Source organism: Helianthus annuus, chromosome 9 (assembly GCF_002127325.2).
Source record: "Helianthus annuus cultivar XRQ/B chromosome 9, HanXRQr2.0-SUNRISE, whole genome shotgun sequence".
NCBI classification, from domain to species: Eukaryota; Viridiplantae; Streptophyta; class Magnoliopsida; order Asterales; family Asteraceae; genus Helianthus; species Helianthus annuus.
In genome coordinates this window covers 131,943,152-132,015,240 of record NC_035441.2, presented here as the reverse complement: position 1 = coordinate 132,015,240, position 72,089 = coordinate 131,943,152, and the positions used below count along the sequence as shown (strand labels likewise).

Genomic DNA, 72,089 nt, shown 5'->3' with positions numbered 1-72,089 from the left:
AGATTTAGCAACGGATTTATCATTGCTTTTGACAGAAGATTTAACCAAGCCCTTTGGGAATCGTATGGTTAGTTCTTTTTAGTTCGTTTGTTGGATTTTTCATCTTTTTAATGTAATGTAAAGGAACCACTTCCTTCAGTATCACCAAATAGGTAGCCTTAAAAGATATCTCATTGATACGATTCTAACATAGCCCAATAAACATAACTGGACCCTTAACTCAATTGCAGCCCATACCCAGTCAACAGGGCCGGTGATGGGTAGGGGCAAGTAGGGCAATGGACCCAGGCCCAAATATCATGAGGGCCCAAAGTTTAAAAAAAAATCTATATGTTATGTATTTGTTGGGGGTCTTTGAAAAATTTAACCTAGTTAAACTTTGAAGTTATGTTTGTCTCAATTGTTTTAAACTTTCATTTTTTTTTTCCTTCAGAAATATGCCTCCTAAATATGCCGTACGGTTCGATTAAGTAGGTAAATTTAGATTATTTTGGTATGATACTTTTGTTTTGATAATTGTTATAACAATTCTTGCCATATTATGGTTTTCTATGTATGATTATTAGGTTTATATTATATGGGCCCGATTTATTTTCACTCGCACCAGGCCCAAAATGTTTCGAGATTTCTCGGAGACGGCACTGCCAGTCAAGTGCCCAGTCAAACCCAGTCAAGAAAGCAGTTAATGAGAATTAGGGCTGGTGGGTAAATGTGTAGCTGAAGTCAGTTATCACTGTTTATGTTTATTTATATCTCTTGTTCTAGTGGGGAGAATTGTCAATGTTTATGTTATATAAATTAGGGTATCCATACCTTTGTTCTTGGAGATTAACCCGTCTCGAATCGGGTCTTTTATCTTATAATATTTAAGTTTCCAGCAGTTAAATCTATCAGCTACGTTTGTTAGATTTCTGGGTTCTATCATTTGGTTCCATTGCCATGAAGTCGAATGGCGCTTACAACCCGGAATTCGGTTATCTCTGCCCAGTTATCAGCCATTGCGGCACGATTAGACGCCATCTTAGCAACCATGAAGGATGATATTGCAGCCATGAAGGATGATATTGCAGCAACCAAGACTCAAATGATCAGGGATGTCAGTTACTGTGAAGAATCAGATGAGGATCGGAAGAACACGGTGGTGGAGAACAGTTTAATGGCCAACAAAAGAGATGAGATGGTCAACTCTGATAACAGGAAAGGTCACCATCAGACTTTGGAAATTAAAGCTGATAAACCTTATTTACCAGCCACACCTAAACCATTGCAACCCACCCCTAAAATCCCTCCACGCATATCTGAATTTGATAAGCACATGCGATTCCTAACATGCAATCTGTTGGAGTTGGGAGGAGGGGAAAGGAATACTAACTGTGAACAACCACCTGTTATTGAAGGGGGCACACATGATAAGAAGGAAATCGCTGAAATCAAACGGTCGTCTAGGTGGTGTTCAGATGCAAAAGGCAAGAAAATTGCAAGGTCTTCACAATCCATGTTAGCTTATGGATGGGTCTATGAAGCAGGTCAGCCTACAATTGAATGGTTGATTGCTTGGCACAATAGTCAACAAATATCGGATTGTCGACTTGAGGATAAGCCTGTTTTCCCGCGCGCTGTATTGATACGATTCTAACAGAGCCCAATAAACACAACTGGACCCTTAACTCAATTGCAGCCCATACCCAGTCAAGTGCCCAGTCAAACCCAGTCAAGAAAGCAGTTAATGAGAATTAGGGCTGGTGGGTAAATGTGTAGCTGAAGTTTAGGAGCAGTTATCACTATTTATCTTTATTTATATCTCTTGTTCTAGTGGGGAGAATTGTCAATGTTTATGTTATCTAAATTGGGGTATCTATACCTTTTGTTCTTGGAGATTAACCCGTCTCGAATCGGGTCTTTTATCTTATAATATATAAGTTTCCAGCAGTTAAATCTATCAGCTACGTTTGTTAGATTTCTGGGTTCTATCACTCATTTTTGGAAAACTACCTGTAATATCAAAGGACAAAATACCTCACCTACATTAAGCTCTTAGTATTTAAATGATTATGAGGAGCTTCAACCTATTGGTGAGTGCTTATCATGCTATATATGCAATATGCTGAAATACATATTTTGCTTATATACTTATGAGTTTAACACCATATACCATATAAAAGCATTACTTTGTTTTGATGCCTTTTGCAGGCCATGATGGACTTGGAGATGTCGTTTTATGCAAGAATAAGTTGGATGGAAGACAATACGATGTTAAGAAGATTCAATTAAAGGGCGGAAGTCATTCTTTAGATGATAAAATCAAGTATTTAGATGGAATTGCTAACAACCTCGCTTTTCTATGTTTTTAGGCATAATCTATATCTACATGAACATTTCTTATTATAATTCTCACACATTTTTTTGGTTTTAAACAAATAATGTTTTGTTTAGAATACAAACAATAAAATACTTATGTCATTATACCATTAATATGCTGGTCCACCGGACGAGTATAGAACTAGTTAATGAAGGTGCATGCAAGTTAGCTTGTTTATCTCATTTGCTATCTTCGAAACATATGAAAATCATGAATGATATATGTGGTGGATCCTAGAAAGGTTAACTAAATAATTTGTATGCGTGCGAGTTTGTCAACAACTCAAACTCAACATTCTGTTATTGTACCACCCTATATGTGCATCACCATGTGACCTCAACATCATTATTAAACCATACCCTTCACCAACTCATCAGTGGCGGACTTAGGAATTTTTTCCTAGGGTGCAGAATATTTTTAAAGATTTTAGGCTCCTTGTTTATAAAAAAATCGGTTCATAGCGGGTCAGATCGGGTCGGGTCATGTAAGACAAAAGAACATCAAACTAAAATTGATATAATCATCAACAACGCATCAAACGTCCTTACAAACGTATTTAAAATTGTGCCCTGCAGGTTTTCATTTTCTTAAATCTATCCAAAATATCATCTAAAGATACTAAACCCACCATAAGTTCATTACATTCTTACTCATGATTCCTATCACATATAAATCGCTCCATAAGTTCACAAAACAACACTAATCACTTAAACAAAATGAACAATCAATCATGTCCAACCATAGTCCATAATTTTCAGTTTTTTTTTTCAAACATTCAAGCCCTAGTATTAAATGTTGATTACTTATAACTAATCATTTAAACAAACAAATCTATAAATAAAACAAAAAATCATTTAACTACGCGTCTAGAACAGCCAAAAAACATCAAAATACATAAGTAGATCAAACCCTTATACATCGCTATTTTCTCCTAATCATCACAGAGAAACCATAGTAGTTCTTATAAACCCACATGTAAGAAACGATATGCCTTTGCATCAAGTAATCATCATCCACATGTAATCATAAACCCACCAACACTTTCCCAGTTGATAAAAAACGAGTACACACACAACTCATTTCTATCGTGTTTACTCTTGATCAACCCAAAACATAACCCCATAGTTATTTCAGTTTTGATATCAAAATATATTTCCTGCTCAGAAAAAGATTACATCGAAAAATTATATATACACAAGGGAAACAACCATTGCTCCTATAATATGCCCTATACAAGGAAATGAATAATGAACGAGGAAAAGATATGCCATATAATCGACACGGAAATAATTGATGGAAATTTACACTCCCCCTCAAGTTGGAGCATGTAGGTTCCGAATGCCTAACTTGCCAAGAAGAGAGTGCAGTTGTTTTGAGCCCAAAGCTTTGGTAAACATGTCGGAAATTTGGGCTTTCGTGTCGATGTATTTCGGTATAACTTCTTTTGATTCGACCCGTTCACGAACGAAGAAGCAATCCATTTCCACATGCTTGGTACGTTCATGATAGACGGGTTAGCAATGTGTCTGGCGGCTTGATTATCACAAAAGAGTGGTGTCGGATAGTCTTGAGCTAGTTCAAGCTCACTCAACAACCAACGCATCCACAATGTTTCGCTAACTATGGTTGCCATGGCGCGATATTCCGCTTCAGCGGAGCAGCGAGATACTACGGATTGTTTCTTGGACGTCCACGAGATCGGAGAGTTCCCTAATGATAATAAATAACCGGTTCTTGACCTCCGTGAGTAGGGACATCCGAGCCAATCGAAATCTGAGTATGCTACTAAGTTCTCGCCACTTTCCTTTGACAACAAAAATCCTTGACCTGGAGTCATCTTAAGATACCTCAAGACCCTTGTGGCTGCCTCCATGTGACTTTGTCGCGGGTCGGACATGAATTGGCTTAATACATTAACAGAATAAACAATGTCCGGCCAAGTCGCTTGCAAATAAAGTAGTCTTCCAACAAGTCGTCTGTATCGACCCGCATCCACCCTTTAGCTCTTCATCACCTTTGCCAAGTTTTAAATTTTGTTCATAGGAAAAGCACTTGGTCGAGATCCCATGACCCCACAATCCTTTAGTATGTCAAGTGTATATTTTCGTTGACTAAGGACTAAATCTTCCTTCGTCCGAGCCACTTCAATGCCTAAGAAGTATTTCAAATTACCAAGGTCTTTTATGCTAAATCTCTTGTTAAGGTAATCTTTTGTTTGATTGATCTTTGACAAATTATCTCCAACAACAATACCATCATCGACATATATGAGGGCCACCACAAAAATAGTTCCTTCTTTGTAGATGAAGAGGGAATGATCTGCTTTAGATTGCTTGAAACCGAGTGTTAAGAGAGCTGAAGTGAATTTTTGATACCAGTTTCGTGAAGCCTGTTTTAAACCATAAAGGGACTTTCTCAACCTGCACACTTTGTTCTCCTTTCCCTTGTCAAAGCCTTGTGGGATTTTCATGTAAACTTCTTCGTTGAGATCTCCATGCAAAAACGCATTATTGACGTCAAGCTAATGAATAAGCCGATCCTGTTTAACTGCGACGACAAGGAGAGTCCAAACTGTAATAAGTTTGGCAACGGGAGCAAAGGTGTCATGGAAATCTACTCCTTCCATTTGTGTGAACCCTTTAGCAACAAGTCTTGCCTTGTACCTCTCAATTTCACCATTGGGTTTAAACTTCACTTTGTACACCCATTTGGAGTCTATGGCTCGCTTTCCCTCCGGTAACTTTTCGAGCGTCCAGGTTTCATTTTCTTTCAAGGCTTGTATTTCTTTCTCCATGGCTTTTCTCCAGTTTTCATCCTGCACAGCCCAATTAAAAGTCTTTGGCTCATCGGCAGAACCGATGGCCTTTAAAACAGCTTTATGGTTTTTAGAAAAATTTTCATAAAAATAAAAAAATGAAATGAGCTAAGGAGTGTACCGTTGAGGGTTCTTGATCGGTAGTGGGTAGAGCATGATCGATGGATGGTAGGATATTAACATCGAAATCGTCTAGTCGTTTTGGTCAGCTTTTGATTCGTTGTTGCCTAATTGGTTCAAGCTCTTCATGAGATATCTTATGATTTTGTTATGATTCTCTTTCATTGTTTTCATCATACGAAGGACTCATGGGGCCCATTTTCATTTTGCAAAAGACCATTTTTTATTTGGTGATTTTATTGTGTATGCACTTCACTATTTGTAGCATGTCTGATAAGATGACAATGTTACCAATAAAACGTCTAATGTTGTGTACAAACAAGTTTTTAGAGATCTATGAATCACTCCTGTATTATGTTAAATTCTCAATTTACTTTGTATTAAAATTTACAATTTTAAAATTATTTCGTATGTTTCTTATTTATTAATTATTCACGACATGTTCCCTTCCTAAGCTCATGTATCACACGGGTGCTAAACCTTGTATCTAATAAAACATTGTCACGTGTCAATATCTCATCCACTCTATATAATAAATATAAATATTAAATGATGAATGGATTTAATATATATATTAAAATAACATTATATTCATGATTATATCTCTTCGATATTTTTAATAATTAATATTAGTTGTCTAGTTACCTATACTTTAATAAAATATCTCTACATTAGTAAATAAAAACAAACTTATCGAAAAAAGATGAAATAACAAAAAATTTATACATCCATCACTATTTAACGTAATAAAAAATTTATACACCCATCACTATTTGACGTAACCAAAAATTTAAAATCTCGTCATGTTTATAATTTGTTAAAATCTCATCATGTTTATATATATATGTTTAAAATATATATGCTCTTAGATCGTGAACTAATTATATTCAATCTCTTACTTTGATAACACTTTTTTAAAATTACAAAATATTAATTTGAAATAAAATATACTAATTCTTTTATATTTAAAAACCAAATTCGTTCTTGGTAAACGCATCATTTAAAATTATATTTTCTTTTAATTTTGTATGTATAGTTCATATTAGCGTTATATGTATTAATATCAAAATTCATATTTGTTACGTGTGATACAAGAAATAATATGAAATATACAAAATAATTCATAATTTATAATCGTTTTGTTCTTCAAACGCAATCAACCTCAACAACAATAACATATTTATTTTTAAAAAAATCATTCAAGTTTATATAGATGGAAATCACATTTTATCCAAAGAATCCGATAAACTCCATGATTATCTAAAGGCTTTTCATTTTCTATCCTCAAACCCATGTAATACATGGGTCTATAACTTAGTTTAAAATATACATGTTTATGGAATCAAACTCTATATACATAAAAACATATATGAAAGCTTTTTATGTTATATAATTAGTTTTAAAATGTTTAAAATTTGACTCATTTTATGCATGTGTGTGTGTGTTTTTTTGTCTTTTTTAGTTATAAAAATGATTATAACTAAGACAATAATTGTCTAATATTTACATTTTGTTTAAATTTTCGTTCAAACTTAGATCGGTTAATTAACCGAAATTAAATGAAACTGAGCCATGATCGAGTCTTATAACCGATTAACGAACTGAAGTTCGGTTACGGTTATGGTTAAGGAAATTCCATAACTGGAGCTAGCGATTACGGATATGATTAAGGGTAAAAAGCGAACCGAACCACCATTTGCACAGCCCTAATTGCAGATGTGATAGGAAAAATAATAAACCTTTAGTAGGTGGTGCACAAGTAACACCTAATATTAATCCCTAGTAAAGCACTCAGATTCAAATGTTAGTAAGAAAAAAAGGCTAAATAGGCCATGTTTGTGCGTTTGTAAGTTCAACCTCGACAGAAATCTATAAATTTGACATGAAATCAAAAATTGTGTTAAGAAATATGAGCCTGTACATAACCCATTTAACCCGAATTTTTGTATTTTTTTTAATTTTTCCGTACATTAATACTAAGTTTTCAATTTTACAACCAAAAAAAAATACAAATATACATAAAAGAATTAAATTTTAGTTATAAAGTCTTATTCACTTACACTTTTACATTTAGACATAAAATTGACAACAAATTTATTGTGACATAATATACATATTAAGAATATAAAACACAAAACAAATGTGTTAAACTGGTCAATCTGTAAACCCGTCAGGTTGACACGAACCTGATCCATCTAGTTAAATGGGTTTGCGAGTAAGTCCCCAAACTTACACGATCCCAACGGACAAATATGTCAGTAACGGTAATAACCATTGGTGTTACACCCCAACCGATGGCGGAAACATCAGGATGAGACGAACAAATTGCTCAAAATATCATAACACTATGTGACAATATAATTTAAATTTGATTTCATAGCAAAACTAAAAAATGTCATACAAAAATCCAAATAAGAACAACATTGTTTCAACATAACATCAAAAATAATAGTTTAATCTAGATGTGTATCTAAGTCCACCTGAATCTCGTTTCTTCACTTAGCATCATCTCGTCTATCAACCTACAACATGTATTAAAATATATCAACAAAAGTTGGCGAGTATACAAGTTTTCATACATAGCGTAACATAGAATAAAATGTTTAACGGCTCACATGCAACATGAATAATAATATGTACTAATATGCTGAAACGGTGTACTATATGTTCAAACCCAAGTATACAACGCGTTAATTTTACCTATCCCAAGAGAGTAGCGGGAGGTTAACATGTTTAACTTAACAATACCCCAAGACTAATGGGCGGTACGTCAATCCAATAGCACTATAATTGTTAAGGTAGGCTTGTACGAAGTTAATGAGCATATCGACACGAAAAGTTTACATAGCATATGAGATTAACAAGCATCATATAGTTTCAAGTTTAAACGTGGATAGAGTGTAATTAAAATAGTTTCAAGTGTTGTGTTTTGTATAAGATACATGTTGCACCCAAAGTGTTTAAAAGTAAAATGGGATCGAGTATACTCACAAATATTGCATATGCTTTCCGATTATCCAAGCGTGACGAGATTGTCGAGATTAGAGGGGTGAATGCGTTTAATTTGGAGTTTAAGGGATGTTAATGGTGGATTAAAGATTCGGAGTTTAAAGTACATGGAAAGTAGACATATGAGAATATAATCATCTAGTCCATAATACTTGTTCTTGACACTATGAAACTCAAAAGAGTTTGAATGTTTTCATGGGTCAAAATGCCCATTAGAATCGTAACAAGCACTATGGTCTTTAGATGATGTAACCTAATACTTTGACAAATAACCACTAGGTTATCATCAAGGGTTTGGTTACTTAGATAATATATATGTATTATATAGTTTATATCATAGTTTAAGTCCAACAAGAACATCATATAAATCATGCATGAGGTAGGAAGATGAAGCTTCCATTTAGGCACCTCTTGTGTTTCACCAATGCACAAGTTGTCATGGACAACAAGGATGGTCACGAATACATAAAATAAGGAATGAAATAACTACAAGCTAACTAAGAAAACATCAAGTGAAGTGTGGATTTTCAAGTAGGTTAGCCCAAGCTAACCAAATAATCACACAACTTCAAGTGTAGGACTTTTGTTCATCACTTGTAGGTTAAAACTTTATTAAAACAGAAAGTTTTTGAGGATTAAACCTCTGGATTTACATGTTACAGCCTTGTTATTAAACACATATAATCATAGTCTTGATTAATGGCATATGGACATAGGAAGTTTTCTTCCAAAACATGAAGATATAAAATGAGCAGAATTTAGATGCACTTTGGACCTCAAAAATGCTGAGGTTTCACCTTAGTTTGCCCAAGCAAACTTGTGAGAACCTTCCTAGAGGTTACCCAAATGTTGTAGAAGAAGAAACAATAAGAAAATTGAAGTGGAAGTGAGTTAAAACTCACTTTTTATAGCTGAAACTTTCAAAAACGTGGCTGAAACTCAGCTGAGTTTGGGAGGGTTTTTGAAGTGTTTGGAGGCTTGTAAAAGTGGAATAAGGAGTGGGGAAGTGCTTATTATATAGGAAATGGATTAGGGTTTCAATGGGTTGGGCTTCAGAAGTGTTTAGAAGGGGTTAAACCTTGAAATAAGCCCACAAAACCCAACCATATGGGGCTGAATTTCGCTGATTTGGGGCTGCCATATTTCTTTATTATTTTTTTAAAACATTATAATGAGTAATTTTGTTAATTAAGTTGTGTAATAATATGTAACAATGTTTCCCCTAACTTGTAACAAGGTATAATATGAAATAAACATGATTTAACTAGGTAAAAAGTGTGATGTATAAGTATGTAACATGTTTGTAAGTGACAAGTATATGTCACATATTAGATGATTAATCGTTGTGCAAATACACATATTATTAGGGGTTTTTAAGTATCAACAATTTAAGGACAAGCATGGACATGTATCGTAAATAAGTATCGTATGCGTATGAGTAACGAATAAGGATTCGATATACAATGAATTCGAACGTATGAGGATGTATGAATATGTAGAATGTGAAAAGAAATATGAATTTTTTTATGATCCAAGTCTCGGATTTTACAACGATTACAACGAAAAGACGATTACAAGTATACAAGATTTCCAAAAAGAGCATTACAAGGTGAGCTTTCTAATTATGGAAAGTATGAAAAAGCAAGGCGTTACAATTGGTGCTGTCGAAAACCAGTTGTGGATAATAATTTTACCGATGAATCACCATATGTTTTCCACCAGGGCCGGTCCTGAGAATTCATGTACCATGTTCGAGCTCGAAAAAACGTGCCCTTAGGCCTTAACGAAATTGGGTATTGGGCTCACTAAAGGTCTAAACCTAATACCAATAGGCTAATAACTAATCTAGGGGTGTTCATGAGCCGATCCGATCCGAGCGAGGTATGTGGCGTGCTTATCTTGTGTGACAACACTACAGAGCGAGTGGCTCTTCTAGGCGGGCAGCTGTGTGACAATACTACAGAGAAAGCGGCGCTTTCGTGTAACATGCTATGGTCTCAACGCCCTTACGAGGTAGTGATGAGTTTCACGTGCTCTAAGCCCGGCCCGCGCGCGGTTAGGAAGATTGGCCGCAATCTGAGCGGTACCACCCACCCTACCCTACCACCTATAGGCGGTCGTCTGTCCTACAGCCGCCCGAAAAGGAACTGCAGTGATCTTGAATAGGGATCCTACAGCGATAGATAGAATCCCCATAAAAATACCACTAGATCGAGCACCGGGGATTTCGTATCCGGTCAAAATCTTGGCTAACTGATCAAAGTGGGTAGCTCCAGTAGACCCATAGATCATGGAACAAATAGGGTGGGTAGGCCCAACCACCACACTACACGTATAGACGCGAACGCCCCTCGTTACCGTACGTGTGACTCTCACCGCATACGGCTTGCACAAAGAGTCCTAAATCCATCCCAAGCTTTTTCTTCCACCTCTCCTCTCCAATCCTCGATCAAACTTGCGTTCCCCAGGCGCTATGAAATAGGGGTCTTTCCTTCGCCTATCGTATGTATCGGCTTGGCTTCATACCGAACCAAGGAAGCATTCTGGCGGGCGCGTGCGTGTAGGAAGGCCGACGACTATATAAGCTAAAAGACTACGACTACAAGCCAAGCCGGAAGCTACTCGCTTCTATTCTCGTTGGGATTCGATATGGATGGGGAATCTATAGATCATAGTAGTTCGCCAACCTCTCTAACTAACATACGATACAATTGAACTTCATGGAACGGCCAAAGGTGCTTCGCTCGTTTGGCCTTCCTACGCTGACGAATGCCTCTTTTCTCTTCTCTAAAGTCAACAACAAGTGGGAGAGGCAGGTTTCGAACCTACGTAGAAAAACTTCAACAGATTTACAGTCTGTCGCTTTTAACCACTCGACCACTCTCCCCTTCCCGGGGTGAGGCCCCCTTCGTAGCTTCTGGCGAAGCTGCGAGTTCATGAGCAAGTGAATGAACGAGCCATGTTCCTAAAAGGAGTGACCCTTTTTCTTTTCTTCCCTTTCCCTATCCCTTCAAAGCCCGGTTGAGCGGTAGCGCTTGACTAGTAGAAAGTCAGGCTCTTCTTCTGAGCGAAGCTACGAGCCTACCCTTCTCGAGCCTACAACAATAGCTTACGCTCACCAAGCCTAAAAATAGGGCTACAACAAGCCAAGCAAAGCAAGCTTTCCCCCTTCGTTTGTTGTGGGTCGCGCCTCACCGCAGGTACTGATTAAATGAAATGAGTGGAGATCTTCCTTTCCCCTTGCTAATTACCAAGAACTTTGTTGCCACTAGTGGCGAAGAATAATGAAAAACAAAAACAAAAAAAAACAAAAAAAAAGAAAGAAAAAAAGAAATAAAGAACTCGGAGCCTAAAGAGAAGTAAGTCTACAAGAAGCTGGCAGAGCTTTAGCCATTGGACCACATCGATCTATCCTACCTAAACAGTAAGCCTTTTCTTATTCGTTCTTCGAATGAGGCTAGTGGAGAATAATTCCTTCCGGCTAATGAAGAGACTACTCCGGTCTTCCCATTCATTCCCATCCTTCTTCTCCCTAAGAATTGAACGAACCAAGTTCACCTATTCGAGAGTGAGGAAGAAAAACCAACAAGAAACTTCCCACTTTTGATGTCCTGCGATTCTGCTAGTTTAGAAACTAAGGAGAAGGACAAGGGGCGCTAGGTCAGAAAAGCGAGAACTCTAAATTCTCCCCAAGTAGGATTTGAACCTACGACCAGTCAGTTAATAGCCGACCGCTCTACCACTGAGCTACTGAGGAACAACGGAATTAAGGAAGCCGACTCTCGTTCTTTGGACCAACCTATGACCGGAGTTCGTCACCCTCACATACACCGGGAAAAAGGTTACGATAGCAAACCCCTCCCCGGCAGGAGAGCCTCCAGGACAAGGAGGCGGCGATCAACCATCCACTCTCGAGATTAGTATTGATCAATTATGTGACAACTCGTAATTCGAACCTACTTTGTGTAACGTTACGTGCTTATGTGAACCTTGTTGTTTAAATGAATGTTATGTTTGATTTGTGCTTGTATGTATGTATGATGTAATCGCACAACATATTGCTTGTAACTAGCATCCTCGATCGCACAAGCCCATTTGGGCCGTATTGCTTGTAACCGAAACCAATAGGCAGCCAAGTTGGGTTCGGCCCAACTTATTGTTCACATAACACTTAGGGGTAGTAACCATCTCTCACTTTTATCAAAAATAAATCACCACAAAACCCTACTTGTTCTCTCTTCTCTCCCTCGAAGCCGACGGCACCAAGGCTCTCTGTTTGGATCGTTATTGCATTACCTACAATCGGTTAGTGTTTTGTTTGTGATTTCTTGTTGAATGATGTTATGATTCCATGCTTAGATTAAACCAATTAGGGTTGTATATGTGATGCTAAGCTAAAACCGTATGTGATGTTCTTGTAAGTTGTATCGCATGATAATAAGCTAGAACCGATTTGATGTTACTAGGTTGCTATGCCTTGTTTTCGGATTGATTGGTGTGATGATTTAAGTTTTGAATGAATGTAATCGGATATGTTATTGTTGTTGTTCGGTTATCATGAATTGATGTTTAAGATTAAACATATGTAACCGGGTGAATGTTCATGAAATCGGACCGAATCATAAGAGTTGATTAGATATTGTTCATGCTATGATTTGGTTAGGGTTTATGTGAATTGGTTGTAACAACCTTGTTTGATCGAAATCTAGCATGTTTTGAAACTAATTAGTTGTTAATTGATAATCACATGTTTGGAAACTATTGAATGTGTAACCGAATAAGCATAAAAATCGGGATCTAAAAACCAATCGCACAAGGGGCTCCGATCGCACAAGAGCCCCCATCACACAAGTTGGTCAATCGCACAAGGAGTCCGGTCGCACAAGGCACCCACAGTCGCACAAGGGTTACTGGATCGCACAAGTGATGATGTTTGTCTAGCTGTTGGGCCGAACAAGCCCAAACCCAGTCGCACAATCCAAGCAGATCGCACATGTCTGCTCGGATCGCACAAGTCACTTATATGTTATTTAATTGGGCCGAGAATGTGTTATTGATCTGTATGATAATTGGGCCGGGATATGTTGGATCGCACAACATGTTGTGGAGCGCAGAACATGTTGGGCCGAGTACTATTGGGCGTATTTAAATCGCATAAGTTGGATGAATTGCTTGACTGTTAAAGTGTTGTCATGATCTATACGTACTCGTAACGTGTTAACTTGTGTGAAACTTATGTGCTTTTCACGAAACCAAAACCTGACTTGTATGGTAACCCTGTTAGGACGTGGTTGACCACTCTTAGTTCAAGAAACCTTTTGTGTATCTGCCGAGCAAACCAAGGTGAGTTCACACAGCCAAGGCATGGGGTTCCCAGGGTGGGAATGGGATTAGATGATTTACTTGTACTTACCTAGCTAATGGAACATAATGATATGTGTCACACCCCAACCGATGGCGGAAACATCGGGATGAGACGAACAAATTGCTCAAAACAACATAACACTAATTGTGACAATATGAATTAAATCATTTTATTAAAACTAGAAAAGTAATACAAAGTCTCGAATATTCAAACATAAATCCAAACATTAATTAATTGCTAAAATGGGTTTCTAATGCCATCCTAGCTTGTTTTCTTGAATCTTGTGCTAAACAACCTGCAACATGTATTAAAATAACATCAACAAAAGTTGGCGAGTATACAGGTTTGATACATAGCATAAAGTAGAGTAAAAAGTTTAAATACTCATATCCAACATGAACAACATAACACAAGTTACTAATATGATGAAACAGTGTCACTATATGTCAAACCCAAGTTTCCAACGCAAACACCCCAAGACTCATTCAAGGGCGGTGCGTAAATAAGTATAAGAAGTCTAACAAGTCTCACAAGTTTCCAACACAAACACCCCAAGACTCACTCAAGGGCGGTGCGTAAATAAGTATAAGAAGTCTAACAAGTTTCCAACGCAAACACCCCAAGACTCACTCAAGGGTGGTGCGTAAATAAGTATAAGAAGTCTAACAAGTCTCACAAGTTTAACCAGTTTAACAAGTCTAACAAGTTTAATAAGTTTAACAAGGTTAATGAGCATATAGACACGAAATGTTTGCATAGCATACAAGATTAACAAGCATCAAATTGTTTCATGTTTAAAAATGGATAGAGTGTGCATATAACAAGTTTCAAGCGTTGCGTGTTTTTGTATAGAATACATGTTGCACCCAAAAGTGAGAAAATAAAAATGGGATCAAGTATACTCACATTGATTGCGTTGCGATTTCTTGTAAGGACGTACGAGTCTGATTATGAAAATCCAAGAGAACAAACGGACGGTTTATCCTAAAATGTTAAATGTCATGTAACGATCTAGTTAATATTTATATGTTAAATAGACTTTCTAATATTTTATAGTTTACAAATTAGTAATTGGTATATAATATTATTTAATCATTTAAATAAACAGATTTTAATAATTTATATAATATGTTTCTAAAAATATAAATTCATTAGTCTTCACATGAAACTAAAAAAAAAAAAAACAAAGAATCATTCTTAGTTTACCACTTTAGTTCATGTAGTGCGTTTGAAAAAGCTCACAGAATTGTCATATTTATTTTTATTTTATATATAAAAGAGAAAATCAATATCAACTCAGAATGGATACATTTACAAAAATTAACTTTGATATTTTATGTTAATAATTAATTTTATTTAGAGAAGTATGAAAGATGACACAAAATGGTAAGAGGAACCAAAATAACGTCAGATATTTTATGTACTCATAAAGCATCGAACGAGGTAAATAAAAAAGAATGAAAACAATATACCGAAATGCGAGAGAACAGTCCCCGTCGTGATGTCGTTGTTGAGCTCCGATGGCTTCGGTTGTCCTACGACGGCGTGCTCGGTGAGCTATAACTTGAAGACGACGCGAGTTCCTCCGACGAAACTTCAAACTCCGGCAACGTGCTCGGGTTCTCCGGCATGGGTGTGGTTGATTCGAGAGGGTGTGAGTATTCAAAACAGGTTGTGAATGGTGCTCTGGCGGCGGCGGTTTCGAAACCGAGAGTGTGAGTCTCCGGCGAAGATAGGACTGTTGTGTAATGTGTCGAAGGTGGGTGTGAGGGTGTGAAATGGTGATGGATGGTTCGGTTTATATAGTTGTTCGCTAGACTCGTAAACTTGGCAATGATCTTACGATTGATTTGTATTTGTGATAGTTCATGATTTGCGTAAAGATGGAAACGCGGGGATGGTGTAAATCCCGTAAAATCAGCGTGAAAAGAAGGAAGGAAAACAGCAAGAACTTGCTGTGTTTTGGGCGACAATTGGTTGTTGCTGGTTGATTTCGAAACTTATACAAGATGTATTTTTTTTTTTGGGTAAAGTATACAAGATGTATTTGATTAGAGAAAAAGACTTGGTTCTTGATTGACATATTAAAGAAAACACGATAATGATGTCTAATTTCGACAAATCATGGAGAAATTAGAATGGAAACAAAAAGGAACAAGGCTGTCTTGTAACTGAGTTTGGCGGCAACTTGCTGAACAAAAGTCACATTTGAATTATGGTTGTATTAACAAAATTGGTCCCTGAAGTTTATTAGTTTTGACCAACCATTTTACCATATTATTTATGTCATATTACAAACTAAAAAGAAAATTAACTACACATGTTTCGGTGGTATTATGGGTCCTATATCTAATTGGAAATAATAGTGTACGGTTGAAGGTTGCATGCTTGGTGCTAATTAGATAAATTTGCATGCCATTCTAGCATTTTATTTTATTATATATATATATATATATATATATATATATATATATATATATATATATATATTTAATCGCAAAAGACTAATTAATTAATCAACTAAATAAATAACTATGCCAATAATTAAATTAAGAGGTAAGGATCTCTCAACGGTTAATTATTTCACGAACATTTTCGAGATTTCAAGGTTAGGATCCGAATTTCAAAACGGGTCGGATTTTTTTTTTTTTTTGGGAACCCATTTTTTTGACGGATGTTACAATATGGTCCTCTGGTGAGGAAGGGTTATTGATAAGATACGACTAGACTAGTGATACTATTAGAACTGATCTTCGCACACACGCCGGGGTTGGCTGCGATAATATGACTAATCTTCGCACACATACCTGGGATGGCTGCGAACCATACACTAAACTTCGTACACATGCCGGGTGGCTGTGATACAAATATACCTAGTCTAGAATACTTGGGAAAACTTCCCCTAATCTTCGCATACCTGCCTAGAGGGCCGCGATGCAAACTAATACGATACATGATCTAATGAACGAACATAAAGCTACTCATACTATTACAATTACTGAACTATCAACTGTGAACTCGCTCAACTAGTTGTTGACTCTCTGCTGCATGCCTTGCAGGACCTTAGGTACATATGGAGCTTGCACAGGGAGGAGCAGGTCGTTGTGGGACATGGATCGTGGATGCCATGTTAAACGTTTAAACATTTGAACTTATGATTTACTTTGGGTTTACATACTTATGCTTCCGCTACTCAAATTATGTTTTGTTAAACATCAGTTATATTGTGATGGGTTGAATTGATTACTTTTATTATTTAATTACTATGTTCAATATGATTGGTGGCTTGATCCTGGTCATGTCACGCCTCCAAGCGGTGGTACTCCGCGGGTGGATTTTTTTGGGGGTGTGACAAATTGATCTTCGCGTCCTGCCAGTTCACTAAGTAGACTCACTCTACCCAGGGGCAACAAAGGCTGAAACTCTTCCTGCCAAAAACAAGGGACCCACTTCTCATCCTAGGAGTTAGCAGGTATGAAATAGTCGCATCTCTGTCTCTCCGAGTTTCTACTACTAAGTAGCACTTCTGCTATTCAATCAAAGAATCGATTCCTGAAAACTATCTTATTACTAAAGCGCTATCTATAGGCATTCTTGCTCGTTAGCGCTTTAGTTTGATTGCAGCTAGCGCGCCCCTTTTCTTTCCACTTTCTCTTAGTCAAGTTTTGAAGCCCCTACTGGGATGGGATATTTACCCTATATACAAGGGGCTGGTCTCGATCCCGCTTGGTGGTGCCCCTCTGGATTATTGTTGACTCAACATTGATTTCGTGCTTGAGTTGGAGGGCTCTACCTCCATCCATCGAGTCAAGTAATTCGCTATCGAAAATTCTTCCGCCGCCTATCTCATGCCATGCTTCTTCTTTCTCCGAATCGGTTCCTAGTGTCAGTCAATCAAGATTCTCAAGGGGGGGGGGAGGACCCACTTTAGGTTAGGCCGGTCTCGTCATTCACGCAATTCCCCCGTCCATCGATTGATCACGCGAGTACGCATCCATTCAGCGCATAGCGAATGAAAAAAGCGTTCATCCTGGATTCTCCTCCTCAAAAAATGTCTATCCATTGATCCTTATTCATTCGGTCAAAGTCTCCACGGGCTTTTCACGCCCCTCTGAGGTGCACCATGTTGATAGGAATCAGCAAAGACCTTCTTATACACGTCCTCGAGGGCTGCATTCATGGCAATCATCACTAGTTTCCCCCGAGGGCATGGTATGGCTTTGTTCTTGGTCTTGTTTAATAGATGTCGAGTGCCGCTTTTCCCCGTTCGAGAATGTCCATCTGCTCTAAGTGGGCGAGCTAGAATCCTTATGTCAGGTTGGTTGTTCAAAAGACTTTCTCTTTACCTTACCCTTTGCATATTCATCTTTTCGAAAGCCCAGACCCATTCTTCTGGATCTGCATTAGTCCTATTCCGGGTGCAAAGCCTCTTCAATAAAGACCTCTGTCTTTTCATTCTCCCCCATTTATCATTTTGTTGATTGAAAGAGAATAAGCGCTATCCATTGAGTAAAGTAAAGGGAGGGTTTGCGACAGTGATTCGGGTGGTTGATGGCCCCTTCGAGAGTTGCGGGTCCTTGTCGCTGCATGAGCGGTAGCTCACGCTCAAAAGTCATCCGACACGAGTCCTAGTCGTTGCGCTGCGGTCCGTTTCCCGGCTTCGCTTGCGCGATTTGCACTTCTGATTGGTTCCATCCATCCCCAACCCTAATGAATCGAGTATGAAGGGGTCAAGCGGTTCGGGTTTGCGGTCCGTTTCGGTCGGTTCCTATTCAGACAGGTGTCAAACCTGGTCAAAGAACCTAAAATCTTTAAGACGCCCCCAACGATGATTCATCTCTCTGTGTATGAAGAGAAACCCGTCGGGGAAAGGCATTTAATATTATTAAGAATATTAATGTTATTTCCTATGTACCAACCTGGTCAGAAAGATAGATATCTAAGACCCTTCTGTAAAAACAGAAACAAAATATATATCTCTATAGGTCATACAGAACCTGGTATACTTTTCCTTCCCCCGCCGCATCTCCCTCCCTTCGTCGAGCCTTTCCTTTAATGGTTGGGGGAAGCATTCCCTTATCTGAACTTGGCGGGCATTCTTTCCAGCCTGACTCAAATAGGAGGTGGGTTTGTTTGGTTTGAACATAGGCTCAAACATGATTTGAAGGGTCCTAGCTACGCCATGCGTTCAATAAAAAATCTGGAAAGGAAAGCTGCAGGGATGACAAAAAGAGAGCGCTTTCCTGCACTGAAAAAAGGGACCTAAGAGAAGAGCGTCTTCTCTTAGCTTTCTTCCTCCCGCGCCCGCCGTCGTCCGGCCCGCGTTAGAGGGGAAGAAAAATGCAGAGAGAAAGAGCAGATGGATTCTATCCCTATGTCGAACACTCATTCCTATCTATTGATAGAAAGATCTTCGTCAAATACCGGACTTTTCCTTTCTTTTTATTTTCTTTTCTTTATTTATTTATTTTTTAGAATTCCTCATATCCAAGGCAGCTTATCACAAGCACCCCACCCCATACGACTTGTTGGGGGGCCGTTCGCCTTTTGAATCAAACAAAGTAAGTAGTAGGGGCTTCATAGCAACTTTCATTCTAAAGGAAAGGGAAGAACCCACTTTTAGTCAATAAGAGCCCTACTTCCCTCGAAAAACCTCATCACTGAAATTCAAGCGCAAACCCATTTCTTAGTCACCGGGCTGAGCACACCTATGGTACTTCAGTAGGGCGAGCTCTTTGATAGTGACTTCTTTCAGGGCGACGAAAGGCTACCTCAATATAGATATAGAAAACAGCTGGAAACTCGAGAGGGTCGCCTTTGGGAGCGTTCGCCGGTAACCATCACGACAACATAAAAAGGATGGAGTGAGGCTGACTGAATCCAATCCATAAACCCGGCTAAGTTCGTTCCCTTTCGTCAAGTAGGTAAAGTAGGCATACGAACCACTTTAGCTTTGCCTTAGACTCTATTGGAATAAAGCAAAGAAGGAGGCGGAATGGAGAAAGGAAAGGGACAAGGGCGGTCTTGCTTGGCGCGAAGGCTGCTGGTTCGGGGGTAGAGTACAGTACTAAAGGTCCTCGGACTTCCAGGCAGTTTTTCTTTTGGGCAGTTGTTCACCGTTGGATCTCGCCAATACAGCCCACTATAGTTTTCGTTACCGAGATATCTTTTTTTTTATTGTTCCCAGGTATTTTTTGGGTAATCTGCTCCCATGCTACAAACCGTCAAATCTGAACTTAACCTTGCCGCTCTTCTTTCTTTCCTCGCGAGCAGGAAGCACACCAGCAGCGTGCATTCCGTGATTCTACTGTGTTTTTTTTTGCACTTGACTGGGTGGACAGTTGACCGGAAGAGAACTTAGATTCGCCCGGCTAGCAGGCGGGCGGCGTGCTTATCTTGTGTGACAACACTACAGAGCGAGTGGCTCTTCTAGGCGGGCAGCTGTGTGACAATACTACAGAGAAAGCGGCGCTTTCGTGTAACATGCTATGGTCTCAACGCCCTTACGAGGTAGTGATGAGTTTCACGCGCTCTAAGCCCGGCCCGCGTGCGGTTAGGAAGATTGGCCGCAATCTGAGCGGTACCACCCACCCTACCCTACCACCTATAGGCGGCCGTCCATCCTACATCCGCCCGAAAAGGAACTGCAGTGATCTTGAATAGGGATCCTACAACGATAGATAGAATCCCATAAAAATACCACTAGATCGAGCACCGGGGATTTCGTATCCGGTCAAAATCTTGGCTAACTGATCAAAGTGGGTAGCTCCAGTAGACCCATAGATCATGGAACAAATAGGGTGGGTAGGCCCAACCACCACACTACACGTATAGACGCGAACCCCCTCGTTACTGTACGTGCGACTCTCACCGCATACGGCTCGCACAAAGACTCCTAAATTCATCCCGAGCGTTTTCTTCCACCTCTCTTCTCCAATCCTCTATCAAACTTGCGTTCCCCAGGCGCTATAAAATAGGGGTCTTTCCTTCGCCTATCGTATGTATCGGCTTGGCTTCATACCGAACCAAAGAGGCATTCTGGCAGACGCGTGCGTGTAGGAAGGCCGACGACTATATAAGCTAAAAGACTACCTCTCTAACTAACATACGATACAATTGAACTTCACGGAATCTATAGATCATAGTAGTTCGCCAACCTCTCTAACTAACATACGATACAATTGAACTTCACGGAACGGCCAAAGGAGCTTCGCTCGGTTGGCCTTCCTACGCTGACGAATGCCTCTTTTCTCTTCTCTAAAGTCTACAACAAGTGGGAGAGGCAGGATTCGAACCTACGTAGAAAAACTTCAACAGATTTACAGTCTGTCGCTTTTAACCACTAGGCCACTCTCCCCTTCCCGGGGCGAGGCCCCCCTTCGTAGCTTATGGCGAAGCTGCGAGTTCATGAGCAAGTGAATGAACGAGCCATGTTCCTAAAAGGAGTGACCCTCTTTCTTTTCTTCCCTTTCCCTATCCCTTCAAAGCCCGGTTGGGCGCTAGCGCTTGACTAATAGAAAGTCAGGCTCTTCTGCTGAGCGAAGCTGCGAGCCTACCCTTCTCGAGCCTACAACAATAGCTTACGCTTACCAAGCCTAAAAATAGGGCTACAGCAAGCCAAGCAAAGCAAGCTTTCCCCCTTCGTTTGTTGTGGGTCGCGCCTCACCGTAGGTACTAAATGAATGAAATGAGTGCAGATCTTCCTTCCCCCTTCACTACGTCAAAAAAGGCCTACAGCCACACGAAAAAAATGTGACCATATGCCTTTCACCACACTTTTTTTTCCAGCTCAAGTGTGACCAAAGGTCTAGTCATCGTAGGCATCATACAGCCACATTCACTTATGTGTGGCCATAGCAACTTAAACTGTGGCTAAAAGGTCTTGTTGAAATCAATCATTTTGTCAAATAAGTGTGGCTAAACGGGAAGCAACAACCATATGAATTTACTATAAGTGTGGCCATTTCTATTATACAGTCACTAATAAGTTTGTTTTAGCCACATTAATTTTAAAAAACTGTGACAAAAAAGGTTGTTAAATGGTCCATTAAGTGTGGCTAAGTGGTATCAATGGTCACATGAATTTATTATAAGTGTAGTCGTCTGTATTATATAGCCACATGAATTCACTGTAAGTGTGGCCGTTTTTATTATATAGTCACTAAAAAGTTGGTTTTAGCCACATAAATTTTAAAAAACTGTGGCAAAAAGGTTGTTGTAATTAACAAAATGGTCCATTAAGTGTGACTAAATGGTATCGATGGCCACATGAATTTATTTTAAGTGTGGCCATTTCTATTATATAGTCACATGAGTTTACCATAAGTGTGTTTGTTTCTATTATATAGTCACTAAAAAGTTTGTTTTAGCCACATGAATTTTAAAAAAATGTGACAAAAAGATTGTTGTAATTCAGAAAATGGCCTATTAAGTGTGACAAAATGGTATCAACAGTAACACGAGAATTTACTGTAAGTATAGTCGTTTCTATTTTATAGTCACATATATTGTTGTGTCTATGTCGCCATTTTCGTGTAATTAGCAATTTTATTTTCAATTTTTCATGTATTTACCTATTTTATTTTTAAAGTTTTTGTAAAATAAAAGCTGTAGCAAACATAAGAAAATCTAATAACCAAATGATATTAACAATAGTAATTCAAAATCCATACATAAGTTTCAATTCAAATACTAATTAAAGACATAAACTTATAATCCAAACCTATCAACTAAAGTCGCAAAAAAACATATATACACATAAACTAAGAAAATTTTCAAGTGCTACAAATTCATATGCAGTTGTTTTCTTCAAGTCCATATGCTCACATCTTTCTTCAAAGTGCAATTTTTATCCAGTTGTTTTGCCCTTTTTTACTGAATGCTTCAACTTTGTTGTCTAGGTCCATCCTCACGATCCTGACCTACACTACAAAAGCAATCAGAATCAGCCATTTAAACAAACTAACTATACTACATATCACCAAATTAATACTAATTGTACAAAATCAACCATTTAACCAAACAACATTCGAAGGGGTAGTTTCTTTGTAAGGGGTAATTCAAATATGAGATTAACCAAAAAATATCCTACATCCCCAATGACGAAAACATTTGAACTCATATATACTGAATTTCTTAGTTGAGATCAAGAACACAAAAATATTGTTTAAAGAAAATATTGAAATAAAAAAATAATAATTTTCCTAACTCTTAATTAACCAATAACAGTAGCACACAGCAACCCACAATACAAGGAAGATATTACAATTACCATGACTCGACCAGGCTGTACTAAGAAAAAAAAAGAATGAAAGATCGACCAACATCTACTTTATAATAGAAAATAAATTAGTAAAAATCTCACACATACCCATACACTTAAGAACATAACACAAACAAAAAAAAAATCAAAGAAACCATGAAGCAGCAGAATATGGTTCATAATAGAAAACAAATTAGTAAATATCTCACACATACCATTACACCCTCGAACATACACACGCACACAAATTTTAAAGAAAACGTGAAGCACCAGGATATGGTTCGTGGTACAACATCTAAAGACCGCGAGCCACCCCACCCACCGGACTTACCTTTTCAGCGGAAGGAATATCGATGCACACCGTCATAAAGACCACTTCAATAGTTAGATCTGCCCGTGTGAGGGCTGTTTCGCTGTGAACTGCCACAATAAGCCTCTTGTGGAGACTCAGGGTAGAACCAACGGCTGAGCCGCTAGTCAAATCTACCCACCATTGCCCCGTTAAGTAGCTTAGGTTGAGCGACCCCTAGGTCGATGGCTAATGGAGGCTCACCGGAGGTTGCATTCCCATCGGAGATAAGCTGGTCATTTGTTTCTTTCTCTATGAGTTTTCTTTCTCTCTCTAGAAGGGGGCTAGGGTTTGTGCAAATGAGAAGGAACAAGAGAATAAGATGATTAAATACCCCTAGTGTTTTGGGTGGGTTAAGTCATAAGTGGATACATATCGCGTATATAAACCTGTTTAAATCATTGTTTCTTGCATTTAGTTAAATCCACTCCATTAAACATATTAATAAATATAACTTTTAAATTATATTTATACTATTTTAAATCAAAACATATATATATATAACTTATATATATATATATATATATATACAAGTAAATAAAATATGTATGAAAATGTGACCAAGCTCATCAGTTGAATAACATGTTTCATTCGCCGTAGATTATTATGTATAAATAATAATAATAATAATAATAATAATAATAATAATAATAATAATAATAATAATAACAATAATAATTTAAAAACACGTACCACCATAGCAATAACTAGGCTACGGTGTTATCTAAGCTCTAGTTACAAGTTTTGTTGACAGGAAAAGTGTCAAACGACACGTCTGTACATAAGAAGGGGTATTTTACCAAACTAAGTGATTGCGAAGACACCTGATAACAAATGAGACTCAAGTGTTTATCTACACGAGTTACGAGGAACAATGTGGCTAAAGGTGGCTCAGGTGTTTGTCCACTCTAAGTCCATTAAGACATGTATGATCCAAAATTGTCCATTGTAAAACATTAAGACCCAATATGATCTATTAAGACATGCCCAAATTACTATTGTCCATTGTGATCCATTAAGGCCCAATATGGTCCATTAAGACATGTAGGATCTACTATTGTCCATTGTGATCCATTATGGCCCAATATGTTTTATTAAGAGATGCATGATCTAGTATTGTCCATGATGAGTCATTAAGGGCCAATATGGTCCATTAACACATATATTATCTAAAAAATTTCATTGAGATCCATTAAGGCCCAATACGGTCTATTAAGTCTTGTATGATTTACTATTATGCATTGTGTTCCATTTAAGGCCCGATATGGTCCATTTAGACATATATGATCCATTATTGGCCATTGTGTCCCCGAAGGGCCAATATGGTCCATTAAGACATGTTTGATGTACTATTGTCCATTGTGATCCATTAAGGCCTAATATGGTTCATTAAGACATATACGATCCACTATTGTCCATTGTGCTCCATTAAGGCCCAATATGGTCAATTAAGACCTGTATGATCATCCACTATGATTCATTAAGGCCCAATATGGTCCACTAAGACATATACGATCCATTATTGGCCATTGTGTTCCACTTAGGCCCAATATGGCCCATTAACACATATATGATATACTATTGTGCATTGTGATCTATTAAGACATGTAAGATCCACTATCATTTAGGCCTAATATGGTTCATTAAGACATGTGTGATCTACTATTGTCCATTGTGATCCAATATGGTTTCTCTACATATCTATGACCACTATTGACCATTGTAACCCAGTAAAGCCCAATATGGTCTATTAACACATATATGATTAGGGATGAGTTAGGTACTGGTACTGGTACCAAACATGCCGGTACCAAAAATGCCAATACCGGAAACAATCAAATATGGGTACAGGTACCGGTACCAAAAATGTTCGGTATGGTACTTTACATTACTCGTACCGCAACGTTATATGAAAATAAAATTCGGTAAACTATTGGTACCTTATTGAACTGAAAGTACCAGTACTGAAAACAATTAACTACGAAAAATCTGGTACCATTATTAATATGTATACATTAATATATCATTTAGAAGAATACAAATATGGTTTAAAATATATAATATTTAATAATAGTTGGAATTATTAAATATCTAATAAGATTTTTTTTTGTTTTTTAATATTAAATAATGTAATTTTTTAAATAAGAATATTATTTGAGAGAAAAAGTTTTGAATCAAATATTTTGGGGGGAAGTTTAAGTTTTTGGATAAAATATTTTGGTGGGAAGTTTAAGATTTAGGATGAAATATTTTGAGGGAAAGTTTAAGTTTTTGAGTGAAATATTTTGGAGGGAAGTTCTATGATGAAATATTTTAGGTGGAAGTTTAAGTTTTGGATTTAAATATTTTGGGGGGAATTTTTAAAGATGTAGTAAGTTTAACATTTGGTCACACATTTTTTTAATGACATTTGATAACATTTCGCCACACAAAATAAATAAAATGATGATTGTGTGATGAATGTTAATGTAAAACCACATTAAATTTTTAATTTAAGTGTGACTATTGCCTAACATTTGGTTACATAAAATAATATATGTGGCCATATGTATTAGATTTTAGCCACATTATTAAACATATAATGTGGTCGTAGAACACATTTGGCCACACTTTCTAATGTGAATGTTTTATCTTAACGTATGGCTAAAGGTTTGGAATAGTTTTGTGTTTAGTCACGCGATACAAATACAGTAACCGTAGATCAAATTTGACCACACTTTTTTAGTGTGACTAATAAATGTCACAGTTTTTTTCTTAAAGTGTGGCCAAAGGTTTTGAATACACATGTTATTGGTCACAGAAAAATATATAATGTGTTCGTAGATAACATTTAGCCACACTTTGCTAGTGTAGCAAATATATGTCACGGTTTTTTTTTCTTAAAGTGTGGCTAAAGGTATTAAATACATGTTTTTTCGTCACATGGAACAAAAATATGTGGCCATAGATCACATTTGGCCACACAATTCAATTTGTGGCTAATAAATGTCACATTATATTCTAAAAGTGTGGCTAAAGGTTTTGAAGTGGTATAAATGGTCACATTAATAATAAAATGTGTGGCTAAAGATGTTTTATAATATTATGAATAATCGTTAGCCACACATTTTTCTAGATGTGTGGCTGGGCGGTTTTGCCAAAAGTGTGGCCGTAGCCCCTTTTTCACGTAGTGCTTGTTAATTACCAAGAACTTCGTTGCCACTAGTGGCGAAGAATAATGAAAAACAAAAACAAAAAAACAAAACAAAAGAATGAAAAAAAGAAATAAAGAACTCGGAGCCCAAAGAGAAGTAAGTCTACAAGAAGCTGGCAGAGCTTTAGCCATTGGACCACATCGATCTATCCTACCTAAACAGTAAGCCTTTTCTTATTCGTTCTTCGAATGAGGCTAGTGGAGACTAATTCCTTCCGGCTAATGAAGAGACTACTCCAGTCTTCCCATTCATTCCCATCCTTCTTCTCCCTAAGAATTGAACGAACCAAGTTCACCTATTCGAGAGTGAGGAAGAAAAACCAACAAGAAACTTCCCACTTTTGATGTCCTGCGATTCTGCTAGTTTAGAAACTAAGGAGAAGGACAAGGGGCGCTAGGTCAGAAAAGCGAGAACTCTAAATTCTCCCCAAGTAGGATTTGAACCTACGACCAATCAGTTAACAGCCGACCGCTCTACCACTGAGCTACTGAGGAACAACGGACTTAAGGAGGCCGACTCTCGTTCTTTGGACCAACCTATGACCGGAGTTCGTCACCCTCACATACACCGGGAAAAAGGTTACGATAGCAAACCCCACCTCGGCCGGAGAGCCTCCAGGACAAGCAGGCGGCGATCAACCATCCACTCTCGAGATTCGTATTGATCAATTGATCTTGGCGTCCTGCCAGTTCACTAAGTAGACTCACTCTACCCAGGGGCAACAAAGGCTGAAACTCTTCCTGCCAAAAACAAGGGACCCACTTCTCATCCTAGGAGTTAGCAGGTATGAAATAGTCGCATCTCCGTCTCTCCGAGTTTCTACTACTAAGTAGCACTTCTGCTATTCAATCAAAGAATCGATTCCTGAAAACTATCTTATTACTAAAGCGCTAGCTATAGCAGGGATTAGGTGTTGATTTGAATTTTTAGGAATTAGGGTTAGGTTTTCGTATTGAGTTGGGCTAGTATGTTTATTGGGCTTTTAATTTTTCTTGGGCTACTTATCTATAATATATATATTAATTATTTAATAAAAATAATTCGAGCGAAATCAAGCGATCGACAAGCGAGCGGACCTTTGCTCATGCTTGGCTCGTTTTCAAATCGAACCGAGCTGAGCGGCTCATTTACAAACTGAGCGGGAATCGAACGAGCATTTTTCGAGCGATCGTCGAGCAGTTTGGACAGCCATAAACTAATCTAAACCACAAAAATAGTTTTGTTAGTGGGCCTATATTGGTGTTTGTATGGGTATACCCTATTAATTTATTTATGAGTTAAATGCCATTTTAGTCCCTGTGGTTTGGGTCATTTTGTCAGTTTAGTCCAAAGGTTTCATTTTAAACCTGTGGGTCCAAAAAGGTTTCATAGTTGCATTTTAGTCCACTGCGTTAACTTCATCCATTTTTTCTGTTAACGAGAAGGCCAATTCGGTCATTTTATATGGCTGAATTGCCCTTTTAGTTAACAGAATTACATACAAAATGACCGAATTGGCTTTCTCGTTAACAGAAAAAATGGATGAAGTTAACCAAGTGGACTAAAATGGCAACTGTGAAACCTTTTTGGACCCACATGTTAAAAATAAAACCTTTGGACTAAACTGGCAAAATGACCCAAACCACAGGTACTAAAATGACATTTAACTCGTTATTTATTTTTACATATTCATATCGTAGTTTTTCAAAAAATAACGTGTTTTTCGAAATATCGGTGGTCCTCCCCGCCCACCTTCAAGGCCGGCCATGCTTTCCACGACGAATTATCAATGGAATTTAAAAAAAAAAAATTACTATTACGGATTTAAAAAGAAAAAAGAAAATTCACCGACAGATTTTTAGTTGCAAATCCATGCTCGTATGACAAATTTTAAGAGTCAGGCTCGTGGATTTGAGTTAATTTTCTACGTATGACAATTTGGGAAATTTCTCAACATTTCAAACAGTACGTTGACATTAATAACACATTACCAATCGCACAATATACCATATCATCAAAGCAAACGACACATACATGATTAAAAAAATAATAAAAAGTATGTTAACACAAAACTGAAAAAGAAAATGATTAAAAAAATAATAAAAAGTATGTTTAATTTTTATAACAAATACTCAACATTAGCCAACACATATATCTCAAATTTAATGTAGAAACAATCAAACAACAATAAAATTAACCCAAACTGTATAAAAAATAATAACAAATGAAGTCCAGATCAAGTAACCAGAACAAAAGAAAAATATAGAATGTATCTCATTAGTAGGGCAACACCAAAAACCTTCAGCATCTTTACATCATTGTAACAGCAATGACCGATCCAGCGAATGCAGTTCCAGCAATGACAGCTCGGTTGAGCCACCCATCAGCAAAAGAGCCATTGGGAACATCAGCTACGGGTCCTCCGGGTGCTGGTGAAGGACCAGCAGATGGACCGGGTGAAAGGGCACTTGGTGCAAGTGATGATGGGGATGGGGCCGGTCCGGAGACAGGAGAAGGAGTTGGTGCAGCGGGTGCTGGAGCCGGAGCAAGGACGGGTGCGGGTGAGGGAGTTGGTGGTGCAACTGGGGCAGGTGTGGGGCTGGCTGTGGGTGAGACCGTTGGGGTGGCCACTGGGGCTTGGGCTATGCATGAAGTAGCCAAAAGAGCTACGATCATGAAGAATTGGCACATTCTAGCAGAAGCCATTGTCGTTATGAGAGAGAGAGAGAGAGAGAGAGAGAGAGAGAGAGAGAGAGAGAACTGTTGGAAGTATGATTGGAAACTATGAGGATGAAGAATTTATATAGGATAGAGCATGAAAGAGACACACTGACAGATAGTTTTGACATATAAATTGGATGATACAAATTATTGTTTGTATTTTAAAAATGTTGTCCTTTCTGGATGCCGAAGACAGGAAACTAAAATTATTATTTAGGGGAATAAAAATATTTGGTTACCTTTTATTAAATAATAAATATGTAGATACATAATCCCGATGTACCTATGATCTAATTAACGAGAATAATATGTAAAATGTCATTACAAATGCGAATATATACTATAATCTAAGTTTAATTAGTCTGATTAACTAGGTCTTCATGCTTAGATATACACTTTAGGTTTTTAACTAACACTCAACTAGTTCAGCTTATTTTCATTACAACAAAATTTTGTTTCTATCCATTTTTTTTATTTTTTATAAAGCGTTATTCAAGTTTCTTATTACTAGACACACACACATTGATTAAAGGATATATTTCAGCTTGATTGTAAAAAATTGGTATTCAAATTGTATATATTTCATAAACCTTAAAAATGAAGTTTTTTTTTTTTTTAACTGCAAATTTAGATCACTGACAGACCACTGTAGTATTATCGTGTCACCAGTGGAACCATCCGATCATATCCATCTCCACTATGCATAATGTTTATACACCAATTCAGAAGGAAACCTAATAAATATGGAACCCCCCCCCCTGCGGGAATCGAACCCAGGACTTATTGGTCCTAAACTCTTATCTCACTCACAAGATGCCACTAGACCGGTGTTTATGAAAAGTTCTGTTAATTATCATATCGTATAAACAATGAAAACATTAATTCCTTTAGTAACAGGATTTGAACTTCTTGTTGAAGATAGTTTGGTAAACCTAATAAGAATATAAAGTATAAGTTATCTACAACTACAACATTTTTTCCATTTTATTGAATTTGTTTTTCTTGTTTTCGTTTTAAGAATATATCTTTTTAAAAGGAAACAATGTGAGACCCAATAAACGGTGGTTGAAACTTGAAAGGGCAAACCAGCTGGTGAAAGGGTTGTTCCAAGCAAATTCATGAATTATTTTATTATATAAGATATAATATATTTATTATATATCAATAAATTAAGCAAACTAGGGTATAATTAACAGTTCAAATGGGTTGACAATTTGAACGTGGAAAGAGTATGGGGTACGACTTTATAATAAGCTGTCTCTATATTCTGTATTTTATCAAGTTAATTAGTGGTGGAACATGGCCCAATAATATGGCATTAGTTGTTGGACATGGTAACCTATTATTAAAAATAAAACTTTGTGAAAACTAAAATTGTTAACTAAAGCTGGAAAACACGTTTACTGAAAACTCAAATAATCTTTTTACGAAACTTTTATAAACACATACAAAAAGGTTCAACTAGCAAGTGAAACATGAAACAAGCACATTTACATATTCACATTACGAATATTAAAATTTTACACTATCTTCCCAGTTTAAATTACAACAATATTGTTTTATTTTTCTTTTATTATTTTAGTTACTTTTATTTTATAAATTAATCTAAAATTAATTGTTAGACCTATAAAAAAGATTATATTCAAAAACCAAAACATGATCTTCTGATTAAGAAATAAACAATTAATGAAACATTCCCCTCTCAAAGATGGTGAATCTTGAACACTAATTAGAACATCTGTTGAAGACATTCAAAGATCTGTTTGAAGCCTTGAAACCAATGTTGAAGATGTAGAAACCACTATTCAAGGCCAAAGCTCTGTTGAAACAAAACACTGACCATGAAGACTAAACATTTGTTGTGGTCAAACAGATGTTTGATACAAGCCAACAACAGTTTGAAGAATAGGGGTTTACTCAATGGAACAATACTTAGCTTAGAACAAATGTTTAATTTAATAGATCAGATGTTAGATTCCCGCAGATCTTTGCTAACATCTGTGGAATCTTTTCTGTTAGGAATGTTAGATGTCGTTATCAGGATGACGTTAGCTGATTGCAAACAGCGCTTTCGTACTTGTATAAATAAATCTTATGTGTTAGAGATCTATTTCATCACACGCACTACTTTTGTACGAACAACAAAGTTAGTGATCAGTCTGAGGGGGAATTTGTAAAATCATTATACTGTAATTGAAATCATTATAATTCAATAGAAAACAGTTTTGATATAACTTCTTGCTTGTTCGTTTATCTTAGTTTCATTACAAATTACAAATTGCTTGTTCTTCAATTGTTTAAACTTACAAGTATAACAAACTCAGATCCAACAATTGATATCAGAGCTTGGTCACATTAAACTCAATTTCACAATCAGTTTAATATTCAAAGATCAGCTCACAAAGAGATCCAATTTGTTCATTGTATCTGAATTCAGAGTTTAAAGTATAACTTTTAAAAGGTTTACATACTTTGTTTTCACAAAAGATCAAAAGGAATGGCACAAAACAATCATGATCTCCATAATACAGACTTCAGCAATAGGCCTCATATGCTTATCAGATCTGAGTATAATATATGACAACGTAGGATGGCTCATGTGCTAGCTCAACAGAACACAGGGTGTTCGAGTCCGTTATATTCGGACCTCACATTCCAATGGTACCTAGTGCCGAAAATCAGAATGTTCAAGAGCCAAAGAAGCCGGAAATTTACTCAGAGCAAGATTTTCAAAAATTTAAGCTAGATGCAAAGGCCTTTAACATTGTGGCCATGGCTTTGCTAAATGAAATCTACGCCGACCTATTACATTGTAACAGTGCTAAAGAGTTGTGGGATACATTGAAGGAACAGTTTGGTGGGACAGAAGATGTTATCGAGAACACTCGAGAAATTATTTACCAGCAATATGAGACTTTCACACATATTAAGGGAGAAACCCTTATTCTAATACTTTGAAAGATTTTCTTGTCTAATAAGTGAACTTAAGTTGGTAAACAAAGAATTTTTAAAATCAACCTTAAGTTATAGATTTTTGAGATCACTACCTGAAAAGTGGGCTACAATAGCAATTGTGATGAGAACAACTCCTGATTTCAAGGATATGACCTTGACTCAGCTTCATGGAAAGCTCTTAATGTTTGAAAGAAAGTTTGTCTATAAAAACAAGCTCCATGAAACTGGGTAAGTGTCCGACGATTAGGTCTTCGGCAACACGACACTTCTAAGTCAAGAAGGATCATCATCAGGAATATCAAATGATCAGGGTTATGACCATTATAATGATACATCAACTAGTATAAACGCTGATCAATATTCCTCAAACTGTGCCTTCACAGCAAATGATGACAGTCATAATTCTGATAATCTATCCTTTGTTCTTGATGATCTTAAGCATATTGATCCCACCGATCTTGAAAAGATGGATATTTTGCACCAAGTGGCATTACTTAGTCTTAGAGCAAACAACTTTTATAAAGGACTGGTAGGAAATATCCAGGGTTAAGTGGGAGGTCAAAGGTTGGGTTGGATAAGTCTAAGATAAACTTTTTCAAATGTAACAGATTAGGTCATTTTGCAAGAGAATGCAGAAGTCAAACAAACAACTCTGAACCGGTGATAACATACCCAAATCAAAGACCTTAATAATCAACAACACTTTTATCAAAATACCCATGAACTAAATGTACAAAACACTGCCCAATTTTGCACAAAGCATGAAACCTGTGCCTGTGTAATACATTAATGCAACACTTGTTCCTCAGGTTCAATATTTTTAAATGCATGTTGCACATGTTCAAGCACATCTAGCTACTCCTGCACCTGCAACTGCATAAGCCAAACAACAAAGTTTTTTTACACAAGGCTTTGTAGACTGGAATAGCTTATTGGAGGCTTAACTGATGAAAATTTTGCTTTTGTGGCAAAAGAAAATAATGAACATGAAATTTTTTTGCTTTATGGCACTTGAATGTATTTCAGATGAAGTTGATCAAGAGAAAGAAAAGATTCTTGGGGAAAGCTCTGTTGGTGAAAATGCAGAAAGCCTAGAGCAAACAACAGTTTCTGAAGAATGTGAAGAAGGGTATGCAGAAATAATGGAAGAAGATCATCTCAAAAGTCCCACAAATTGTCATCATGATTGTGTAGAAGAAGTTGCGGCCAAGTTATCACCTCACATTCTTAAATAATTATGTTCAGACAAATGTATCATTGCATTTGCAACACATCAAAGAGGTGAATGAAAACCTTAGGGAAAATGTTCAAGTTAGTGAAATTGTTCTTTAAAAACTAAAAAGAGATTTTAAAACCAGACTAACTGAAAAGGACCAGGAAATCAAAAGTTTAAAACATGAAGCATCAAATACTAAAGACGAGCTCTGAACTATGATAGAAAAATATCAAAGTTGCAAAAAGGAGGTTGAGTCTACCCAAATCAACTATGAAAAATGGGTAGAGTCATGTGCTGGATTTGAAATCCTTCTTAATAAACAAACCAACAGCAATGTAAAATTTGGAATTGGATACCAAGAATCTGGAAAAACAATTTAAAAGAAAATGAAAACATTGCCTCTCATTTGGTTAAAGTAATTCCAAAAATTCAGCTAGTAAACAAGTAAAAATCACTTATCCTGATGGTAAAAAGATCATTCTTGAAACATCATCAGATCCATCACCAAGTCATGAAAAAGAAAAATGTGAATTTAAACCTACTTGGTCCGATGAAAGTGATGTACTTGAAAACTTCAAACTAGTTGATTTCACAAACCCTGATGGCCTCAAACCACCAATGGTAAGCGTCATTCCTGTTACTCACTCTCAAACATATGATCAAACATCTCTTTCAGAAAAGAGAGAAAAGAGTAACAAGAAAGACAGAATCCCAAATTTGTAGTTGATTTCTGTGAAAAAACAGTCATATAGCAAAAGATTGTTTTCACTCAAAAGCATATGATATAAACAGAGGTCACAACATTTGTGAATCAAAATCTGAGTGTCAGTGCTTCTATCTCAAACCTTATGACAAAAAAAATTGGGTGAAAGATAAGGCATCTGTTGGTCAAGGAGTTGATTTACCTAAAAGAATACCACAATCAACTCCAAAGAAATTTGATCCTACCCAAACTGCTGTTACAAAAAAAAACTTTGAACCAACACCCTGCTCACATGGAAGTTCAAGTTACAAATGCTCCACAATCAAGCATGTATCCAAGAGGGTATGGGCAATCAACTTATCACAGAACACCTTATATGTATGATGAACCAGTCAAAATTCCCCAAAAGCCAAGAGCAAACAAATACCCTTATGGATACAGTTAACTTACTGAGAAAATACACTAGTGTATTTTTCATCATCAAATTCTCGCCCTTGAGTTACACTTGTGTATTGATAATCAAGGGCTAGGATTAGTTCACTAGTGTTCACAATCAAGGGGGTCGCTCACAAATGAACCTAACCATATATATATATATAAATCCAAAAACCGAACCATGATAACAACCAATCCATGGTTGACTATCATGTGTTAAGGTGAAATCCTATCTAAGTATAGAAATTTCTTACTTTGGACTTCCAGTGAGTGTAAAACTCATGAAGAACATCAATGACTATGGTATCTAAATAAGTGTTCTATCAAGATAGATTTTTGTGTACTTTCATATTGGTAAAATTCCCGAATCAATTCCGTCATCAGGTCCATAAACTTACACACCTTTGTTTATCCTTTTAGGATAACCTCGGTGTTTCATCCCACAAGCCATTCAAGCTCACTTTGTGGAAAGCAATTCGCACACGTTTTGGGGTCATTGTTAAGTAATCATTCTTTACGGTCTTATTCATTGCAATGATAAGATTACGCTAGTGGACACTTTGGTATAACATATAGTTTTTGCATGCTAGTATGATATGTAACTTAGTATACGATTGCCATGTTTGGATTTGAGACTTTATACGTATGCTATGTAAATCAAACTCATATGCTCACCGACCTTTTGTGTTGAAATATATTTTAATACATTCTACAGGAAATTGATGATGATATTCGGAAAATCTACTTAGGGTGGACTAAAAATACACCCAAACTTTACTTTATGTATTTCCTTTATGTTAGTCATATTAAATTTCAAATTGTTGTACTTTCTTTTCAAGATGATTGTTTCTTTGAAGTTAGTAACGAAATAAAATTTTGATTCCTTAATTATTGTCACATTTTAGTATGTTATGATGTTTTGAGCAATCTCATTCGTCTCACCCATATTTCCACCATCGGTTGGGGTGTTACAGCACAAAACGGTGGATGAATTATTGTTATCTTAAAACTAGTCTTTAAGTGCTTTTTGTTCTTTTGTTCAATTCCTTGATCATGATATTCATATAGAATTTTTGGTTGTAGGAATAATGGATTTTAGTAATCCCAACTATTCGCCATTAGCCAGCAACAGTCCCAACTTCAAAAATTCTCACTGATGGTCCCACCTTTCACATATTGTAAACCATTAGGCATTTTCTAACTAAGGGCTAACCCAGTTAGTTTTTTGGTGACGTGGACGCTGATGTGGCGCAAGTCTACATTATTTGATGAGGTGGCTGCTTATGTGGCACTCTCAATACCACCTCACCACCACTACCACAACCACCATTGTTGTAACCATAGCAAAAAAAATCCAGTTTGTAAGCTTTTGATCATTTTGTGTTCAATAATAATTATATATTTTATTTCCCAGTTTCGTAATAGTACATTCAAGCAAAATGATATTTACAACATCTCCAGAACAAATCTAAGTTATATATGCTTTGATACCCTTTACATAACCTAAATAATAAGATAGAAGGGTTAAAAATGTCAAAAAGCTGATAATACAAATCCAGGGGCCAAAACTATCTAAAATCAAAGTTTTGATTTTCTCAAGGCCTTACGGATTGTCAGGCCTACCTCTTACGGTCCGTAAGGGGTGCCCAGTGTGCAGAATTGTGCTGGCAGCAGCTTTGTTCTCCAAGTATTACCACCTTGCATGAATTTTGCCACCTTAAATCTGGTCTTTACAAATGTTAGGACACTAATCAACATCTAAACACACTTGGAAACACCTCCTTGATCTTCAATTAGTATAGATAGTCTCCTTGTTCAAAAGTACATTCACACCTTTCATTCTTCACTTCTTAAATCACTCCTGGAGCTCGCTTCTGGACTTGAAGCCTCCATTTCTAAGTTCTAATGTTTCCATCCAAACACTTATAAGTGTTTCTCCTAGTCTATTTCAATTTATTAGCTAGTTATTATCCAAAAGTCAAGTAAATTGACTTTTGCTTTAACTTTTGGTTCTGACCAATTTGGTCAAGTCAAAATTCAAATTGAACTTTCCTACGTGATCATAATAATAAAGGTGTCAATCACTTGCGCTTACACCCTCTGATCATGAAGTTTAGTAGGCAAAGTGACGAGTCAAACATGTATCAAAATAAAAGTCAAAAACGCAGAATTTGCATTTTGCGACGAATTGATTTTAGGTATCAAAACTAAAATTTTGACATTATAACAGTTTATATAATATTATAAGACTTGTTTTATCACGTCTAACTTGTCATTTCCAATTTAGCGCTCAATTCCTAGTCGAAAGTCAAACAATTTGACTTTTCCTTTGACTTTCGATTCTGACCCGTTTGGTTAACCTTAAAACCCAATCAAGCCCCACTTTGTGACCAAAATAATATACGGAATAATTCTCTAAGATTCCACCTGTCACGGCCCCCGACCCGTTTTGCCTGGTTCCGAAGCCGCGAGACAGAAACCCGTGGTATTGGTGTTTAATTGGCAGCGGAAATTTTAACAGGATCGTTTAAACTGAAAACAGCGAATTATTTTATTACAAGTTTCGGGATAAACCCCGTATTTTACAATAAAGGAATTTCACTGGAAAATTCCCTAATTACAGAAAAGATGTTTATTTATTTACTGAGCCACATCATTTAAGCTGGAGTGCTACGCGACACTTTTCCTTGTTCAAAGTAAATCACCTGAAACATGTTTTAAAAAGATTTGATCAGCGGAAAATGCTGGCGAGTGCATTCAAATTGTATAAAATGACACCTTGTTATAATTCACAGTATTAAGAGCGATTACAATTGCCCCTATCTGATAATTATCTAGTCCAGTTGTCACTCGACCGGATCTGTGACTGTGGTCATATCACTATTGGGTCCGTTCACCCAAAAGTGACGTGTATCACTATATTGGTTCGCCCACCTAAAAGTGATAATACAGCAGTAATGTATACAATACCCCACTTATTGCCAGTAATTTAAGATTTGCAAAGACTTAATCCCTGTAAAATATAACTGGAAAATCATTTGAGGTTTTGTAAAACAATTTTGATAAAAAGAGAATGACTCACATTGCAAGTTTAAACGGTCAGAGCCTGCCTACTGATTAAGCTGGTAAACCTAGTTAAATATAAGATGCAAACGAAACTAGGTTAGTGACTTAGTACAACGTTTACGATAATTCACGAGATAGAAACCCTCACGACGAATGACAAAGTATAGCCCAAACTTTAGGCAGCACTTAAACATCCATCGGATCGGTTTTAATCGATCGAACAATATATCGTAGCAGTGATCGAGTTATTACCCTGTTATCGTAGCAGTGTTTCACTACATTGTACGTGTATTTAGAGCAGATTATAGTGTTTTTGAAGGAAAATTTCGAGCAGATTGAACTGGCCATGCAACGCTCAATTTATAGCTGAAATATTACTTTCTCGCGGCCCGCGACAACCACCGTTAAGTCTTTCGCAACCCGCGAGGGACTCCATAGCTACGGCTAGGGCTGTCGTGTCACACCCTAGCTTTGCCACGTGGATGACGCATGTCCTTATGCTTATCTGGAGATCTCCAGGTCTGTCGCGCCCCGCGAAGACCCTGCTTAACTCTGTCGCACCCCGCGACCAAGTATAAAAATTCGTTTTTCTTGGTTTTTCATTAAAAGTCAGGTTTTAGGGGTCCGGGTTTCCACTTACGGAGCGGTTTAGGACATTTTTACGCAAGTCGTTACATCCTCGCCACCTTGTTTAAAATCTCGTCCTCGAGATTTACTGGAACAAGTAAGGATATTTCCTTTTCATCTCCGATTCCAGTTCCCATGTGTACTCCAGTCCTCTTTTCGAATCCCATTTTACTTTAACCAGCACTAATCTCTTGCGTTTGAGGTGCATGACCTTTTTGTCTTCTATTTGAAGAGGTTTCTCATCAAATTTTAATTTTTCATTTACCTCTATATCTTGAAGAGGTACTACCACTGATTCATCAGATAAACATTTCTTAAGAATAGATACATGAAATACATCATGTACACCAGCTAATTCTTCTAGTAGCTGTAATTGATACGTAACAGATCATATTCGTTGGATAACGGTAAATGGTCCTACATACCTTGGACTCAGTTTTCCTTTCTTACCGAATCGAACTACCCTTTTCCAAGGAGAAACTTTCAATAGTACTTTATCTCCCACTTGAAATTCTAATGGCTTACGTCGATTATCGGCATAACTCTTCTGGGGGTCTCGAGCCGTCTTTAGCCTTTCCTTAATTTGAGTTATCTTGTCGGTGGTTTCATGTACAATCTTGGGACCTGATAATTGACTTTCTCCTATTTCTGCCCAACATACTGGAGTTCGGCACTTTCGTCCATAAAGTGCTTTGAATGGGGTAGCATTGATACTTGTGTGATAACTGTTGTTATAGGAGAATTCTATTAATGGCAAATGGTCGTCCCAATTTCCACTGAAATCTATAACACAAGCCCTTAGCATGTCTTCTAAGGTTTGGATCGTCCTTTCACTTTGTCCATCAGTATGGGGATGGTATGTTGTACTTAAATTTAATCTTGTCCCCATGGCTTGTTGGAAGCTTGTCCAAAAATGTGAAGTGAAGCGACTATCCCTATCTGACACAATGGAGAGTGGAACTCCATGTAGTGATACTACCTCGTCTACGTCTAGCTTGGCTAGTCTTTCCATACTAAAGGTTTTCTTCATTGGTAGGAAATGAGCTGATTTGGTTAATCGATCTACAATCACCCAGATTGCATCGTTGCCTTTTCTTGTTTTGGGTAACTTAGTCATAAAATCCATGGTTATTAATTCCCATTTCCACACAGGCATTTCTAACTGTTGAAGTAAACCAGAAGGTTTCTGGTGTTCTGCCTTAACTTGCGCACAAGTTAGACACTTAGAAACGTATCTGGCTATGTCTTTTTTCATTCCTATCCACCAAAAGTTATTCCTTAAATCTTGATACATCTTGTTATTAACAGGATGCATCGTATATCTAGATTTACGGGTTTCTTCTAAAATCTTATCTCGCAGGTTTCCTTGTCTAGGTACCCAAATCCTTTTCTTGTGGAATCTCCAAATTCCATCAGTTCCTCGCTCTAATTCCTTTATCCTTCCTTTCATTCCTTCAGCATTATCCTCGATTGCTGTTTCTTGAACTCTTTTCAGTTGTTTCATTAAATCTAACTGTAGGTTTAATCTAAGAGCACGAACTCGTCTTTGTTTCTCATGGTACTTACGAATTAGGGCATCGGCTACTACATTTGCTTTTCCTTCGTGATATTGAATATCACAGTCGTAATCACTTAAGATTTCCATCCATCTCCTTTGCCTCACGTTTCGTTCTTTTTGCCTAAAAATATATCTTAAACTCTTATGGTCTGTATAGACAGTAAACTTACTACCATACAGATAATGTCTCCAAATCTTAAGGGCAAAAATTATTGCTCCTAATTCTAAATCATGAGTTGTGTAATTTTCCTCGTGTTTTTTCAATTGCCTTGATGCATACGAAATTACTTTCCTACGTTGCATTAACACACATCCTAATCCTAGTTTAGAAGCATCGCAGTAGACTTCAAAATCTTCTGTCCCTTCTGGTAAGGCAAGAATTGGGGCATTTGTTAACCTTTGCTTTAAAATTCTAAAGGCTTCCTCTTGCTTGGGTCCCCATTCAAACTTAACAGTTTTACATGTTAGCTTAGTTAAGGGGACAACTATTTTGGAAAAATCTCGGATAAAATGCCTATAATATCCAGCTAGTCCTAGAAAGCTTCGGACTTCGGGACTTTCCAATTTATGATAGCTTATATCTTAGAAAGATCTACGTGAATGCCTTCATGATTAACCATGTGACCTAAGAATTGCACTTCTTGTATCCAAAATTCACACTTCGAAAATTTGGCGTAAAGCTTTTCTTTCCTTAACAGGGTTAAGAGTGCATGCAGGTGTTCACAGTGTTCATCCTGGTTCTTGGAATAAATAAGTATATCGTCGATAAAGACAATTACAAATTTATCCAAGTATGGTTTACAGATTCTATTCATCATATCCATGAATGCTGCAGGAGCATTCGTTAATCCAAATGGCATGACTGTAAACTCGTAGTGACCATACCTAGTTCTGAAAGCAGTTTTAGGTATGTCTTCTTCCTGTACCTTCAATTGATGGTATCCAGAACGCAAATCTATCTTAGAGAAGTACCTAGCTCCCTGAAGTTGATCGCAGGGATCATCAATCCTAGGTAATGGGTATCGATTCTTAATGGTAACCTTATTCAATTCTCTATAATCGATACACATTCGCATCGAACCATCCTTCTTTTTCACGAACAACACCGGTGCTCCCCAAGGGGATAACTGGGTTGTATGAATCCTTTTCCTAACAATTCATCTAACTGCTTTTTCAGTTCTAACATTTCTGTCGGTGCTAAACGATAAGGTGCCTTAGCTATTGGAGCAGTTCCAGGAATTAGATGAATTCTAAATTCTACTTCCCTATCGGGTGGTAATCCCGGTAGATCTTCTGGGAATACATCGGGGTATTCTGATACTACTGGAATTTCCTTAAGTTCTTTGTCTTTAGTGTTAATGATTACCGAAATCATATACACTATGCCATGTTTCCGTTTGTAACTAGCGGCCTTCATTACTGAAATGAACTTTAGGGATTTGCGTGGCTTATCTCCTGCAATTAGAATCATCTCTCCTGTTGGTGTACGGATTTCTATGGAATTTTGATCAAAAAGGATTCGAGCATGGTTGGCTACTAACCAATCCATTCCTAACACGACATCGAATCTTGTTAATTTCATAGGTAGAAGGGTTGCCGAAAAATTATGGCCTGAGAGTTCTATTTTTCCTTCTTGAAGTACCTTATCTATGTTGACAGTGTTTCCTTCTGACGTTTCTACCGTATAAATTTGGTTAAGTTTGGTTAAGGGTTGCTTAAGAGCTTAGCAGAATGAAGTATTTATAAAACTTTGGTTTGCACCAGAGTCAAATAATACTTTTGCATAAACATCATGTACAAGAAACGTACCAGCTATCACGTCTGGTATCAGCTCTGCTTCCGTCGGCCGTTTTTGCTTTGTTGTCAGTTGGCTTGACCAATTTAGGGCAGTTTGGCTTAAAATGCCCGGCTTCTCTGCAGTTGTAGCAAATCGTTGATTTCTTCCTGCACTCCTCTTCTCGGTGCCCCGGTCTTTTGCAGAAATTGCAATATTCCTTACATTTTCCGAAATGTTTCCTTTTACAGTTTCCGCAAAATGGCGGGGTGGAAGCCTGCACGGTTCCCTTTCTCTTGGAGTAACTATTATTACCCAAACGGAAACCTTGGGTAATCTTTTGGGCCAATTCCTTTTTCCTATTCTCTTCTCTCGTACGTACCAGTCCGTTAGTCAAGGTGTTGGCCAATTCGACTGCATCGTCGATCGTTCGAGGTCTCGCAGCCTTGACTATATCACGGATCTCGCTAATCAGTCCCCAAATGTAACAAGAGATAAGTATAGGTTCTGGCGAGGCCAGAGTCGGTACGATTCTAGCATACTCGAAAAATTTCGAAGTATACTCACGACAATTAACATCCACCATCTGGTGGTTTAGGAATTGGTTTGTCATCTGTTCCTGTTCGTAGGAAGGACAAAATTTCCTTTCTACCAATTCCTTAAACTGCTCCCAACTCATGGCATAAGCCACGTCACTTCCTTTAGCTTGTAGCACCGTGTTCCACCATTCTAGTGTCTCTTCCTTGAAAAGGTGGGATGCATACATCACCCTGTCTTCTTCTGCGCACTTACTTATTTTAATCACAACTTCTGTCTTTTCTAACTAGCGAAGTGCAGCAGTTGCTCCTTCATTGCCTGCAAATTCGGTTGGCTTACAAGCGAGGAATTCTTTATAAGTGCAACCATTCGTCATCATCTTCATCTTTTTAAGTAATGGGGCTTGAATTACATTATTATTGCCTCCATTTATACTATAACTGAAATTATCGTCGCGGGTGCATTTACTATGGTCAGCTTTGGAAGGTTCAACGGGATTCTTAACAGCGGCGACGGCTGGGATAGCATTGGCTATACCCTGAGCAACTATATTTTCTATATCTTCTCTATTGAGAAAATGTTCTTGATTATCTGGTTCCGATTGATTAACTTCGTTTGCCGGCTGGTTTACTACGTTTGCCATCTTAATTATAACATATGGATTAATATTCCAAAGATAGATAACAAATTAAACACAACATAGCAATCACAAATCCAAATCAAGTCAGCACGTATAACCAAAATTGTCGACATTGCGACCTTTCTATTTTTATATATATACTTATGCATCCGTACAAGCCACGTATTTACAGATGTGATATTTATACAAGATTATACATTATTTTATTGTTATTATTATATTATATATATTTTATTTATTATTATTATTATTATATTTTATTTTATATATATATATATATCTTTTTCACACATATTATTATTACACAAAATATCTACACTATTGTTAACGATCTTCAAAAACGGAGCTCCCGTTCGTCATATTTCCAAGAGATGTTTTCCCCCACAGCTCGGATCTGATTTCCCGCATCCACCAGTTCTTCGCCGTAGCGGCGTAGTTCCGCAACATTTTCTCGGTTCATGAGTGGAAAAGTAGCAGGGGCAGGTTCAAACTGTGGGTAATACGCATCTGGATTGTTCATGAAGTTTTGGAAGTGCCAGTCACTGGTCCACCATTCTTCCATTTGACCTGGAAGAGGTTGGGGGTTGACAATAGGTTCTGGGATGGCAGGTTCCAAATTGATAGGAAGTTCGGTGTGAGCGGGAAAATTCATGAGGGTTTCATCACCTGGGCCAAATAGGTAGCAGTTTGTCAGTTTTCTATCCAGTTCCTCCCAGGGTGGCAACTCCTGAGCTTGACCAGAGCTCTCTCCCACTTCTTTTTCCTTTCCTTTTTGCTCGACAATTTTCTTCACCTTTTGAGCCACGGGCTTCTTCTTTCTCCCCCTTTTCCAGTCTTGCAGTCTCCTTCTCTTTTTGTGTTTGGGTTTTTCCTGGGCTTGGAACACAATTGGCTCCTCTATGTCAGCCTGATAATCGGACTGGTTTCCGGTAGTCTTCATATCAGTAGAATGGATTGTGAAATTTCGGAGAGCCTCCGATAATTTATTCATGCTATTAGTCACACATAAGGAAAACACAAAAGTCCAAATTAAATTATTGTAAATTTAATTTTCACAGAAGCACAAAATTACAAACTAAAATTTAAGTATTTTTCAAATACTTAATTTGCTTAAACCAGTGGCTCTGATACCACCTTTTCTGTCACGGCCCCCGACCCGTTTTGCCTGGTTCCGAAGCTGCGAGACAGAAACCCGTGGTATTGGTGTTTAATTGGCAGCAGAAATTTTAACATGATTGTTTAAACTGGAAACAGCGAATTATTTTATTACAAGTTTCGGGATAAACCCCGTTTTTTACAATAAAGGAATTTTACTTAAAAATTCGCTAGTTACAGAAAACATGTTTATTTATTTACTGAGCCACTTCATTTAAGTTGGAGTGCTACGCGGCACTTTTCCTTGTTCACAGTAAATCACCTGAAACATGTTTTAAAAAGATTTGATCAGCGGAAAATATTGGCGTGTGCATTCAAATTGTATAAAACGACACCTTGTCATAATTCACAGTATTAAGAGCGATTACAATTGCCCCTATCTTATAATTATCTGGTCCAGTTGTCACTCGAACGGATCTGTGACTGGGGTCATATCACTATTGGGTCCGTTCACCCAAAAGTGACGTGTATCACTATTTAGGTTCGCCCACCTAAAAGTGATAATACAGCAGTAATGTATACAATACCCCACTTACTGCCAGTAATTTATGATTTGCAAAGACTTAATCCCTGTAAAATATAACTGGAAAATAATTTGAGGTTTTGTAAAACAATTTTGATAAAAAGAGAATGACTCACATTGCAAGTTTAATTATTGTATATTATATATATGTAAAAATAAGCATAATTTATGTCAAATTGAGTATAATTTAAAATGAAACATGTTTGAAGTTCAAACCTCACCGAGACAAGTCCGAGTAGTGTGAATACAAGTCCGACTAGTGTGAGTACAAGGTCGAGTAGTCCGATGTTGACCGATTTTGATCGATGCCGACTAGTCAAGTCCGACTAGGGTAAACTCGCCTCAGAGGTGGTCTGAGGACCGAGTACTCGCCGAGAACAAGAACAAGTAGGCCGACTTTTACAACATTGGTGGGTGGTAGTGATGGTGGTGGCTAATGGCGGTTGTGGGGGTTGGTGGTGAGTGGTGGTGGTAGAGTTGAGGTGGTAGCGAGCGATGGTGATGGATGATAGTGGTGGTGTTGGACGACAATGGTGGTGGTGGTGAGGTGGTGATGAGAGTGCCACATAAGCAGCCACCTGATCAGATAAAATAGGTTTATACCATGTCAGCGTCCACGTCACCAAAAAACTAACTAGGTTAGACCTCAATTAGAAAATGGCCAACGATTTACAATATGTGAAAATGTAGGACCACCAATGGGAATTTTTGTTTTGAAGTTGAGATTGTTTCCAGCAAATGACGAATGATTGGGATTTTAAAAATTCAGTATTCTTTGGTTGTATGTTTTCTTATTTGCTTTTTGATTCCTTGGTTTTTTATCAACTAGTTTTTTTATTATTTGATGTGTTTAAGGTACAACCTTGGTCAATCAATTGACTATTAGAGGTATCAATCGATGGACTGTTGTACGTCTATACCGATGGAAGTAAGTCGACCAAAGTTGAACTGTTGAATCAATCGGTTTAATTTGAAAACTGCAAACTAATAAAATTATTCACAATATTTTACAATCATTGAAGCAATCAAAATAATTTCAATTTATTTGGATACGGGAAGTAATCTTAGTTAATTTAATTATTAAAATGACTTTAGATATTGAAAAAAAATCAATTGAACTCAATGAGGAAAAGCTTTTGACACTCAAATTGCTTAGTAGTTGATTTCAATTGGTAGAGATTTAGAAGCCATAAATAATTTTAATACTTAATAAACACTAGTAGTAAAACCCGTGTGCAAACACAGGTGGTTTTTAGAAATCATGCAGACAACATTTTATTAAATAACATATTCCTCAAAGCACAAAATTCCATGGCTTTTAGTATTATTCCTACATCCTCATATGTTAATTTCTTAATTACCAAAGGGCTTGTAATCTAGTGGTATCAAGGTGTGTTAGGTTTCGAGGGCGCGAGTTATCCGTTCTAAGAAAATAATTTCTCAGTTGACTTGTTACAACCACATATGTTATAAACCATACATGTAGTTTATAATTTCAAGGTTATGATACAGGGAACAAACATAAATAATCATGCATTAGATATGGATAAGTTATAATAAAAAAGCACTGCAGATGTTAAGTTTACTATTAAGGATCGATTACTATCGAAATGCAATCCATCAATAAGCCACCGAAAAGAATTGTCAGCAAAAAGTTCTAGCTTTTCACATGGCTTGATTCCAATCCCTCTTAAACCTTCAGCGCTGATTTAGAATGTCCTGTTCCACCTACAAATTTTATAATCAAAAGTGAAGGTTCAGGTTAAAGAGTTATGTAGTTATAAAAATCAAAAATTGCCTGTTAAATAAAAGTGAAGACCCGCTTGTAAGTCATATTTGTAGGCGGGTCATGATATGGCAGAAAATTAAAGATACCCACATCTTCCTCATCAATAACTCCCCCTTCAACAATTAAAGGAACAGGTTTTGGACGCAATTCTTTCGTATAAATTTTCTGCATTTCATCTGCAACAGCTTGAGCCAATGAATCCTGCAAAAAAAAAACAATAAAAGTTAGCCAAATAATTCAGACATACCACTAAATGAATATAAGTACATAACCATATATATAATATATAATTAAGTAATATATAAGCATGTAACTTGATGACTTTCAGATGATGGATTGTATGAGTATCCAGGCGGCTCTACTTCCACAGCAGGAATAGTAATAGTCTTATTCGAAACCTATCATAATCATCTACGGAAAATAAAGTGAGATAACTAAAAATAAAACCGCATCACCAAACACTACTATAATCTTTCCTTTTGTACCCTCACATTCCAACTAACAAGTAACATTCCTCTAACTACCTCTCAACTAACAACTAACATCCAGCCAGTTGTCCAACTAACTCAACAACCTGCTAACCTATGTTAACTGACTCTTTTAACCTTTGTTGCTTGATCCCTTTTAACCTCTGTTGACTAACCCTTTTAACCTCGGTTGACTAACCCTCTTTTAACCTCTGTTGACTAATTCGTTCTAACCTCTATTGACCATTAGTTCATATCACCAGCTTCCTCTCATCTCCAGTCTTAAACTCAGCCAAATACCTACAATAATCACCTTTCATTTTCAAATAAAACACCTTCGAATCACCACCAGATGCAGATCCAATATGTTTCGAATCCAGAACCTTCAAAATACCATCGTAAATCGACGATAACTCCGACTCAATCTGTTTAAAAATCAAAAGTGATTAAAACATAATCTACACTATTACAATCTTTTCTTTTATACCCTCACATTCCAACTAACAACTAACATTCCTCTAACTACCTCTTAACTAACAACTAACATCCAGCCAGCTGTCCAACTAACTCAACAACCTGCTAACCTCTGTTAACTAACTCTTTTAACCTCTGTTGCCTGATCCCTTTTAACCTCTGTTGACTACCCCTTTTTCACCTCTGTTGACTAACCCCTTTTTAACCTCTGTTGACTAACCCTTTTAACCTCTGTTGACTAACCCTCTTTTAACCTCTGTTGACTAATCTGTTCTAACCTCTGTTGACCATTAGTTCATATCACCAGCTTCCTCTCATCTCCGGTCTTAAACACAGCCAAATACCTATAATAATCACCTTTCATTTTCAGATAAAACCCCTTCGAATCACCACCAGATGTAGATCCAATAAGTTTTGAACCCAGAACCTTCAAAATACCATCGCAAATCGACGATAACTCCGACTCAATCTGATTAAAAATCACAACTGATTAAAAACATACTCTACACTATTACAATCTTTCCTTTTATACCCTCACATTCCAACTAACAATATATATTATATTTACACTAAACTGACTTTCCTCTATCAAACACCATAAGTCACTACCTTGTTACATGGCCAACAAAATCAGCTCCTGACCTGTGATTCCAATCCCAAATCATGATAACATGTCAGAGTTCCAACCGGCTCCGACCCGTTACATACGAATTATATAAAAGATTACGTTAATACCGAGTGATGCAACGCATATTTATTTTCTCTTTAACAACTCCCACTTTTAGTTGATTTACAGCTTCATTTTAAATCCCACATTATTCTACACAGAAAGAAAAAGTAGAAAATAGTAAGTCATGCTCCAAAACATATAACAGAAGCAAGAACAAAAAAATGCATTTTACTCTAATTAGAATCACAAGTAAGATGTAATAAAAGAATATACTAACCGAAAGAGCCTTCTCCCATCCGGCAGGCAATACACCGATAGCAATAGATTTGAATTCAGCAACCTCTTTAGGGTATTTCTTCTCGTACTCTGCAAATTTAGCATTCCGTTCTGCTTCAAGAGCGGCACCCTCTGGGGTATGGCGACTCCAGTGCCTGACACGCAATAACCAAAAATCGACAATCAATTAAGTAATCGCAAAACTAGTTAAAAAGTTTGAAGAAATAAGATGTTTTGCATACTTCTTCACTTTATTTGGTACATGGAATGGCTCGTAAGGCCACCCGAGGTTTTGTCTAGTTGCATCTACTTTTTTGCACCCAAAGCCGCTCCATGAACACTGTACGAATTCTCCTTGTTTGGTGACCCAAAACCGATTGTTGTTGTCACCTGCAAGATAGCAGTAAACCTAAGAATAAAAAACAATAATTTTTTCTCCAATTTAACAAAATCGTATAGTTAATTACCTTGATCAAAGTAGGTTTATCAGTCACAACTTTAGCTTCTTTAATGGCAGTACAGATTTCATCATAATCGGTGTTTCCGTTCTTCACCCAAATTATGTGCCACCCGAGAGCTTCAAAACGCTGGTCAACATTCTCAGTGAAGGCGATCTCTATGTCACCATCGATGGAGATGTGGTTGTCATCATAAAATGCAATTAACTATCCAAGTCCCCAATGACCAACAAGTGAACACGCCTCATTTGCAATCCCTTCCATTTGATAACCATCTCCAAGAATGTCGTATCTGAAGCAAAACCCGCAAATGTGTAGTGGTCAACAATTTGAAATAAATTTGAAATCTTACGTGTAGTGGTCAACAATTTGCAATCCTTTCCATTTGAGACATCATTGGATTTGTAAAACACCTAAAAATAAATTTGAAATCTTACGTGTAGTGGTCAACAATTTCGGTGTCGGGTTTGTTGTGCCGAGCAGCCAAACAGAATACCTAATTTAACTACACTAAATCACAAACCTAATTACTCACATAAAAAAAAAAAGCAAACCTGATTAATCAAATTCAAAACATATAATTCACAGAAACAAAAACAAAAACAAAACAGTAAATTGCACCTCTATGAAGCTGAAGCATAGCGCTTTTAAATCGACAATTAGCACGAAAATAGCCAGCTTCCAAACTCCTCTTCAGTTCATCATCAGGTGATGTGCGTGTAGTGTAATATATTTTTGATGTATATTTTAAGCCCTTTTTACACTTTTAGCCAAGTTTTAAATTTATAAAACACGATATTTACTAACACTAAACACACATATGGGCAAGTGCACCCATTGTGGACGTAGTATATAGTGTTGGTAAGATACCGAGGTCGTCCAAGGACACAAGAGCTTTTAGTACCGGTTTATCCTCAACGTCTAATCAAATCAAAAAGTTAGAAAAGGTTTTTAAACTAAGAAAATAAAAACTAACTAAATGCTGAAAAATAAAATAAAAATAAAAAACAGATAGACAAGATGAATCACTTGGATCCGACTCGTGTATTAGTATAACCTTTGATTATTTTCGCACTTTTGCACTTGTTTAAGAGATTATCTTAGTTATTGTAGTAGGCCCCTCTTTTGAAGGCGACGTTACCCTCAACCCAGTAGTTTGAGTCAGCAAGAATACAATCCTAAAGGGTTGGATTATTGGAAGATAATGAATTAAGTTATTAATGCAAATTATGGTAGGCCCCGCTTTTGGCGGTGACGTTACCCTCGACTAAGTAGTCTGAGTCAGCAGGGATACAGTCCTAAATAGCTGGGTGATAGTATTAATAGTAGTTAACTTATGAGGGGGTCAAAGAGTTTGGATCCCCGCCATCCAATACCTATGGGCATTGAAGGAGATCCTACTAAATTTGACCCAGGTCCCTTGCAGGACCTCTAAACGCTGAACAAGGGCAAGACCCTTACCAAACCGTTCCCTTAACCCCCGACCAGGTAGCCAACATACCTCCATATAGACCGTGGAGATATGAATGGTGAAAATCTTTTATTTTATATAGACAGTAAAATAATGCCAAGACACCACGGACAAACGATAAGGAAAGATCACCTTCAACATAAGTAACTAGTTATTAAAGTCATTAATACAAAACCAAATAAAAAGTGCAAAAGATTAAAAATAAAAAGTATTATACTAAACACTTGTCTTCACCAAGTGATGTAAGAGACTTAGGCAAACATGGCCTTGATTGTCAAGAACTCTTACGATCAATCTTGGATCCCGAGACGACTCACACACTCTATGATGGACAATGGATGATGGTGGTGGATGATGGTGTTATGATGGTGGTGGGTGGTGGATGAAGTGTGAGAGAGGTGGTGTGCCAAGGGATGAGTTGAAATGAAGCCAAGCACTCCTATTTATAGGCTGAACAGAAGGTTGGGCACGGCCCCGTGTCTGCTGGACACGTGCCCGTGCCCGTCTGACAATCTCTCTCTTCATTAATTGTAATTCGCAATTACAATTAATGCGCATGCTGTACTTTCGCCACGCCCCCGTGTTCACTGGACACGGCCCCGTGGTGGGCAATAGAAGCTTCTATAGGTTTGTCTTTTCTGCTGCTTCTTGGGCACGGCCCCGTGCTGGCTGAGCACGGGGCGTGTTCAGTCTTCTGCCTTCTCTATTTTGCTTGGGAGGATGCCGTTGAGGGGTCGGGCAGTCCACTTATGTTCCTTTTCTTGTATTTATGTTAGATTTAGCTGTCTTTTTGCTCCTTTTATGAATTTGAGCTCATTTCATCCTGAAAATACAAAAGGAAGACAAAAACACTCTTTTTCCAACATTAGTACTTAAAAAGGGTTAGTTTTATGCCTTATTTGATGTAATTTATATATTGCATTTTACACACATCATCAGGCAACAGAGTAGCTAATCTCGACCGCTTCAGTTGTAACGCCTCACATTTCGCAGCTTTCCGTTTTCAGAAAGTTCATCTTGTAATTCTATTTTCAGAAACACGTTTCCTTTGTAATCATATTTCATTTCAAGATATTGTAAATCCGAGACTTGATCGTAATAAAAGGAATCTTTTATATGAAATATACATCATTTATACATTATTTATACATTGATACATACGTTTGTTTGACACATGATTCGTAATTCGCATAAACATAAGCTTAACTCGTAAACAATGATCGTGTATTCGTAATCCTTAAATCTCCATACATTCAAACACTTGGTTATTTGATCATAAGACTAAGTTGTATGTTTTTCACTTGATCATACCAAACTATAAACCATACATACTTGTTACATTTCATGTGTTATACACACCTATGTTATCACACATTTTGCTAAATTAAAACATGTCATTTATGCATTTTGGACCTTGTTACAAGTTACATACATACTAGATAACATGTAGCACTTTATTAAACATCAAATATATACCTTCTAATGTCAAAAAAAAAATTATAGGGTTGTTAACAGCCTTGCATCAGCCCACTTAAGTTCTTTTGTTTTGAGTTATTCAGACCACTAAACACATCCAAAGCCCAACCCATTAAAACCCTAATCCCTTCCCTATATAAGGAACACTTCCCCATCCTTTTTCCCACTTTTTTGCAACACTTAAACACTCTCAAACATCCCGTAAACACAGCTGAGTTTCAGCAGCAAAATCAGGAACTTTTAGCCCTTTTCAAGTGAGTTTAACTCACTTCTTCTTCTACTTCTTCTTGTTTCTTTCTTCCAAAACACTTGGATAACCACTAAGAAGGTTTTCACAAGTTTTCTTGGGCAAACTAAGGTGAAACCTTACCATTTTTGAGGTCCAAAGTGCATATAAAATTCTACTCATTTTTTATTTCTTTTTATGTTCATGTTTTGATAGAAAACTTGGTGGAATCTTGTTCCCACCAAGCTCACAACTTAGTCTATGGTTATGGGTTTGTGTTTAGGGGATTTCCACCAAAGTTTTGGGTTCAACACCCATTTAAATTCTGTTTATACTTGTTAAATTAAGCTTGAATTAGTTAGTTTCATTCCCTAACATTCATTACCCTCCGAATCATCCTTGTGATGATTTGTGTACTGGTGAATCCTTATTATTCATGACCCTCTGTATCATCCTTGTGGTGATTTGTGTAGTGGTGAATCCTTGATGTTCATGACCCTCCGAATCATCCTTGTGATGGTTTGTGTAGTGGTGAATTTACTAGAGGTTAAACCTCCATACTTGACATACATGATAATCTATGTTTGGACTTAGTTTAGATGTTATTATTACTATATAACCTTTATATAATTATATAAAAACATGGCTGAGTTTGTGGTGTTAATCAAACCATGATTAACCATCATAAACCTAAGCTATCATATCAAAGATTCTAGAGTTCTTGTTATGATTCCAATGGGCAATTTGGGACCCATGAAACCACTAATTATGGTATCATAAACAAACTCTTAGAACTTGGATATTACTTTCACTTAAACATACTTTTGATACTTTCATTTTCAAATCTGAATCCTTCCATTCATTCTTAAAATCCCATGAACTTACACACCTTTGTTTACCCTTGTAGGGTGACTCGGTGTTCCAATCTCCAAACCAAATCAACTCTTCACGGAATTACCAAGTGGAAGCTTGCAAAACTGTGAGTACACTTGACTCATTTCTTTTTAAATCACTTTGGGTTGTAACATGTTAATCATACAAAATGCACAACACACACTTAAACATGCTTTATGCACTTAATCCGTTATACATGCTTAATTGTTATGCTTAGGTTCTTGCTAGAATCAAACATGCTTTTGTCATTAACTTAGCTAGCCCAAACTTAACATATATAGCGCTATAGGAGTAGCACACGCCCGTCAGGGTATTGTTAAGCTTTTTATTCATAAATAGTCTCGTTACTTTTGTGGCGAGTGACACGTAACATTCTTGTGGACACTTGGGTTTGACATTTAGTATTGCATGCTAGTTTACCTTGTATACAATTGCCATGTGGATATGAGTAAATTCTTTTTATACTTATGCTATGTATATAAAATTTGTGTACTCGCCAATGCTTTTGTGTTAAACCTTTATTTTTAACATGTTACAGGTTGATGTTGACGATATGACGAATCTGGTAGGAAGACTTAGAAACGCACAAGAAATTACTAGCTTTGCTTATTTTATCATGTTATGTTGTTGTATTTGTCTTTCGATGTTGTACTTGGTATTCCTTTTGGTTGTATTTGACAATTTATGATTATCAATGAAAATGGTTTTGAATTTAAATAATGTCGCAAATAGTGTTATATGTGATAAGCAATCTATTTCGTCTCACTCCGATGATTCCGCCATCGGTTGGGGTGTGACAGATTGGTATTAGAGCCATAACTATAGGGAATTAGGTAGAATTGTCATGTTCGACCTAGTCTATAGTAGGTACCATACTTTTGACAATTCTTGCTACTTGTTTAAAATGCTATTACTTCTTACTTGCTTCTTTCTCTTCTTTTTGTCTTAATACATACAATACGTCTTTCCTAAGACACTTTACACAATACACGTTGAAGACTTGAAGACACTCGTAATACAAATGAGACGAGTTCACCAAAATAGGCGTGAAACCCACAATTTGGTGAACGACTCTCATTCCGCTTATTCTATTTTGCACGAAATTACGCCATCAAGCTAGGAGTGAAATCCACATCTTGATGGTAAATTTCCAATTCGAATTCTAGTGGACCCTCGTCAAAGTGTCAAAAATTAAATTTTGACCCGACGAGTACCAACCACACTTAGGGTACGAAATCGTCAAGTTAAGGGTGAAACCCGCATCTTGTCGATTAAGTCCCATTCCTCGATTTTCAATCCCGCCAAAGTTTCGATTGTTTCAACCGATTAGGGAAATGTAGTAACTGGAAGGATAAGATACCGTTAATCGCTTCTAGACGAGAGTATCTTACCTATAAGCCAAAGCACGTATTCCCTAATTTGTTTTCCTTTCTTTATTTTTAAAGTTCTTAGTGTTATCTGAATAATGAGGCTTTAACTTGTATGGTATAGTAAATAATAATAATAATAATAATAATAATAATAATAATAATAATAATAATAATAATAATAATAATAATAATAATAATCTACACTATCTATTAAAGGAGCTTAGAGGATGACCTCACTTTGCATACGTGTCATGATATTAGCTATGCCACATAGACTCCGCTGATGTCATAAATCCGAATTTTTTATATATATAAAATATTTAAAAATCTATACTATTTAAAGGAGAGTTGAAAAAAAAAACCTGGTGTTTCAAATTTTGAATTCATTTTACTCATCCCAAGACACCATATAAACCCACCGCCTTCTTTTCCTTTCTTCTTTTTCTCTTTCTCTCAAACCTGATTCAACCTCTGTGAAATGTTGTTCACACATCTAGGTTTTTGCTTTCCCGTGGCAATGATAGAGAGAGAAGAAAAGAGAGAATGAGATAGAGAAAGAGAGCGTGAAAGGACGAGGGATGTTAGATCGGTGGCTTCCATAGCTCCAACAGTGACGACGGTCAAGCGGCTAGGGTTCCGATCAAGTTCTGGCAAGCTTCTGGTAAGCCCTTTTCTCTTGCATTTCGTTTTTTGTCCGCTTTTACCTGTAAATGATCTCTTAGATCGTTTGTTCTATGTGATGTGCAGTTAGGGCTTTGGGCATCCATCTTTAGTAATCGAAGCATCTGGGTTGTTTTGTATGTTTGTTAAATTCTCAATGGACTGATAATTTGCTAATTTATATTACACAATGTTAAAAGGTAAATTGATTTATTATTGGTGTTTGTTTGTGTTGGATTGATTCAGAAGGTTGCAGGGATGAACAATGACTAGAATTATTCTCAACTTCTAACCTTCTATTTCACTTTGATATTTGTGAGTTATTAGAATAAATGATTGTTTTATTTTAGTTCCATGGATTTGAACGGATTCCTTTATTGTATCTTTTGTGGATTGTAAATTCAATTTGTATTTAACTATGTTTACACAGTGGATTGTATAATATGCATAATTCATTGAAATTAATCATGTTCATAAACATGTTTGGTTGACAAGGTACAGAAGGATATACAAGAAACACCCAAAGGACTGAAGGAGACATTTTAACCTTGCATTGGAGGGTATGGTGACATGTAAAATCTTATATGTTGTTAAAACAATATTGGAGTGCTTGCTCAAATTGGAAGAGACCTTGTAAGTGCGAATTTGCTTCTTCTATCAGAACTATATGATTTTTTATTCTATGTTAATTTGATTTTCACTACCTACATTGACCTTAGTTGATAAAGCACGCAAAGTTTTCGATTCAATGTTTTCCTATATTACTGATCACATGTATGTTATCTATATGTCGATTTGTAGACTCATCTAATTAAAGTTTTTAGGCAACATATTACTTTAGTATTTGCACAAAAACAACCATATCTTAGTTTATTAGTATAAGCAAAATAACAGAAAAAAAAAAAAAAAGCAAAAAGGGCCTCAATTTTGAAACAGCAGGTACACTTTTATGTTACTAAATGTAGGAATATGATATACTTTTTTTTTTGTTTCTGATTGTTCTTTGTTCAAGTTAGGATAGATATTAATATGATGGCATATGTTATGGACCAGGTAAATTGCCAATTTAGTTTATTAATAAAGACTGTTGATTAATATTGGGATGACAAACACGGCACACCACTTGATCAGTGGCGAAGCTTGACGTTTTCGACGGGGGGGTCGGAAAACGTATATACCCAAAATTTTTATAGAATCGGGGGGTCGAAAACGTATATACCCAAAAATTTCTATACGAAAACTACATATATATATCACTACTGAGCGAAAAGTTCGGGGGTCGGGCGCCCCTCCCGGCCCCTTCAAAGCTTCGCCAATGCACTTGATGGAGGGTTAGCCAAACAGGATAGATTGACAGTCTGTTTTGTGCAGAAAAAAAACAATGACCTTGAAGCTAAACTCAAAAGTAACAAGAATGAGTTGTACAGAAAAGATAGGGTGATTTCAGAGCTCCAGACACAGCTGGAGACAGCAAAAATAACCGATCAACGTCGTTCAAAAAGCGAGGAGATATCCATATCATCTTATATCTAGATGTTTTGTTTTATATTTTACGAAGACTTAATCAGCAATGTCAATTTGGCTTAACCAACCTTACCTTCAGGAAGCTACGCTAATGAAAGAAGGGATCACTGAGACCTTAATTTTAGAGAACAAGGTATGCACTAAAGCCTGCTTACTGTTTAGTCTCTATTTCACACAATAGTTTTTTCATAGTTTCTTAAAGCTACCCCATTGGTAGTCTTTGTTTTACAGGCGACTTGGCATTATTTTACATGTGAAAATCTAGGGATGCTGGAAGTTTCTTTTAAAGTCGTTAAAGAAACTATGACACATATGTTTGAAGAGATCAGAGATCTGTTACTACAGAATAACGTACTTCAAAGCAATCTACCACAACTTATTGATAACAGATGATGCCTTACCTTGATGCAGGATAAAGTTACTTACTCATTAATCTTGGCAAACGAAGAAAACGACACAACAGAAAAAGACGGGGAAGATGACAGGTAGCGGCAGCGCGTAGGACAAAACTATTCATAAACATTAGGACATAAACACGACGATTTCTCATGCTATCACCGTATCATGAAAGTTGAAACAAAAAAGAAACGAACATGCTTATAAATTAACTGTCATGTAAGTAATTAATCTTGTATAATGTGCACATCATGGTCAGATACAGGACAAGGCAGAATTGTTCTTTGAATTGTTTTCATCAAGTGTTTAATGAAATGCCCAATTAAGTTTTGATTCTGCAAGAGAGAGACGGAAAGGAGAGCTGGGAACGACCGGAAGTTGTGGTGGCTGTGTGACCGAGGTATAATTGAATTGAAGTTCGTAGAAGTAATTTTATACATCAGCTTCAAAAGGTACTTAACTTTCATTGAATTGAAGTTTTTCATAGATCTTAACTATTTCTAGGGTTTCAATGTCTGATTCTTATCTTACGATTCAAGGTGAACTACCAATCAAAGAATCTCATCTCTGGTGCCACTTTCAAACAGGTTTCTTTCAGTTTCCTCTATCATTTCTCGAAATCTGGTAATATACTTGGTTAATTTGTTGTGAATACAACCTGATTGTTGTTTAGGACTTTTGAGGGAGTGCAAAGAAATTTTTACTCTGGTTTTTTAATTGCTTATAATTGCTACGTCAACTTAGACACCTCTTAAATCCCCAATGGCTGGAACTTTATATCGGGCTCTTGTGCCAGGAGCTCCCTCATTTGTCAAGGTAACCAGGTGGTTTATCTTTATTTTATAACTTTTTATATACATTGTTATTTTCAACTTCTGTTGGAATCTAGATATTTATATAGGGTTAAACTACTCGAAATGCATATATAGGCATGGACTCGACAGTGGCACCAAAAATCTCAAAGTTTCTTACAGCAATGTCCTCTCCTTTCTGTAAGTTTACGATGTTGAACACTCGGTTGCATTAATCTAAAGTTAAATTTTATCCAGTACTCCAGTTAATTATTATCAGATAATGATAACAGATTGATTGTTGCCGTCACAGGGCCTAAGCGAAGTATTTTTGTGGAGACACTTGTATGGAAACTGAGGTTGCTTGATTCCAGGTTCACGCCTACATGCCTTCAAATCTCAGACACTAATTCTTTCCAGGTTCACCATCTTTAACGTTTTTCATTCTTGTCTGGCTCATGGTTAGTTACTAAACGTAAACATATTGCCTCATGGTTAGTTACTAAATGTAAACATATTGCGAATCTCTGCAGTGGCAAGGATCAGTTATTACCAAGTAAACAAGAAGGTGAAAGATTTCACCGTCTAATACCAAAATCCGATATCCATACGTTTGATGACAGTGGTCACACGCTCTTCATGGTAGGGTATTTACCGTGTATAAACATTCATGCAACCGTGAGTCCTTTTAGTGTTATGATATAGGAACTTTTCCTAAGTGTTATATACTTATCTAAATGTACCAGGATCAAGATTTATGGTTTTTTTTTTACTTTTTAAAGTTATATGTATAACTGTGAGTTACTGTAAGTCATGCAAATGGATGATTGAATATTTCAGGGTGAAGAGTACAAATTGTTCTGGCCAGAGCAGTCCGAGTTTGTCAGGATGGCTGCTAGGTTTGGTGCTAAAATCGTACCTTTCGGTGTTGTTGGCGAAGATGATATTGCTAAAGAGGTGAATTGGAGGATTACATCCCTTGTGCATGAAGTAATTGAAAGATGAAAACAACAGGTTAGTTTACATCAATTAAAATAATGCTCAATTTGAGTTTAGCACCAAGATGCTCCATTTGACTAATTAAAAAAGTGAATAAGCTCATATAGAAGAAGTTATTAGACAACATAAAATTAGGTCATGCTTTCATTTTAGACAAAATATTATCAATTACTTACCTTATTTTCTATATCAAACATGTGCACTAAAACAATAAACATTTAACATTGTTTTATAAAGATATGTAACTATCTGTTTTTATTTTCTTTTGAGTCAGTTGTGTTGGATGTTTGTTTGGGTAGGGTGGGATGGTAATCTGTGTAGAGAGAGTCCGGGTGTTCTTGACATCTGTGGGTTGGGGTTGGTGTTGGAGGTAGGAATGGGAGGGGAATTGCTGAGGGGTGAGATAGTTATGGAGGTTTTGGGGCTGCTATATAATGGTTTTAAATGGGTAGAATGTTGTGGGAATTTGGGTTAGTTTGGGACTGGTTGATCGGTATTTTGTATGGTTTTTTTGAATTAATGTGTTTGGATGGAAGGGAGTGGTAGTATGATTTGCTGGTGTGTTATTATATGGGATGTGCTAGGTTTGGTGTTAATGCATGTTATTATGGATATTGATTTGATGATTGTATTATAAATTGTTGTGTTTGATGATTTCTATGTTATACTGTGTCAAAAGAATATAAAAAACCATGCCTAAAATTTAAAACACTATACTTACATAAACTTCTTACACTTTGTAGGAAAAATGTTTTTTTTTTTCTAATACTAACCTTACCCTAATAAGGTAAATAATCACAAAAGATATGATATAACACCCTTACTATTATAAAACGGTTTTAGTAAGGTGTTATGGTGAAGCAGGAGTATGTTGGCCAAAGGGGTATAATGGGATTCTTGGAGGATGGAGCATTAGAGAATTTTGTGGAGAAGGATGGAATGAAGGGTATGCAGAAAGGTTGGTGGATTGGTTTTCTGTGGGTTTATTTTTGTAGAATCAAAGACAAGATTTTTTTGGTTGCTGGGATGCTCTAAAGGAGTTGGAAACTGGTATTAAAGTTGATGAGGATATTGAAAGAGCTAATGGCAGAAGAGTAGATTGGAATCGGCTATTAGAGGGAATAATGGTGATTGGTCTGTTTTGGTTCTTTTAGTTTGTATTATATTGTGCTTGAATAGACATATATTTGTTAGTTGGTCTTTTTGTGTGATTTGTTTTCTGTTTTGGTTTTTGTCTATGTATAGAATGGGCGAGGGGCAGGGTATGTATGGCCTTTTGTTAGGTCCCTCGTCGATAGGGGTTGTGGTTTCCTTGGGTAATATGTCTCGGGATCCTATTCCTCTTTAGGTGTATATATTTTTTTGTTATTATAAATTTACCGGAGGGGTTGTCCTTCTTAACCAAAAGATATGTAACTAAACACAAAGAATTTAAATAATATATTATAATATGTTTTTTAGTATTTGATTCCGATTGTTATTAGAACAAACCCGTGTATTCACACGGGTGTACACCTAGTAATATAATAATAACAATAACAATAACAATAACAATAACAATAACAATAACAATAACAATAACAATAACAATAATAATAATAATAATAATAATAATACATTTTAGGGTAAATTAGTTTTTGAGTCCCTGTGTTTTATGTGTTTTAACTAGCTGAGTCCAAAAGCAAAAAGTTTAACGACCTGAGTCCCCATAAGCATTTTCTTTAACCATTTGAGTCCAAATTTCTAACATTGTTAGAATTTTTTGGTTAATTATTGTTAAATGACCAAAATACCCTTAATTAAAAAATAAAAATAAAAATTCCCTGTCACTTTTGTATCCCCTTATCTCTTTCTCTCTCTAAATTCCCACCTTCATCTCTCCCTCTCATCTTTCTCTCTCTCTCTCTCTAGACCACCATTGTCACCACCACAGCCACAATCACCTCCGATCATTTTACGACTCATAAAAATATACATGATTAATGAGTTTTAGAAAATATACATACTCATTTGCTCTTTCCAAATCCAAATTAAGATAAGTTGATAGACCAAATCATTTTATAATTCTAGAAATATACACATCTGCTGGAGCTAATGCAGCACAACATTGTAGAAGAAATAAATCAAGTTCCAAACCCTGCTCAGACATACATTAAAAAAAGAACGATAAATCAGTTTCATAAGAACCCGTACGGGTGGCAGCCACCTAGCATATGTCCGAAAAAATCACCAAATTCAACTGATGAGTCAGCAGATGATTCAGATTCACCATAACACCTCTTCAGTGCTCTCTGTAAAACCAACGAGAGCAAACAATGCAACGGTATGTGTACTGATATCTCATGTGAACTAACATCATATTCAATTTCAGGCCAGTCTGCTAAACTCAAAGCCTCTAATTCATTTGTATAATCTCCACCCACCACACGATCTCCAAATATCTGATTCAAATTATCTAATTACTTCTTCAATCCGTACTAAAACCCTAACAGAATGATGTTTCAATTGTTGAAGATCGTCTTGTTGTTGTTGAAGATCGGTGGTGGGTGTTGTGGTGGTGGTGACGGTGGAGGCGCAACTGTGGTGGGTGTTGTGGTGGTGACGGTGTAGTGGTGGTGGTGACAGTGGAGGTGCAGCGGTGGTGGGTGTTGTGGTGGTGACGGTGTAGTGGTGGTGGTGACGGTGGAGGTGCAGTGGCGACGATGGTGTTGATGGTGGAGGTGTGGTGGTGGGATGGAGATGGTTTAGGTAGAGAGAGAAGGTTCTGGAGAAATTGTAATCAATTATTCTTTGACTTTATGATCTGGAAATGATGAGAATGCTTATGAGGATTCAGGTCGTTAAACTTTTTGCTTTTGGACTCAACTAGTTAAAACTCACAAAACACAGAGACTCAAAAAGTAATTTACCCTACATTTTAACTAGGTGAATCTGTCCATAATGTTATTGATTATGTCCATTGTATTTTTATTTTACACATGTTGTTTTAAGTATGTGTATGGTGTTTTTATTCTACACATTGTTTTAAATCAGTCTATGGTGTTTTTAGTGTGCAAATGCTATTTTTTAAGTGTGCCCTTAGCGTAATGGTTTTTGAGCTATATCTGTACATCATGTTACAGGTTGAACCTTTTCTTAGAAATATTACATATGTTGTTTTACAATTGTAAGTCATTTTACATATGGGGTTGTACCTTTTTGGTTGCCAGTTTACACATAATGTTTTATTTGGGTGTCAATATATTAATTTAATATATGATGGTTTACAAGTGTTGTGTTTTACACACATGGGTTTTTGAATATTTTCTTAAACTACATAGAAATATTATACTTATATTAAAGATAGAAAATGTTTGATTATATGGTATAATTTTTATAACATGTAAAAATATGAATGTGTAAAAATGATACGGAACAATAACGTATATAAATATGAACGTGTTGGGTCCTTAGCATGTAAGTCGGATATGCAAACTTCTTTTTTTTTCTCATTGGATGCCTTTACCATTTCCCCCTTGAACACATAACAAATTGTGACGGCTTCCTACCCGTCTCACGATTTCTCTATTTTTACATATCCCTCCTATATATATATATAGTCCTAGTCCCCTACTTGCTGCATCAAAAACCAAAGCTTCTGATAAAAAAAACGAACAGTTCTAGTAAGATTTGTAATATGAATACTTTTACGTTTTACAGAGATATAAGGTGCCATTTTAGGATTCCATTTCCTAGTACCATGGCCAAAATCAACTCCTGCTTCCATCATCTCTTCTAAATTAATGTTCCAATATCTTCTTGTCATTTCTCCCCATACTGCCCCCTCTTTTTGAAAAAAGCGAAGAGGTACACTGAAATAAATAATTGTTTCGATGGAACCTTCTCTGCTACCGTAGATTGGCGTAGATACACAGCCTAAGCCATTATTCTTTTCTATTTGTTATTTTTTTATTACTATTACCAAATCAAATGACTGTAGCGAAAAACCAACGAATCCTTTTAAAAGATAAAAGAAAGTAAAAGATAAAAGAAAGGGGTGAATCTCCTCTTAGGTATCATGAAATCCTAAAAAAATGATTGTTCTTGTGTATCATAGAAATTCTTTGAAAGGCAAACATAAATATAAATAGGTATATTATGTTACCGTTTCATACATTCGGAACAATAACAATTGAGTTGAATTTAACCCTTTTTATGTCACCTATTTTAATCGAGAGTTATAGTAACCCCGATCTTCTTTATTTCACATATTATTTCATTCCTTTTCTAAGTCCTTGGTACGTGACCATAGCATTATGTGGTGGATGACACTATATAGCGTCGGGGAATACCACCCCCACGGCGATATGGGTTGAAAAATACCGATGGCGTGATGTGCGTAATGGGTCAAAAATTGGATTTTGTTTGCTTTTTGACCGTTGAACGGTCAAAAGCATTCAATTTTTTTAACTTTTTCCAACCTATATAAACCAGTGACTTTATATTTTTATATCACTATCTCACCTCTTATTTTCTTCACTCTCTTATATATATATATATTTTTTTTAATAAGGTTTCACTCTCAAAAGAATGTACCCTTACAACCCGCATTTTGTTCCTTCTTGTCCAAGCGACGGTTCAGAGCAAAACCCGAACCAAAGTCATGTTCCAAACCAACCGTTTGTTCCTCTTCCCACCCGACCAACCACCTTTAGAACCAAGTTTGCCGACTTTTTAGACAACAACCAAAGTGGTAAAGTGGTTTGCTGAACCTTTAGAACCAAGTTTGCCGACTTTTTAGACAACAACCAAAGTGGTTTGCTGAACCTCTTAAACCAACCTGTTTCATGGGACCAAAATCAATTCGGTTTTAATCCAAACTTCAACACAGAAGGTTACGGGTCGTCACAAGACGATCCCGATTATGTCCCAAAGACACAACCGAAGCTAAGCCAACGAGGCAACGGGTGTCACATAAGAAGAAAGAAACTGAGGGTCGGAAAGCAAAAAAATGTGCAATCGTGGACGGCGGACGAGGAGTATGCGTTATCCCGGGCTTGGCACGTATCAGAGGACCCCAAAACTTGTAGGTTTTTTTATAGACTTTTTTTATTTTTAATTTTAATATAACATTTGTACTAATTTTTTTTTTTTTTCATTTCTTTTCTTGTAGCCAACAATCAAAATAGAAATTTGTTTTGGAAATGAATCTGAGAACTCTTTTTTGGGCTCGTCGGCAAAGAGGAGGGTTACCGGCCAAATGATTCCATATCGAGCAAGTGGACCGACATGAATTCTAAACGCCAAAGATTGCAATCGGTTTATAAACGTGTTAGAAAAGGTTGGAAAAGCGGCACGAATGACAAGGATATAATTTCAGCGGCTATCATAGAATATCAAGCGGAACGATGGAACTTCGCGTACTTAAAGGTTTGGAGGGTTCTTCGTGATAGCCCAAAGTGGGCCAACATCCCTCCGTTGAGAGGAACTTCTTCCGCAAGGTCGGGAAATACAAGGCCTTCAAAGAAGTCCAAAACCTCCTCTTCCGTTGATCCTGAAACACCAACGTCTGATGCACAAAACATCAACTTAAATGATGCTAGTTCGTTGTTTGCAGGGGAGAACGAGGAGGAGGAGGAGGCGAAGACGGGGCTGCGACGACCACCCGATAGAAGAAGCGATGGAAAAACGAGGTGACCGGAGTCATCGTCGAGGGAATCCGCCTTGAAAGAAGAGTCTGTCGATGAACGAACGCCGCCTTCAAGACATATTCCTCGGGGCTCAACGTATACAAGAGAACAAGGAAGTGGTCGAGCTTATGAAGGAAAGACAAATGAAGAGAGACATTGAGTATTACTCGAAACCGTTCGACCATCTAACCGAAAAGGCGTTGGGATTGGCTTTAATGCGTAGGGAGCTTATTAAAAAAATACGGACTTTAGTTATTTAAGTTTAGAGTGTTTTTTATTTTATTGTAATGTTTTTAATGGAATGTTTTTAATATTATTGTAATGTTTTTTTTTTAATTTAATAAAATGTTATTTCTTTTTATATTTATTAAATTTAAAAATTAATAATTGAGTAATAATTACTAGCGAAGTTATATTGTATTACCACTACACACAAATGTTATGAAATGTTATATAAAACCACTATTACACTTTTTGTGATACTTATCACATAACTCCACCTTCACCATGTTATAATATGTTACCTCTGCATATATTCTAATGACAAATAACAAAGAATATAAAATGTTGGGGTGTGATCGTACTTTCCAAGAAAACGTTTATAAAAATTAAAAAAAAAAAAAAAAAAAAACTAAAACTAAATTATTGAGTTTTTACTATGTTATTTTCCTTTTTCAATAACACACTTGTCTATGGTTTACCTTATACTTCAAGGACAACATGAGAGATCACCCGGCCCATCATTCCTTCCACGTAAAGTCTAACCATAAATTAATATATCATCCATTTCTTACCGATATCTAGTAATTAATTCAGCAAGTAAATTAAATTTACAGCATAATTAAACACGTATGTGATGTTAAGTTCAAATAAAGACAACACATATAACGCCCTAAACGGCCATATTATGAGATGGGGACTATTAAACCAATTGTCCATATCAATCTTATCAAGTTGGCGAATAGCATATATAAAACAAAGACAACATGAAGCATCATTGCCCATATGCTATATTTCATATGTTTTCGTGTGTCATCTCAACTTTTTGCCTATATATTATTTTTTTTATTTCCTTTTGCTTGCAGGTTTTTATCTTTTGTGCTTCGATTCGCTACATCAAAAGTACTTCTACTAGGTATATTATATGAACTTTTAGTAGGTATCCTTGACATGGGTCATAGATAAAAAAAATTAATAAGTTCATGCTTGAATCCTTGTATATTAGGGGCCATCAAAAGTTTTTATTAGCTTATGAGTACGTTAGGTTTTCATTCGATTGTTTCTCCGCTTGCAATTCCACAAGCTTTGAACAATCTCTTGAACTCTAACATGGAATGGTGTGGTTTTGTGTCTTTTAGAAATCGAATACAAAAAATAATGTGACATTGTATTCCCATGTGTCATGATACTATGCAAAGAAAAGATCATCTTTTTCTACGAACACACCCCGACTGCCAAATGTGAGTGGCGGATCCAGGGGGTTCCAGGGTTCCTAGGAACCCCTCAGTTTGGAAAAAAAAAAAGTTAGTGGAAACCTTATATGATTTGAAAAGAAAAAAAAATAGTGAGAATCTACCAAAAGGAACCCCTGGAAAACATTTCTGAATCCGCCACTGTCAGATGTACTTGTATGATACAATCATATATCGATCAACTTATGACTAATGAACTTTGTGACAGGTACTAAGTCCATGGATGAACTCAACATCTTCAAAGAACTAGAAAAGGATGTGGAGAGAGATTTAGAAGAAGAGATCAAAGACGATATTTATCGTCTTGCTTTGAGGCTTCATCGACTGTATCAACACCAGAAGGAGAGGCACACAAGTGACTCATCTGAACCTCACATGAAAGAACAACATGCAAAGAATAAGATACTCTCAGAGCTCAACATAAACATACGGATGGAAAACGGTACCAAAATAGAGATAAAAGAGACCAAGGATGGAATACGCAGTCCTCGTTTGACATCAGCGAACATCAAACGAGCAGCGGCTCCAGCTCCTCAGAAAAAGAAGTTCAACTGGGAAAGCACCCTTCGATCAGAACCACTTGTAAAAAGTGACCAGTATACTAAACCAAAATCTGATGAAAAAGATGTTAAGAAAGTTGCAAAAAGTAATTCGGTCCTGGCACAGAGGATGGAGAACATACCAACCAAGAAGAATCCACTCAAAGTTGGTTCCAGAAATAAAAATATTTGGGCTCCTTAAGAACATAACTTAAAGGTTAGTTTGTGTGTTACAAAATATACGTCAATTATGAAATTGTGTATTTATAGTGAATAAGTGGCAAAAGCCAAATGTTTTGTATGTAATTAAAGTTTCATATTTATGTTTTCCTTGTAATGTTGACATATTTAAAACCAAAATCCGTTAACTATAATTAATTAAATTATTGTTATCAGAACTTCTATGTTGCATATGTTATATACTAGAGTTTGTTATATATATGTTATATAATAAGATTGAAACATAATCTAATAGGTGTCGATGCAAATACCAAATACGAAACAAAATTACAACACGAACCTAATACGAAATTCACAAGTTTCGATTTAATCTAAATGGGTTAGGATCAAGTCCAGTTGAACCTGCAAACACGTTTAGCTAAATGCTTCGTGTGCACTAAACCCAACGGGTTTTCGGGTTGACCGATTTAACCCATTTATTTAAATTCATCTTTTAAATGTGTTTATGTAATAACTTAAACCATTTGTGTATTTTTATATCAAAACCAAAAAGTTTAAAAGTGTTTATGTAATAACTTAAACCATTTGTATTTTTATGTCAAAACCGAAAAGTTTAAAAAGATGGCATGCTTTAAACATAATTGCTTAAAAACGAGCCAGATCCAATGCCAAAACAACATTCTTTTTGACTTAATTCCTCATTAGTGTGCAAAAAAACATTAGCACAAACTAGGTAATATTTATTTCCGACTAGTGGGTTACATCCGCGCTAAATGTAAACGCAATGGTAGAAATAACGTTAATAGAAGGAATTTGATCGATATTGGTTCCGTTCATTACGGTATTGATATAATACCAACACTCGATATAGTAACCAAAAAAGAAAACTTAAAAAATAAAATCGTGATATGACCAAAAGGATATTAAGACGTGTTTTACATTGATCGAAAACAATAAAAACGAATGCCGATACTGATACGGGCGTTTGATCAGCATCACTTGGGTTCATTTCATTACCTGTACAGTGCTGGCAATCGATATAATTAGCGAACGCAAACTATTTAAAGTATGAAGGTGCAATCATAACTTATAAAAAAAAAAACCAGACAAAACCTAAAAGAACAAAGGACAAAAACAAAAAAAAAGCAAAAAAGAAAAAAAATTGACAAGCATTGTAGCAAAAATAGGATGTCAATTGATATATAATCTTGTTTTGGTCAGTTTTTGTGGTCTCACAGAATCTGACATGCAATTCAAATGATCTTACAGGATTAAGAGGCTTCATGAGTGGGTTAAAATTCACTTTTAGTAAACGTTCTGTACTTTTTTTAATTTGTAGAAATAAAAATTAACAAAGGTTTTGTTAGCATCTTGGCCTTTGAGGCTTATCAAAGCAAAACACAAAACTACAGCCTGCAATGTGAAATTTGTTCACACTATTATTCTATTTGCACTCATACACAATTTTAATCTACACAAAGAGAGATATGTATGTGAGAGAGAGTGAGAGTGGGGGATTCCGGCGGCCACCAATGGCCGCTCATGCGACGGTGGCTCCGGTGTTGCAGCCTACTAACAATGGTGGTGGTAGTGCTCGGGTCATCCGGCAACGACGGTTGAGGGTGTGTTGCTCATAATCGACGATCTGAGCTGCTATGGCGGAGAGTTCGGTTTTCCGGCGACGCGAGTAGTGACGACGGTGGTTTTCTTGTAGTTCAACACATAGGTGGTGGCTTTTCTGAGGGTAACACCACAACTCCGACGACAGCGCTAGGGTTCCCCGTGATCTCAGATGGCGTCAACGGTAACAAAGGGTGTTCAGATGTAGATGTAGGGTTTTGAAGGTTGGATGAAAGATACAAGGATCTTCGTTGAAGCAGATCTTTGGTGGTCTCTTTTTCTTCCTTGGATAGAACTCCCATTTCTCTTTGTTGATTGTGCACTATCATGAAGTTAGGAACTTACGTGCTCATATGTAAAACCTAAAATCTTCACTAGCGCAAACCCCTTTTATGAATTGATATATATAATAATAATAATATAAAAATAATATGTAAATTTAGATGTCTTAAAGTATAAACATGAATATAATAATTAAATAATTATTTTTGGTTGAACGGTTCATGTTTCTGTTAACCACGAATAAACTTGTGGTATTTAGATTTATGTTGGTGACACGATATTTGGGTTCGTATCTCGTACAACCAGGCAATCTGTGAATACGATAAGTGGGCGAAAACTGACGAAACTCATAATGAATTTTTTTCGTGCAAAATCGAATCCCTGTATCAATAAAACTGAGTTTTGAAGCAAAGAGATACAGAACTTGCTAACATAAACGACCAGATATTTGATTTAATCAATTATTCACGTGTTTTCATCTTAATATGGAAAGAGGGCGAAGTCTTAATATGGAAAGAGGGCGAAGACTAACGAAACGTGTATAGTTGCTCTTGTCAACTGCAAGTGTATCTACATATTTTCCTATAAGTTTCTCAGCTTCGTTTGGTGTACAAGTAATTGATTATTGGAGGAAAAAAATTGACAAATATGAGTGTATTTTCACTAAGTGTTATGTGTATTTTTTCTAAAACATGGACAAATATATTTATATTATACCTTAGTTAATATAAGTACTATCTTGTGGGTTTGTGTTGTATGTCATGAGGACTTTGCAACAAACCAAACAATGTCCAAGTCAGAGCTAAGATGAATGAGATATCTATGTTCAAATTTGGGACTAAAACATGTGAAAGGAAGACGAAAAGATGGAAATGTGAGAACTTGTCCAACATTGGAGGAGGAAAACAAAAGTTGAGTGGTAAACATATGTGAACACTCTTTACTTATTGTTTCATAGAACCTCGCTCTCGCGCACGTGTGGCGTGGGCGTATGGGTGATGTGCCATCAATTATACATATTTTTAGTGAATAATTACCCCCCTAAATCCACTTACCTTAAGGACTTTTTAGTTGCAAATGCTACCTAAATCATTCCTGTTTGACAAATGCAGATTTCTAAGGTCTAGGGATGAAAAGAAGTTAAAAACAAGCAAAAACGAAGTAAAAACCTGAGATTCTAAGGAAATCAGCAACTTACCAGATGGGCACAGCCGTGCCAGGCTATAGGCACAACCGTGCACAATACCAAGCATCACAAAGTCAACCAAGTCAACCCAAGAATGATCAATAAAAGTCCACCGAAGGCCAGGCACGCATGTGCACCCTCAGGCACGCTCGTGCTCAAGATAGGATAAGGATAGAAGGTTCGAGAAGCGACCATGAATGCCACCTGTTCCAAGCTTGTCGGGACTGTAGGACTGGTTTGTTGACGTGTAATCTTATAAACTTGTAAAACAACACATATGATATACACCTAGCTTGTAATATATGAGAAATCCAAATTACAAGGTAGAATACACAAGGATTTCCAAATATATATGTTTATATAAATTTCGGCAACATAACGACGTCTTTACACAATGTTTGAATAAGCTCCAAAATCAAAAGTTCTAAAAAGTTATGTCCACATGAGCACGGACTAACACACACACACACATATATATATATATATATATAGGCATTAGTAGTTTATGTCCAAGACTCCTACGCTATATGTCCTCATATGCACGTATGACTCATGCGAGCGTATGAGTCTATTACAATCAAAATCAAACTTTAAAACTCAAACACGTTATGCTACCTATAAACAAAACAGACTCTAACTAAGACGTAGGCATTAGAGATTATGTATCAACAATTTCCCCCTTCGATGATGCCGCAGTCTTGTCTTGGTCTTTAAAATCCTTTAATCTTTCATTTCAAAAATCCACTTCCTATACTCCCTCTGATGCTCCTTGAAGCTTTTCTTCGGTCTCTGATCGGTGAGTGGCGGTTTCATGTACTTATATCTTGAAATAGATGCTTTCTTTGTTCTTTCAGCAACTTTTTCCAATATTTTCATCTCTTTCTCATCTTGCTTCTTCTCTAGCTCTCTCTAGTTACTCGGCCACATTCTTCCAGAACGAATCTCGTAAGCGAAACATATACGAATAACTCTCTGAAATTGCAATGCTTGTTCCCGATCAATGTGAGAAAATAAGATTTTGTTGAAGAATAATATCTCGATGTCTTTATCAGATAAGTTCACCAACCACATAGGATCATAAATCCTGATAGTTCTCTAATCCTTCTCACCCTCACATAGCACGATCACTGCCTCCCCTGTCTTCTCGTCATAATACCACCATCATAAAAACTTAAAGAAATCATGCTCCATCTCATGAAATGGTATCACACGTAACACCTTTGCCTCTTATACTTTAATCTGACAGCAAACTTTCTAGTTTCTGGATCTATCTCGGCTTTAGATAGTATGCATTTGGGCTCTTGAGGTTTCCAATGTTTGAATCCAGTTCTAGCTTCTCTTTTGATAAATCTGAGGACTTGTTAATTGTATTGATTGAGCTCATAGTTGATCATCATGATTTTGCACAACTCCTTAACATCCCACCAGGGTAATGATTTGATGTCGTTGATAACCATGAAATAATGTACCTTTTATTCTCTTCTAATTGCAATCTTCTTCAACTTTGGTATCCAGCTCCAACTTATTATATCACCTATAGAGATATCCTTGTGTTGCTTAAAGAACTTCAATGATCGTAGAAACTTGCATTCATCTTTCAATTCTTTAAACCATCTGACCCGTTGAACAATCGTTTCAGTATTGCTTATATGAGGAATATTTCATTGACGTTCTTTAATTTTTCTTTTCAATACCCCTTCAACTTCTTCAGCAAATATCTCGTTGAATGTTTGAAAGTGTTCGTTGATATTATTTACGTATCTTACTTCAGCATCCTCAAAATCTGTATGTCCAAGAACCTATCAATTGGATATCACAAACACCTAAATGAATCGCGGAATAACAAGAAAGATGTAGAAAATGAAGAAAATATGTCAATTAGATTAATGTTAAGTGCACACGATTGCAATAATCGTCTGGTACACTGTTCGATTACAAGCACAACTAACCAACAACCTAAACAAGACCTAGGTGCATCCTATTTATAGCTGATAGGATGACCTAATACAAATGGGCCAAGCCCAACCCTTATACGCATATATAACAGACATCGACCAAGCCCATATCTAACAAAATAACCAACCCAAACTAGTAAACCCAAGACAAACATAAACCTACAAGTACATGCCCTTACAACATCCCCCTAGGTTTATGTTGTCTTGGCAGCTCATGCTTCGGTTGCGTTTCTTCTTTTGCTTCTTTCGGGGATCAGGTAACTATCTTCCAACATAAGAACCAAACAACTGAGTTTCCACTCTTGATCGTTGTCCAGACCATAATTTGAGTAATGTAATCTGTGTAATTGCAATTAGGGGTGTTCAAAAGTATCCGTATCCGAAAATCCGATCCAAAATATCCGATATCCGAATCCGAAATATCCGAAAAATCGGATATCCGAAATTTCGGATATCCGAAATTCGGATATCCGAATTTTTCGGATTCGGATTCGGATAGTGATTTTCAAAATTTTCGGATATTTCGGATATCCGAAATATCCGAAAATTTTAATTTTCATTTTTTTGGATATCCGAATATCCGAAGTATCCGAAAATATCCAAAATATCCGAAAAATATCCGAAAATATCCGAAATATCCGAAAAGCATCCGAAATATCCGAAAAATATCCGAAAATTTATATTCGGATATCCGAAACTATCCGGAATATCCGTTTCCGAATATGAAAAAATTAATAAAAAAATAAAAATTAAATAAAAAGTTGGATTTTCGGATATCCGATTCACTATCCGAATCCGTATCCGAAATTTCGGATATCCGAATCTAGTATCTGAAAATTTCGGATATCCGAAATTCGGATATCCGAATTTTCGGATATTCGGT

General features: G+C 36.6%; 2 protein-coding genes, 5 long non-coding RNA genes and 3 other non-coding genes across 11 annotated transcripts; 3 read left to right on the top strand and 7 right to left on the bottom strand.

Moving 5' to 3' along the window:
• Nucleotides 1–11,988: 11,988 nt before the first annotated feature.
• On the bottom strand, nt 11,989–12,060 carry TRNAN-AUU. The gene has a single exon. It is a non-coding gene; the product is annotated as a tRNA-Asn (tRNA).
• An 8,882-nt stretch (nt 12,061–20,942) lies between these two features.
• TRNAY-GUA lies at nt 20,943–21,025 on the bottom strand. Its single transcript has one exon. It is a non-coding gene; the product is annotated as a tRNA-Tyr (tRNA).
• A 1,266-nt stretch (nt 21,026–22,291) lies between these two features.
• On the bottom strand, nt 22,292–23,616 carry LOC110878718. Of its 2 annotated transcripts, none has more exons than XR_002558169.2 (2): nt 23,262–23,616; nt 22,292–22,594 (listed from the first exon to the last, which is right to left on the bottom strand). It is a non-coding gene; the product is annotated as an uncharacterized LOC110878718 (long non-coding RNA). The 2 variants fall into 2 exon arrangements; XR_002558168.2 differs by having other exon boundaries at nt 22,296–22,589; nt 23,262–23,614.
• A 3,279-nt stretch (nt 23,617–26,895) lies between these two features.
• Nucleotides 26,896–26,967, bottom strand: TRNAN-GUU. The gene has a single exon. It is a non-coding gene; the product is annotated as a tRNA-Asn (tRNA).
• A 1,573-nt stretch (nt 26,968–28,540) lies between these two features.
• Nucleotides 28,541–29,203, bottom strand: LOC110878719 (classical arabinogalactan protein 4-like). Its single transcript, XM_022127074.2, has one exon. The coding sequence runs from the start codon at nt 29,156–29,158 to the stop codon at nt 28,763–28,765; it is 396 nt and encodes a 131-aa protein (XP_021982766.1). The 5' UTR covers nt 29,159–29,203; the 3' UTR covers nt 28,541–28,762.
• A 16,624-nt stretch (nt 29,204–45,827) lies between these two features.
• Nucleotides 45,828–46,989, bottom strand: LOC110874682. The gene is made up of 3 exons (XR_002556138.2): nt 46,466–46,989; nt 46,242–46,352; nt 45,828–46,090 (listed from the first exon to the last, which is right to left on the bottom strand). It is a non-coding gene; the product is annotated as an uncharacterized LOC110874682 (long non-coding RNA).
• A 1,034-nt stretch (nt 46,990–48,023) lies between these two features.
• On the bottom strand, nt 48,024–48,781 carry LOC110874683. Its single transcript, XR_002556139.2, has 3 exons — nt 48,506–48,781; nt 48,281–48,428; nt 48,024–48,193 (listed from the first exon to the last, which is right to left on the bottom strand). It is a non-coding gene; the product is annotated as an uncharacterized LOC110874683 (long non-coding RNA).
• Nucleotides 48,782–54,397: 5,616 nt separating this feature from the next.
• On the top strand, nt 54,398–55,227 carry LOC118482109. Its single transcript, XR_004867269.1, has 4 exons — nt 54,398–54,594; nt 54,681–54,730; nt 54,840–54,908; nt 55,089–55,227. It is a non-coding gene; the product is annotated as an uncharacterized LOC118482109 (long non-coding RNA).
• A 1,114-nt stretch (nt 55,228–56,341) lies between these two features.
• On the top strand, nt 56,342–57,317 carry LOC118482108. The gene is made up of 3 exons (XR_004867268.1): nt 56,342–56,965; nt 57,053–57,100; nt 57,187–57,317. It is a non-coding gene; the product is annotated as an uncharacterized LOC118482108 (long non-coding RNA).
• A 7,659-nt stretch (nt 57,318–64,976) lies between these two features.
• LOC110874684 lies at nt 64,977–66,366 on the top strand. The gene is made up of 2 exons (XM_022123184.2): nt 64,977–65,107; nt 65,653–66,366. Exons 1-2 carry the CDS (start codon nt 64,978–64,980, stop codon nt 66,183–66,185), a joined length of 663 nt encoding a protein of 220 aa, XP_021978876.1. The 5' UTR covers nt 64,977; the 3' UTR covers nt 66,186–66,366.
• Nucleotides 66,367–72,089: the final 5,723 nt, after the last annotated feature.

Bases quoted from the DNA above. Each gene is read 5' to 3' on its own strand.
- LOC110878719 (XM_022127074.2), bottom strand. From the start codon at position 29,158: ATGGCTTCTGCTAGAATGTGCCAATTCTTCATGATCGTAGCTCTTTTG.
- LOC110874684 (XM_022123184.2), top strand. From the start codon at position 64,978: ATGCTATATTTCATATGTTTTCGTGTGTCATCTCAACTTTTTGCCTAT. The intron at 65,108-65,652 runs GTATATTATATG...ACTTTGTGACAG, and splicing joins ATCAAAAGTACTTCTACTAG to GTACTAAGTCCATGGATGAA.